Source organism: Nicotiana tabacum, chromosome 8, assembly GCF_000715075.1.
Source record: "Nicotiana tabacum cultivar K326 chromosome 8, ASM71507v2, whole genome shotgun sequence".
NCBI lineage: Eukaryota > Viridiplantae > Streptophyta > Magnoliopsida > Solanales > Solanaceae > Nicotiana > Nicotiana tabacum.
This window is the reverse complement of record NC_134087.1, coordinates 164,150,879-164,222,967: the sequence shown is the minus strand read 5'-3', so window position 1 is coordinate 164,222,967 and position 72,089 is coordinate 164,150,879.

Sequence of the window (72,089 nt, the reverse complement as noted above, 5' to 3'; positions counted from 1 at the left end):
TTCATAACTCAAGCCATCGCCTTTGTCACAAATTAAACTCTTTTTGCTTGAAGATATATTGCAGACTTTTATGATCTGTGAATACATCAACATTAACACCATATAAATAATGCTGCCATATCTTATATGCATGGATAACCGCAGCTAACTCGAGGTCGTGGGTCAGATAATTCCGCTCATGCTTCCTTAACTACCTTGAAGAATATGCAATTACCTTCCCATATTGCATCAGGACACACCCTAACCCGACACCTGAGGCATCACAATACATGGCATAACCATCTGGACCCTCTGAAAGTGCTAGAACTGGCGCTGAGGTCAACCTGTTGTTAAGCTCTTGGAAACTTTGCTCGCAAGCCTTTGTCCACTGAAACTTAGTTGTTTTCTGTGTCAACTTTGTCAATGGTGCCGAAAGGGAAGAAAAACCCTTTACGAACCTCCGATAGTATCTTGCTAAGCCTAGAAAGCTATGAATCTCTGTCGGAGTGGTAGGTCTAGGCCAGGATTTCACAGCCTAAATCTTCTAAGTGTCTACCTTTATACCTTTATCGGATACAATGCGCCCCAAAAATGCTACAGATTTTAGCCAGAACTCGCATTTTGAAAACTTAGCATATAATTTACTATCACGGAGGGTTTGGAGTATCGCTCGCAGGTGGTCCGCATGCTCATCCTCTGACGTGAATAAACCAAAATATCATCAATAAATACTATCATGAACAGATCTAAAAATGGCCGGAATAGGCTATTCATCAAGTCCATAAATACGGCAGGTGCATTCGTCAACCCAAATGACATGACAAGGAACTCAATGTGGCCATATCGGGTTTTTAAGGTTGTCTTTGGAATATCTTTCTCCCAAATTCTGACCTTGTGGTACCCCGACCTTAAATCTATCTTTGAAAAGTATCTAGCTCCCTGCAACTGGTCAAACAAGTCATCTATCATTGGAAGTGGAAACCTATTCTTAATAGTTACCTTGTTCAACTGCCTATAATCGATACACATCCTAAGCGAGCCGTCTTTCTTCCGTACAAACAGTACCGGTGCACCCCAAGGTGAGTTACTGGGCCTGATAAAACCTTTCTCCAGCAAATCTTTTAATTGCTCCTTCAATTCAGCAGGTTCTATTCTATACGGAGGGATGGATATTGGTTGAGTTCCTGGAAGCAAATCGATACCAAAAACAATCTCTCACTCTGGAGGAACACCTGGAAGTTCATCTAGAAATACATCTGCGTACTCTTTGACTACTGGAATAGACTGAACTGTAGGTATCTCAACATCTACATCTCTAACTCACACAATATGATAAATGCACCCTTTAGTGATCATTTTCCTCGCCTTCAGATAGGAAATAAACCTACCTCTAGGTGTCGCTGTATTACCTACCCATTCAAGTACTAGCTCACCAGGAAAATGAAATCTAGCTATCTTTGCTCGACAATTAACTGTGGAATAGCAAGTTGCCAACTAGTCCATGCCCATAATAGCATCAAAATCCAACATTTCTAGCTCAAATAGGTTAGATGAGGTGTGACGACTACAAACTGTCACCATACAACCTCGTAAACTCGTCTAGCAATAATTGATTCTTCGACCGATGTAGATACCACAATAGGATCACTTAGTATTTCAGGCATTATACCAAACTTCCCCGCGAACAAATGGGGTAATACACAATAAAGTAGATCCTGGGTCTATCAAGGCGTAAGCGTCGTGAGAGCAAATGGTCAACATACCTGTCATAATGTCTGGTGAGGACTCCTGGTCCTGTCGACCCACTAATGTATAGCTACAATTCTGGTTACTACTTGAACTGGAACCTCTACCTCAACCTCTACCAGCCAAAGACTGAGACTCACGCCATGAAGGATGCACAGACATAGATGATCCTGTTGCTGAACTTACTATTGTGCCATACCCCCAGAATCTCTATTTGGGCAATCTCGCATCATATTCCCTGGACGTCCACATGTATAACAAGTATCAAAACCGGCTCGGCATTGGCCCAAGTGTCATCTACCACATATGTCACACCGCAGTGGAAATGACCATATTTGCCCTGAACCTCGCTATCGCTGCAAACCCAACACCCATGAGCTCTCACCTGGTCCTAACTCAATATAGCGGTTATACCTGTAACCCTATAACTGAGGTGGTAGAGGCCTAGGTGGCCGTTCGAAGTACTGGGGCCTATAACAACTCTAAGACTGCTCTTGAGACCTGGCAAACCTCGTCCTTTTATGCTGTCCTGGCTCAGTCCTCTCTGTACCATGCTACCAATGCCTATCCCTTTCTATATTTTGGGTGAATTCCTGAATTTGGGAGATATCCATACTATCCTACAATACAGCGGTGGCACATGCCTCGGTCAACTCTAGGGCCAACCCTACTGTAAACATGTGGATCATGTCCTGCATAGTAGCAACTATGGATGGTGCATATCTGGCTAATGAGTCAAAACGGAGACTATACTCTTAAACACTCATATTGCCCTACTTGAGGGCTAGAAACTGATCGACTCGAGCTTATCGGATCTCCCGCAGTAAGTGCTGGTCAAGGAAGGCATCAAACAAATTCTCCCAAATAGTTGGAGGTGCATCACGTCCCCTGGACCATTCCCATCCCTCGTACCAAAGGATAGCTATATATCAGAGTCAAAAAGATGCTAGCTCAATTGCCTCTTTCTCCGTGGAATGCATAACCCGAAAGATCCTGTGAAGCTGATCTATGAAATCCTGCGGGTAATCCCTCTGATCTGTCCCCGTGAAATTTGGGGGACTCAAAGCAATAAACTCTTGGACCCTTGAACTCCTAGACCCCTTAGAAGATCCTGCACTAGCGGATGCCCTAGCCTGTTGTTGGGTAGCTACCAAATGTGTCAACAAATGAATCAAACTCCTCAAGTTCTGATCCGATGGAAGCGGAGGGGGAACTGGATGTGTGGTCTCCCTAGGAATTTCCTCAGGTGGTGAAGGAGACGGTAATGGCTGAGTAGGGGACTTTCCCTGGGCATCGGATTGGGCCCCATCTACTGGGTGTACCCTGCTAGTCCCCTCACCTACTGATGTATCTCTCCTCGGGCTAGCCGTAGCCTTCCTAGTCGCTATCATCTGTGCATGTAAATGCCAACACGTAAGTTTAACTCAAATTTCATATAACTCAGTTCCACAGCACGATTTAGATTTGAAAGAAGAGTAACCAACTACCAAATACCCTGTACTCCCCACTTATATAATGAGGTGCACAGCACATCTAAAAACAAGACCCTACTAGACACGGCTTGTAGACTCCCTAGGACAGTACTGCTCCGATTACACTATTGTCAAGCCCTGAACCTGGAGGGCGAGACCAGCACCCGGTGCCTCACCTATCCTTGCGTACAGACTTGCAACTAAGGGACCCTGAACATATAATGTCATACATTGGCCATGGGACACATTGCAAGACAATTTTCAAAGCGAAATACAAAACTGAATGGAAACTAATGCTAACTAAACATCAATATAAAGTTGGGTCGGCAAGCCCGTCATAACTACTACAGCTGACAAACCAACAAAATATAAATACAAGGTCTACAAGCCCTACATAATGCACTAACAGGCAGGATATGTCTACAAGCCTCTACTGATGGATGTACCGTGATCGGAATAGGGCCTCGACCTACCTATAACCTATGTACATATATACACAAGATGTACACAAAACTTCTAGACCCGGCAACTCGAAGGACATGGAGCTTACCGATAAAGCTAAACTCGGGCAACACCTACTGAGAAGGTCTACCTGTTTGTCTGTCTGAACCTGTACGCATGAAATGCAGCGTCCCAAAAAAAGGGACGTCAGTACGAAATAATGTACCGAGTATGCAAGGCAATAAAATAACTGAAAGATGAAATTGAACTGATAATATAATAATTGAAGTAACTGGGAGTCAAAGTAGCTGACTCAACTCACTCAATATAGTAAGTAAAATAGTTGTCTGGCCCTATAAGACTCGGTATATATATAACTGCTCGCTCATAAGCGCTCGGCCATACTAGGCTCTGTATGTCAGCCCACTAGGCTCGCTCATAGGCGCTCGTCCACAGTAGGCTCGGTATATAACTTACCATCTGATCAGAGGTTGCCCAATAGGGGTCTGCCCACCGATTGTAGCTTGATGGCGGTGAAAATACTGTAATACTATATATATATATATATAGAGAGAGAGAGAGAGAGAGAGAGAACATCTTCTTTCTTGACTATAAGAAGACAATACTCAATCGAATATAAAGTCCCGATAAGGGAGAATATTGTAACTTATGAGACTAGGATAATATACATAAGTTCAAGAATACAAACATCTCTTTATGCCTCGTTATCAAACTCATGTAATTACGAGATCATGCCAAAATGAAGGACTTAACCTTAACATACCTGGAGTAGGGAAAAATTCATATGATATTCTTGAGAAAGATTGTACCGTACTCCCTTAGAATCGCAAAATCCCGTTGCTATTAAAATATGGAGGCTCGTATGAATTCCCAAATCCCCACCTTTATTTCTTGGCTTTTCCTTTCTATGTAACTCTCTCACCAAATGAATCTTGATGTTGATTGAAGATAAGTGTAGGAATGACTAGTATAACTCCCTTTTTACGTGTTTGCATGGAATGGATTAGGATATTATCCATGTGTTCTCTTAATTCAATGGTCTAAAGGCAAACGTCACTTAGTTTGAAGGAGGGGCTGCCACGTAATGAAATTTAATCCTTGTACAATACATCTCTAATTAATTAGGTAATATCCCATTACCCAATAATTAATCAATTACTCACATAATTAAGAGTTATCTCAACTTACTTTAATACTACTCACTTTTAACATACTTTGTACACCTTACTAACATGGTCATGTAGTACCTTGTATGGCACTAGCCCATAAATACCGGGTATTATAGCTCAAACCGTATTTTATTTCAAATCAACAGCCTTCAACGAAACTCATTTTCTTTGATTCGTTTATCCTTTATCTTTTATGGTACTTACTTATTGCTTGTTATAAATAGCATAAATGCTTATAAACTCAAGAAAATCTCATCACCGAGTCTACGTCAATTAATTGAGGACGAAACTTTAACGCATAAAAACACGAGATGTAACATGGAGTGTAGGGAAAATAAGTTTAACTCGAAATGAGAATATTTTGGCACCCAGAATGTGATATGGGTTTCGAAATATATGAAGTTGCATTACGCTCTTAACATTAACTTATACAAGGAATCTATGCCACAAGCCCATGAGGTTGAAAAAGAAGTTGAAAACTTGTGTGATTATTATCATTCTGGCAGCTTAACCCTTCCCGATAGTTGTTGCTATGTGAGAGGACTAAAGATACGATAAACTTGTATTTTATATCAATATGCTCATGATATGTGCCATCATCATAAATATCTAATTTCAACCTTTCACAAGTGAACCACATAGCTAGGACATCTTAATATTTGGATGAATCATGAATTGGTTAGAGAGAATGAACACTTTGCTATGAGCTAGACATGTTTCTACCATAATAACTCTCAAGTTGCAATGTCGTGCCACTTCATGGGCAACTACAATACTAGGAACAAAGTGAGCTACTTACTTCGGAATGATCTAAGTGGACATTAAAGTCATACTGAGATGGGCAAAAAAAAGATCTTTATGTGACGAATTTGTGAAAATATCGAATTTCCTATAAACTTTATGCGAACAAGTGACCCCTTTCAATTGACAGGTACACGTATGATAGGTGCTGAGAGTAGAAATAGCTATATTAGGCCTCAATTAAATATTTACGTGCTAAAATATTAAAAATCTTTGGGAGGGTCAAAAAACATGTCTAGTCGTTCTTTGTCTGAAAATACTTCGTCTTTCCAATCAAAGAGGGGCAACTGTAGACATGTGATTTTTGACCCTCCCCGAGATTTTTCATATTTTAGCACGTAAATATTTAATTTAGGCCTAATATAGCTATTTCAACTCATTTTTACTCTTTTACTTTATTTTACTACAAGAAAATGAAAATTACAAAAAAAATATTTTTATTTTATGTGCCTTTCATAAGTAAAAAAAAATAATATACAAAAAATAGTACCTTAATTTTATCTTTATATAATCTTGAAAAATACAAAAAAAATATGTAATAATTTCATGTTTTAATATAGTTTAGTTTGATTAATTAGAATTAATTTTTGCATCATGTAGTATAGTTATCTTATATTAAGGGAATTTAGCTATGGTTTTAATTAATAATTTTTGGAGTCTTGTTAGCCCAAAATTAAAACACAATAAAAGACATGGTCCAACCCAATTACCCTTAGGCCATTTAAGTGCAAGATTTATTCCTAGTCATCTATTTCCTTCTAATCCAATGGCCATCATCCCTTCCCACTTCCATATAAAATACCCAATTATAGAAACCCTACCCCTAAGTCTTCAATTCCTAGACCAAAAACCTAGACTGAAAAAAACGGCAGCCTTAATCTTCGGATTCAACGCTTGAAAAAGGATCCTTAAGTTAGCCGCACCTTCTAATTTTCTCGGAATTCCAGCCATTTTGCAAAAATAGCCTCAATCATGTCTTGCATGTGTCTTAGGAAATATTATTATCTCATATAGTGTTGGTTTAAGTTTTCTCATACAGGTGTGGATCTACTTGCCGAAGTTTGAGCATGACAGATACCCCAGGATCACTGCATTCAGGAGATGCTCGAGGAGCCATTTTATATTTTTGAGTCAATTATTTTTGTTTTATTTTCTAGACCTGTATAGTAGTATTTAGTTTTTTAAGTGATGTTAGAGTTTGTATTGTCTAGTTAAGCTTGCATAGTCTTTTGTTATTGTATTTCTTATTTTGCACTTGGAAATGTGTTACAAGTCAAAAATCCAAAAAAAAAAGAAGATAAAGAAAATTTTGTGTTTTTATATTTTTGTTATAAGTTTTCTTTAGAATACTAATTCTAGAAATAAATAAAAAATTCCTTTGAGATTGTTTTTCTAGGCAATTAATATCAAGATAAAAATTGTTTTTATATTTCCTTTACTATATTGGGACCAAAATTCAAAAAAAAAAAGAATTTTCTTTTAGTACCTCTTTAAAAGTTTTCTTTAAGGTATTAATTCCAAAATCCAAAACGATTTTTTTTTTTGAGGTGTTTCTTGGGGAAATTAGTGAAAAATGAAAAACAAATTCCTTTTATTTTCATTAGAACTTTAGGATATTGTACATAGAAAAAAAAACATACTTTATCCTTTGTTTATCACTAGAAGTTCTTCTTTAGGCAATCAAAATTGAAATCCAAAAATATTTTGTTTTGTCTTTTTCATTGCTTGTTTCGAAACCTTGCATCAGAATATCAAATGAAATTTCTAAATATTTTTCTGTGGTTCACTCTTTAGATTTTCTTCCTAAAAAAAAGAATCAAAAAAATATCTTTCTCTTCTAAAGTTTTTCTTTAATAGAGTATTTGTTTCAAAGAAAAAAAATCTGTTAAGCTTGAATTTAAAATAGGTTATAGAACATTAAGTTTAGAAAATTCAAAAAAAAAAGATTTGCTTCATTTATTTCTCTTTTCTTAGTAGAGTAGTCATTAAGGTAAAAAGAAAAGAAAAAGAAAAGAAACAGAGAATGTCAGTTTGTTTCCTTTATTCCTGATCATCCCGAACTACGCAAAGATCTGATTCATGCGACGTCATGATACGTAGGCAACCTACATAGGGTTCGATCGAATCATTTTTTTATTTTTTTTTTAAAAGAAAAGAAAAAAAAGAGAGAAAAAGATGGTGAAATTATGGGAGGTGAGAAGAAAACAGCGACAATCAGAAAGAAAAGAGGAAAGAAAATGAGCGAGCTAAGAAGTGCGAGGAAAGAAAAGAAAAGAAAAGATTCAAATGGACAGATTGGGATGATACCAAGTGACCTTATGACCCTCGAAGTCATTCTAGAACCATTAATTGCTGCTAGGTGCATTGCACGCAATGTGATATTTCTGGTGTTAAATGCCCTAACGGTAACAGGATGACCCCATTTTGTTCCTTTTGACATCTTCATAAAGAAAGGTGGTTGGTTTGTGGTCCTCAAAGTAGTAACTCCTCTCCACAACATAAAGTCAAAGGCAATGGCAGACAACAACAGAGCTGAGTTGGTTGATACCGGCGCTCGAAAGCAGTTGGTTGAATAGGACAATGGGTTGGTTGAAGAGGTAAAGATGTTAAAACGACACATGGCTGACATGTACCATGACTGGGAAGGCACTACCCCCGCCACCACCTGGCTTCCTAGATGTTGCCCTTACCCAAACTCCGGACACAATGCCAGATGATCCTCCATACTCTCCAGATCCACCCGCTTATCTCCAAGCTCATGATGCCCAATATTACCCCTCAGAGGTTACCCACAAAGTTCACACTTTCTTTGTTGATCTCATCACAGAGAATACCTTTGACCCGTTCACCCAACATCCTCTATGTGTTGCACTGTTCACGAATTAAAATATACCAAACCTTTGTGTTTCTCATGGACTCCAAAGCATGTTGATTGCTACCAACTCGGTGCGCTTGTTGTTCTTTCCTAAATTATGCCACTTTGATGTGCTGGCCAGATCCCGTTTTGTGCAATTGGAAAGCTGGTAGCAGATTTTGAAGTCATTTCTCACTTATTCTGACCAAACGGACTCAGGAAGAAAAAGTAAACAAGACAAAAGGAACATTGTAAAGGACAAAGGGAAAGAGATGATTCCTAACAAGAAAACTACAAAGTAGAAACCTATCAGATGTGGATACCAACTCTAATGACCATGACATGCACATGTTGATTAAGTGGCCTAATCTGTCAAACAAGTCTGAAGTTCAACTCTTGTTATACCCCTGAACCGTGAAACTGGACTTCAATGCTCCGATTATCCAATCTGATTCACAATCCTTATTCGACATGTAGTGCCCGAAGGGTTTTCACCATCAAATGTCTCTCATTATGTTCTTTCTCTCAACTTACTGTTGCCTTACGGTGCCCGCAAGGGTTTTCACCAATAAGACTCTCTCATTTTTTAATTTCTCTCAGCTCCCGTCGCCCTACGGTGCCCGTGAGGATTTTCACCAATAAGACTCTCTCATTTTCATTATTTTTCTGCTTGGACCAGAGTGTTGTCCCTGATATAAATTACATCTCCTTGCTTGACTTGGCACCACTCGAAGACTGATCGAAAGGTCTTTTTTTGGATCGTAACGTGGGCTTTTGGATAGGGTTAAAAAGAAAGGATATCAAAGGCTCAAAACAATTCACATGGGTTCAAAATTACAACTTTCGGGATCAGATTTCTTACAACAACCACAACTTCTTCCCCAGCTTCTTGCTTGGGGACTTTTGAATTTTTATTTTGATGAGACCGAACCATGAGGCTGCCTACGTATCCTTAAAAGGAATCAGGTCGAACTTAGTTCATGACATAGGAATTACTTTGTTGTTGTGATTTTCTCTTTTCTCTTTCTTTTCTTTCTCTTTTTTGCTTTCTTTTTCTCTTTTTGTTGTTTTTCTTCTTTTTTTTCTTTTCATTCTTTTCTTTCTCTTTTTTTTTGATTTTCATCTTTCTTCTCTCCCTTTTCTTTCTTTTCTTTTCTCCTTTTCCTTTACTTATCTTTCACGCTTATTATTCTGATCTTTGCTACTGATTCCGAAAGAGGGGTATGAAAGAAAATAAACAAGGCTCAAAGGGGTAACGAAGGATAAGGTGTTTAGATAGCAGAACAAAATGACTTCGTCATTCCAATCTTCAAAACATGCCAAGTACAAACAACACAATTAAACAAATCAAGAAAAACATTTGTAACATCTTTTGATTGCGCCAGACTTGATCACTGTATCCACACATTCGCCTTCTACATCTGTTACATACAAAACACCATTGGACAACACTCTCACTCTCACTACCACGAACGACCCCCTACGAATTTGGGGCAAACATGCCGTTATCTTCACCCGATGCAGCATAATGCATTTCAATAGTGTATTTTTATGTTCTATTTGCCCCAGTTTCACACAATTCGGTCTTGAAGTGATCTCAAAATGCCTTCACTTATTTCCCTCAAATGTCCCTACATCTTCAACATTATTTCGTTGCTTCGTGACTAAACGGATTTTTAAAACCAGGTTGAGAATTACGCGTGCATGTCGTGTCACTAGAGTCAATCAGTAAAAGAACTATAAAAAGAAAAGGGAACTAAATGAAAATGACTAGAAATTACAGAAAACAAAAAATTGCATTAGACAAATGGTGAAAGGGTTTGAACAACAAAACAAACAAACTAAACTGGGGTCACAAACCTAGAACAAACTTAGACAACACTAGACGGGTACTATGACTAAACAAACTAGGCAAAATAAAAGAATAGAAGGGTTTGAGTCACAAGACAATATTCGGATTACAACCCTGAAATAACCCGGACAACAGAAATGACAACAAAATAAACCACCAAAACTCCTCCCTGACTAACCAAGAAATGAGCGTCTTTCCAATTGTCAAGCTCGGCATCTTAGCCACTGAATTCTGCATCAACATTACTACGACCCTCACAAATCTTCATCACATTGTTCTTAACAAATTTCTTTTGGGTTCCTTTTGCCGGCTCGTTCTTAAGATCAACCCCTGATAGGGGTGAAAGCTTAGTAGCACGTGGACCTCCGAGGCTTCCAGGTGAATTCTCACATTCATTTTCAAAATAAACCATACCCACCATATGCGTCTCATTATGCACAGGCGATGGACTTTGGCTAGTGCCTGCTGCATCTGGATTTTGCACGACAATATCGCCTGCATCAATAAGCTTCTGAATCGTATTCTTTAGATTCCAACACTTCTGTATGTTATGCCCCGGGGCATCTGAGCAATACGCACCTTTGAGAAAAATCAAACTTCTTTGACAAAGGGTTTGGCATTTTTATATAAATCGGCTTCAACATGTCCAATTGTTTCAATTTTTGGAACAAACTGGCGTATGATTCTCCAATAGGGGTGAAAGCCTTTTCTTTTTTCAGCAACCTCTCATTATTAAATGCTTGATTGGGCGGGAAACCTGATCTAGGAGGTTTTCCGTAGGCTCGTGGGGGTAGATAGGTATTTTGTGGAGCTGGGTACTAGGAAAGTGATGTACGATTTTGGGAGTTCCGTGGAGAGAAGTGGCATTGGGGAGGATCATCTGGCGCACAAGGATATCCACGGGGACGATGTCGAGGCTGGAAGTGTTGATCAGGAAAGCCCATTGGATCATCTTTTCTGTTTCTCTTTCTTCCACGCAAGCTTACTGGGATGTTCTGAATGTTTTTCCAACAACTCATGATTTCGCCTGACTTGATTCCCTCTTCCACTAGCACCGCTATTTTTAACACATCTTTGAAAGGCCTTCCCAAGGCCAGGATCAAATGACTAAAGTAGGTGGGCCCCTAGGATTTTAGAAAAAGCTCAACCATTTCTTCTTCACCAATCGGGGTATTGACTCGAGCAGCCTGCTCCCTCCATCTGAGCCCAAACTCCCTAAAGCTTTCCTCCGGCTTCTTTTCCATTTTAGATAGGGAGGAGCGGTCTGGGGTAACACCTAATCTGTATTGAAAGTATCAAACAAAATCTTGAGCCATGTCACCCAATGTAGGCCACTTACCAACATCTTGACGATTATGTCATTCCAAAGCTGCCTCGGTCAGGCTCTCACTAAAGTACGCCATTAACAAATCATATTTCTCGCAAACACTTCTCATTTCACTGCAATAATCCCTCAAATGGGCTACCGGAACTCCACACACATCATACAAGTTAAATCTTGGCATTTTTAATCCCGCGGGCAGGCGAACGTCAGGGGACACAGACAGTTCTTTGTAAGCCATGCTACCCTGGTCTCCCCTTCCTTGTTTGTTCTTTACGGATTGTTCTATGCCTTTCAGCCTCTTGGGTGCCCCATCTTTCCTTTTTCTTCCTGTGAACCTTTCATTTTCAACATGAGGCTCATCCCTTGGGCCTTGTTTGTATGAGTAGGGAACCTTGTGGGTAACCTCTGAGGGGTAATATTGGGCATCATGAGATTGGAGATAAGCGGGTGGATATGGAAAGTATGGGGGATCATCTGGCATTGTGTCTGGAGTTTGGGTAAGGGCAGCATCTAGGAAGCTAGATGGTGGCGGGGGTGGCGCCTTCCCAGTCATCCAAGCCTGATACATGTCAGCCATGTGTTGTTTTAACATCTTTACCTCTTCAACCAACCCATTGTCCTGTTAAACCAACTGCTTTCGAGCGCCGGTATCAACCAACTCAGTTCTGTTGTTGTCTGCCATTGCCTTTGACTTTATGTTGTAGAGAGGAGTTACTACTTCGAGGACCACAAACCAACCACCTTTCTTTATGAAGATGTCAAAAGGAACAAAATGGGGTCATCCCGTTAGCATTAGGGCATTTAACACTAGAAATATCACATTTCGTGCAATGCACCTAGCAACAATTAATGGTTCTAGAATGACTTCGAGGGTCATAAGGTCACTTGGCATCATCTCAATCTGTCCATTTGAATCTAGACCCAATACCCTTTATCTAATGCATTACTCATGAACTGACATTTACCAACCTTTGTGTCTCCCATGAATCCCAAAGCACGTCAATTACCGTCCACTCAATGTGCATGATGTTCTTTCCTGGCTTAACCCACTAGCATTGGCCTTGAGGTCTATTGCTCCTTCACTTGCCATGATAACTTTGATTTCCACTTGGAAGACCTTGCTTGATTATGGAATAACCACTTTCTCTGTCATCCTTATCACAGAAAATACCCCTTCTCCGTTCAGACCCAATTCTCTTTATCTGTTGCATTGCTCATGAACTGACATTTACCAACCTTTGTGTTTCATCGAAAATACCTTTGATCCGTCCACCTAACACCCTCCATCTGTTGCATCGTGCTCTTGTGTTGACATGAATTCCAAAGGGCGTTAATTGCCATCCACTTAGTGCGCATGTTGTTCCTTCCTGACTTAAATCACCGGCCTTGGCCTTGAAGTCTATTGTTCCCTCACATGTCACGATAACTTTGATTTCTGCTTGGAATACCTTGTTTGTCACTGGTTAAACACTTTCTTTGTTGATCTCATCACAGAGAATACCTTTGACCCGTTCACCCAACATCCTCTATCTATTGCATTGTTCACGAATTGAAATATACCTAACCTTGGTATTTCTCATGGACTCCAATGCATGTTGATTGCTACCAACTCGGTGCGCTTGTTGTTCTTTCCTAACTTATGCCACTTTGATGTGCTGGCTAGATCCCGTTTTGTGAAATTGGAAAGCTGGTTGCAAATTTTGAAGTCATTTCTCACTTATTCTGACCAAACGGACACAGGAAGAAGAAGTAAACAAGACAAAAGGAACAGAGTAAAGGACAAAGGAAAGAGATGATTCCTAACAAGAAAACTACAAAGTAGAAACCTATCAGATGGGGATACCAACTGGAATTTAGCTATGGTTTTAATTAATAATTTTTGGAATCTTCTTAGCCTAAAATTGAAACACAAAAACAGACATGGTCCAACCCAATTACCCTTAGCCCATTCTTCCCAACCCATTAGCCCATTTAAGTGCAAGATTTAATCCTAGTCATCTATTTCCTTCTAATCAAATGGCCATCATCCCTTCCCACTTCCATATAAAATACCCAATTATAGAAACTCTACCCCTAAGTCTTCAATTCCTAGACAAAAAACCTAGACTGAAAAAAACGGCAGCCTTGATCTTCAGATTCAACGCTTGAAAAAGGATCCCTAAGTTAGCCGCACCTTCTAATTTTCTCGGAATTCCTTAATCATCATCGCCACATTCCGTCATTCTTTGGATTCAAGTCTTTATTCTGTTTCAGAATAATGACAAACATGACTAATGGAGATTCCACCTCATGAGCTCAAATTCCCATTTAAAGTGAAGGAACAAAGTTCATGTGCATTTCATCTAGTTAATATCACTGACCAATATGTAGCTTTCAAGGTGAAGACCACTTCGCCTAAGAAATAATGTGTCCGCCAAATATAGGTGTTATCAAACCAAAATCGACATATGATTTCACAAAGAAAATGGAGTTTTGTTTAAGCCGAGGTTGATTCCAGTGGCTACGGGAGGTTTCGGTTTGCAATTTTGGTGTTTCGGTCCAAGGATTGTTGCTTGTTTAGCCTGATTGATTTGCAATTTTTAGCTTGGTTCATCAATAAAAGATCAATCTCTCAATTTTCATTCTCATTTTATTGTGTTATGATAGCTTGGTGCGCGTGTTGGTTGATTTGTGATTCTACGTTGTTTGAGTAGTATGTCTTAGTTTTCATTTAAATTATTTTAATTTGTTTTATTTCGATTGTGATGTATGTAGTCTTGGTTCTTGAATAATTGCTTTTAATTGGGTAGATGGAAAAATTGGAGTTGTTTCTTTCTTGGCAAGGAATAAGAATGGGCCATAAGGTGTGTCTTGAACTATAAAGAGTCTAGGCCAAGTAATAAATCATGTTAGCTAGTCTTTGGCCCCAATAATATCTTGTTCATAAATTTGGCGTTATAACAATCTCAAAGATTAGGAAAATAATTCAAATGCGTAGTTGCTTTAGGCGCGTAATTTAAATTTACCTTCCTAAACTCGGGTGTGCATTTCATGTGACCCGATTCCAAATCTTAAAACGTTGAATAAAATATGTTTAGGATTGCAGGTGCATTTCATGTGGCGCGATCCAAAGACGTGTTTTAAACGACGTTTAATCTTCTTTAAAACTTGAATAAAAGCGGTTAAAAGTTAAAATTTTCACATAGGTTCATAATTGTTTAAAATCAGATAATTATGTCGGATATAACAGTTGAGCGACCGTGCTAGAACCACGGAACTAGGGAATGCCTAACACCTTCTCTTGGGTTAACAAAATTCCTTACCCGGATTTCTGATTTGCAGACTGTAATACAGAGTCACTCTTTTTCTCGATTCGGGAGTCTAAACCGGTGACTTGGGACACCATAAATTATCCCAAGTGGTGACTCTAAATTTTTAATAAAATGATCCCGTTTCGATTGTCACTTTAAATTGAAAAAAAAACTCTTTTATACATTCCCTCTTCCGGGGGGTGTAGCTAAAAAAGAAGGTGTGACAGCTCTGGGTTTCGTAGCAGTTTATATGCAGTTCAGATAATATCAAAGCGGTAAAAGCAACATTTAGCACATTAGTCCCAAGCATGTAATAAAATCAGATAGTAGATAAAGCCAAATATAACAATTTATCTAAACTCGAATTCTAAACCCTGAACCAGAGATTCTGGGTTCTTTTCCCCAGCAGAGTCGCCAGAGCTGTCACACCTCCTTTTTTTTACCTACACCCCCCGGAAGAGGGAATATAAAGGAGTTTTTTTTCCAATTTAAAGTGACAATCAAAACGGGATCCTTTTATTAAAAATTCAGAGTCACCACTTGGGATAATTTATGGTGTCCCAAGTCACCGGTTTAGAATCCCGAACCGAGGAAAAGAGTGACGTTGTATTATAGTCTGCGAAGCAGAAATCCGGGTAAGGAATTCTATTAACCCGGAAGAAGGTGTTAGGCATTCCCGAGTTCTGTGGTTCTAGCACGGTCGCTCAATTGTTATATCCGGCATAATTATCTGATTTTAAATATATATGAACCTATGTGCAAATTTTAACTTTTAACCGCTTTTATTCAATTTTTAAAGAAGATTAAACGTCGTTTAAACACGTCTTTGGATCGCGCAACATGAAATGCACCCGCAATTCTAAACATATTTTATACAACATTTTAAGAATTGGAATCGAGTCACATGAAATGCACACCCGAGTTTAGGAAGGTAAATTTAAATTACGCGCCTAAAGCAACTACGCATTTGAATTATTTTCCTAATCTTTGAGATTGTTATAAGGCCAAATTTATAAAAAAGATATTATTGGGGCCAAAGACTAGCTAACATGATTTATTACTTGGCCTAGACTCTTTATAGTTCAAGACGCACCTTATGGCCCATTCTTATTCCTTGCTCAAGGAAGAAACAACTCCAATTTTTCCATATACCCAATTAAAAGCAATTATTCAAGAACCAAGACTACATACATCACAATCGAAATAAAACTAATTAAAACAATTTAAATGAAAACTAAGACATACTACTCAAACAACGTATAATCACAAATCAACCAACATGCGCACCAAGCTATCATAACACAATAAAATGAGAATGAAAATTGAGAGATTGACCATTTATTAATGAACCAAGCTAAAAATTGCAAATCAATCGGGCTAAACAAGCAACAATCCTTGGACCGAAACACCAAAATTGCAAACCGGAATCTCCCGTAGGCACTAGAATCAACCTCGGCTTAAACGAAACTCCATCTTCTCTGTGAAATCATATGTCGATTTTGGTTTGATAACACCTATATTTGGCGGACACATTATTTCTTAGGCGAAGTGGTCTTTACCTTGAAAGCTACATATTGGTCAGTGATATTAACTAGATGAAATGCACATGAACTTTGTTCCTTCACTTTAAATGGGAATTTGAGCTCATGAGGTGGAATCTCCATTAGTCATGTTTGTCATTATTCTGAAACAGAATAAAGACTTGAAGCCAAAGAATGATGAAATGTGGCGATGATGATTAAGGAATTCCGAGAAAACTAGAAGGTGTGGCTAAATTAGGGATCCTTTTTCAAGCGTTGAATCAGAAGATCAAGGCTACCCTTTTTTCAGTCTAGGTTTTTGGTCTAGGAATTGAAGACTTAGGGGTAGGGTTTCTATAATTGGGTATTTTATATGGAAGTGGGAAGGGATTATGGCCATTTCATTAGAAGGAAATAGATGGTTAGGATTAAATCTTGCTCTTAAATGGGCTAATAGGTTGGGAAGAATGGGCTAAGGGTAATTGGGTTGGACCATGTCTTTTTTTGTGTTTCAATTTTGGGCAAAGAAGACTCCAAAAATTATTAATTAAAACCATAGCTAAATTCCCTTAATATAAGATAACTATACTACATGATGCAAAACTAAATTCTACTTAATCAAACTAAACTATATTAAGACATGAAATTATTACATTTTTTTTTTTTTGTATTTTTCAAGATTATATAAAGATACAATTAAGGTACTATTTTTGTATGTTATTTTTTTTACTTATGAAAGGCACATAAAATAAAAATATTTTTTTATAATTTTCATTTTCTTGTAGTAAAATAAAGTAAAAGAGTAAAAATGAGTTGAAATAGCTATATTAGGCCAACCATAGCTAAATTCCCTTAATATAAGATAACTATACTACATGATGCAAAAATAAATTCTAATTAATCAAACTAAACTATATTAAAACATGAAATTATTACATATTATTTTTTTGTATTTTTCAAGATTATATAAAGATAAAATTAAGGTACTATTTTTGTATGTTATTTTTTTTTACTTATGAAAGGCACATTAAATAAAAATATTTTTTTGTAATTTTCATTTTCTTGTAGTAAAATAAAGTAAAAGAGTAAAAATGAGTTGAAATAGCTATATTAGGCCTAAATTAAATATTTACGTGCTAAAATATGAAAAATCTTGGGGAGGGTCAAAAATCACATGTCTACAGCTACCCCTCTTTGACTGGAAAGACGAATTATTTTCAGACAAAGAACGACTAGATAGGTTTTTTTACCCGACCCTTATTTGGAGAGACTAAAACTAAGAGAGAGAGGAATGTGACCGAGCTCTGGTATCTGAGCTTCCTACATATCCTTGGCTATAAAGGAATCAGGCCACGTGTAGTTCAGAGGCAAGTGAGATGATGGAGTATGCCGAGGTGGACAGCCGGTCGAGGTGCCGTTCCGCCGAGGTTCCGGTCTGCGGTCCTGTTATTACATCAAAAATCAAAAGATGAAAAAGACTAGCTAAGCCTGTTAACTACGAGTTACAAAATTCCTATCTATAAGTCTTCTGAAGCTTGATCTTGAGTCTTGAATGGTTCTTCATGCAGACTTTGGATTTGAACCTTGACGCGTGTTAGCTGCAGGTGCTGGTTTTTCAACTTTTCGGATCAAAATCGGACACACCATTGTGACCTCAGTCAAGTCTTGAGCATCCCACATCTTTCATCAACTTCTGCATTTGAATTAACTTCTTGCCTTTCTTTTTTCTTTATTGTGACTAACTTCTGTTAATCACCTCGGACTATTAACTTGCATTCTTGTCGCGAGCTTCTTTTGTTGCTGACTTGAATTGCATTCTGAGGTGAATTCTCTTATTCTCCAGGTAGGCTCTCGATTGCTGAACACTTGCACTGCTTTTCCTTGAAACTGCTTTCCCTTGAAACTTGAACTGTCTTCCCTTGTTCTCCAGGTGGGCTCCTGACTGCTAACTTGAAATGTATTCCCTACTCCAGGCGGACTCCTGATTGCTGACTTGAAATGTATTCCTTGATCTCCAGACGGACTCCTGATTTCAACAAAATAGATAAAATAAAGAAAATTTTCTACCCCAGTTTGGTGGCTGGGCACAGATGTGACTGTAAAACTAAATCATGTTACCAAATACCAATAAGAACTTAAAAGCTAAAACTTGAATTGTACTCCCTTGTTCTCCAGAGGGGCTCTTGATTGCTGACTTGAAATGTAGTCCCTGCTCTTCAGGCGAGCTCTTGACTGCAAAACTTGAATATATTCTCTACTCTCCAGGCGGGCTCCTAACTGCTGACTTGAATGTATTCCCTGCTCTCCAGGCGGGCTCCTGACTGCTGACTTGAAATGTATTCCCGGCTCTTCAGGCGGGCTCCTGACTGCTAAACTTGAATGTATTCCCTGCTCTCTAGGCGGGCTCCTGACTGCTGACTTGAAATATATTCCCTGCTCTCCAGGCGGGCTCTTGATTGCTGACTTGAAATGTATTACCTGCTCTCCAGGTGGGCTCCTGACTGCTGACTTGAAATGTATTCCCTGCCCTCCAGGCGGGCTCCTGACTGCTGACTTCAAATGTATTCCCTGCTCTCCAGGCGGGCTCCTGACTGCTGAACTGAAATGTATTCCCTGCTCTCCAGGTGGGCTCCTGACTTCAACAAAATAGACAAAAACAAAGAAAAGTTTTCTGCCCCAGTTTGGTATCTGGGCACATATGTGAGTGTTAAACTGAATCATATTACCAAATATTACTAAGAATTTGAAAGCTAGGTCCCATTATCCAGGGGGGTCCTGACAATTCTTACCTAAATGGCAATTTTAAATCTAAGTTATATCTTCTAAAGGTGTGACTTCCGCTAAACCTTGTTATCTAAGAGGGTCTTAAAGCTACATGCCATTATCCAAGAGGGTCCTGAAGATCACAAGTCAAGTTTTATCTTAAGAGAGACAATTTTACGGCTAAATTATACTACCCTACAGCAGAACCTTACGCTAAATCTTGTTATCTAATGGAAATCTTAAAGATAAGTCCCATTATTTAGGAGGGTCCTGAAAACTCCTAATTGAATCCTATCTTAAACATACCAACTTATATTCCTTTGGGTTACATTTATGCTAGATTATGCTACTCATGATTGTTTCGAATTTTAAACTAGGTCTCATTTTACAGGAGGGTCCTGAAAACTCCTAATTGAATCCTATCTTAAACATACCAACTTATATTCCTTTGGGGTACATTTATGCTAGATTATGCTACTCATGATTGTTTCGAATTTTAAACTAGGCCACATTTTCCAGGAAGGTCCTGAGAGTTTACGGTCAAACCTGTCTGGTGCTTGCTTTTCCTTGCGGAGGGTTTCTCCGAAACAAACGAAATTTTCTGCCCCTATTTCAAATCAAAGAAAAATCTTGTCAGTTTAAAAATATGGTGGTTGGTTTGTGGCCTTGACTTTGAGGGCGGTTTCTCGTTCACTTCTCATGATAACCGATTTCCACTCGAAGACCTTGCTTGTTCCTTGACTAATCACTTTCTCTGTCATCCTTATCATAGAAAATACATCTTCTCCGTTCAGACCCAATACCCTTTATCTGTTGCATTACTCATGAACTGACACTGAGATATGCTCTCATGTTACTAAACAATGAAAAGGTTTCATGATAATATTCATAAAGGAGTAAAATGACTGTTCAAACCATAGGAGCCACATACACCGGAGAGAGAAAGAGGGGCTCCAGAAGGATCTCAACACTAGGCTGCTTTGCATTGGATTTGATACCATATAGATAAACTTTATGATAGTGCATGCATAAGAAGTGAGCAGATGTTATCCATTTGAATAAAAAGGTTCTGTAAAAAAATTCATCAGGTTTAGGGAATCAAGTGGGAAGTATTAGCCTAGGGTTATAACTCAATTCAAGGAAATAATTATAGATCTCAATCCCACAAGAGGTTGTAAATAAGAGAATTTGTGATAAAGTGGCTTCACGAATAATGTGTCTCGTTCAGAAAGTAAGTACATGCAATGTTTTATGATTCAGCATTTTAGTTAAGACCATATTTGTGTAAGCCCCTTCAATATGGATGTACATATACAACAAGGAAAATAATGTGGTGTTCACAATTATGTAGCAAGGAGTGACTTACTTTGCCATTTTAGATTGACAAGTTAGTACCTTAATTGATGCCCCTCAACTCCACATCCATAACAAACATTGGAACCATAGTGACATACCCCCGAATAACATCCCCTACACTTCTCACAACAAGGATGAGGTCCGCTAAGCTGACTCACCCCACTTACCTGACTTTTACCCTTTTGCATACTTCATAAGCATCCCTTTATCCTTCCTCCAAGCCTTCACGGCGGGAGTAACAATATTTGTACCGATTTGATGTGTGGGCCTTTCAAATTGCCCAAGCCTGCCACCCTTAACGCATTCCTGAGCATACTCGTAACACGACGCCAAATGTGCTTTCCCGCATATCGGGCAGACCTGGATGGGTTTACCCAACCTAGGGCATTTGTTCTTCTTGTGCCCCCTCTTTCCACAACCATAACATATTTCAAGAGTTATCCAACACATCCCAAGGTGGCGCTTCTTACAAATCAAACATTACATCTTATTAGTCCAAACAACCCTCTTTCGTTTCTTAGGTGCTCTCACCACATGATCTTGTGGCGTGGTGACATTAAGAGGAACAAGGACACTTCCCCTGACAACTGGTCTTTCAATCCCTCCTCACTACCTCGAACTTGTGGGTTACTCATCTGGAAAATGAGACATTACAAGGAAATTAGCTTCATATCTTGAGCTTTATCGCAAGATCTGGAGTACCAAAGAAGGGTGACATTCCTAAGTGCGCAAGTAGCCTCCTAATTATAGATATGGTCGACAACACATTGATAAGAAGGACTCTACTAAATACAGTTTTGAGACATCCTAGGACACTTTAAAACTTTAGGCTCTGATACTAAGCTTGTCATGCTCCGACCTCGGGGAGCATGACCAGCGCTAAACCGAGATACCCTGGTCAAGCAAGCCTATTGAATGCTTTCTACTTGAACTTTCCCAATCACAATATAATAACCAATAACAAGAGATTATCATGAGAAGAGTGAAATGTTCCCATTCTTTTCCATTACTCATGGAGATTCATTTTACAATTTCCAAAATATTACAGGTCCATAATTACAAGGGAAAACATGTTTTCCCAATACCAACATTTATAGTTCATTACCCAACATCATACACCACTCATAATATGTCTATGGAGCCTCTGAGTACAACAGAAGAGTAGTATGGAAGTGCAAGCAACAAGGCCCTGGCTATACCTCAAAGCACAAAGTACAACATCAAGTGACATCAGGCCCGGAATAGAGTAGGGCTCACCAAAACCTACTAAATAGGGAGTAACTTCTAACGAGGACCAAAGCTACCCGCTGATGAACCACCTGCATCTATTGAAGATGCAGTGCCCCCGGCCAAAAAGGGACGTAAGTACATATGGAATAGTATTAGTATATAAAGCTAAATGTCCTCTTTCAAAATAGAATGCCAAAATAAGAAAGGTAAAACCATGGAAATAACAAGCAGCGATCAATGATATCCAAATGTCGAGTTAAAACATAGAAATTTTCAAAATACGAAGATAATACTATGAAGACGATAATCAAAATATGAAGAAAATATTATATTTGGTTGGAAGATCTTTAACACCGATATACCACTGTGAATTTAGCACGGACTCCGGTCACAGCCCAATCGACTAGGCCATTTCATCCGAATACATCAACCACAATCACCATCACTGTCTCAGTATCGATATACCACCATGAATTTAGCACGGAGTTCGATCACGGCCCGATCGGCTAAGCCATCTCACTAGAGACATCCAATCACAATACCACTGTACTTTTAGCACGTTGTAACGATCCGACAGTCGTTTTAAGCTCTAGCACATTGTTTGGCAGTTCGAGGCCATGGGCAGCTTCACTTCAGGTATTTTGACTTGTATGCGTGGTCGGAATTAAGATTCGGGAAGTTCAGAGTTGATTTGGAAAAAAATTCTCATTTCGAAAGCTTTAAGTTGGAAGAATTGACTAAGGTTGGATTTTTGAGAAAACGACCTTGGAATCAGGATTTGAAGCTTCCAACAGGTTTGTATGATGATTATAGACTTGGGCGTTTGCCCGGATCAGGTTTTGGATGACTCGGGATCATTTCGGCACCTATTGTGGAAATTTTGCATTTGGAAGGAATTCATAAATTTGGGGTGGAAGTGTATTTTAATGTTATTGAAGTCCGTTTGGGATTCCTAGTTTGGGAATAGCTCCGTATGGTGATTCTGGTATTGGGAGCTTTGGCAAAAGTTAGAAATTTGAAGGTTTTTGAAAAGCTTGACTGGGAGTGGAATTTTTGATATCGGGGTCGGATTTCAATTTTTAAAGTTGGAGTAGGTCTGTAATGTCGAACGTGACTTGTGTGCAAAATTTGAGGTCAATCGCACGTGATTTGATAGGTTTCGGCATCAAATGTAGAAGTTTGTAGTTCTAAAGTTCATCAAGCTTGGATTGGAGTGTGATTCATGAATTCGACGTTGTTTGATGTGATTTGAGGACTTGATCAAGTTTGTGTTATATTATGTAACTGGTTTGTGTAATTGGATGGGGTCTCAGGGGCCTCGGGTGTACTCCAGGATGGTTTCGAATCAACTTTTGGATGAGAAAGCTGTGCTGGTTCTGCTTGTTTTTGGGTCTAGGTTGCAGGTCTTGAACATGCGAGGTTTTGGATTTGTGAGGAGGGGTTTGCATTTGCGAGGGAGGGGATTTTCTGTGGGGTTCTCATTTGCGAACAATAGGTAGCTTTTGCAATGATGTCCCCTTCGCATTTGTGAAGGACTTGGTCGCAAGAGCGACCTTGGTAGGGATGGCTTTGCTTCGCATTTGCAATGCATTTGTCGCAAATGTGATCGTCACATTTGCGAGCCAGATGTCGCAAATGCGACGTCTGTGTCTGGAGCAAGGGCTTTTTATTCTGAAACATAGCTCATTTCCCACTTAGACTTACGCAATTTTTGAAAAACGTTTTGAGGGGGGTTCCATCATCATCAATAGGTAAGTGATTTCTATTAGTTGTGAGTTAAATACAAGGTTTATATATGGATTTAGACACGAGAATTTGTAGAAATTTGGGATTTTGAAGAAAAACATAAAATTGGTATTTTTGAATTTTGACCACGAATTTGGGCATGGAATTGAAAATAAATTATATATTTGAGTTCGTGGGGTTATGAATAATGTTTATCTTTGAAAATATTTGGAGTCCAGGCATGTGGGCTCGAGGGTAATTTTTATCGACATTTTGAGCGGAGTTGGGAATTGTTATAAATTGGATTTTAAAGAGTATTAGAGTATATATTTATGGGTTTGCACATTTATTATCTTGTTTTGGATCGTTGGGCATCGGTTTGAGTTGTTGGAAGGGCTTGGGAGCCGGTTATAGAATTTCGGAGCGAGGTAAGTCCCCTTTATAACCTTGTAAGAGGGAATTAGCCCCATAGGTGAAATAATCCAATATGTGATTCTATTTGTGAAGGCTATGTATGCACGAGGTGATGAGAGTCTGTGCGTAGCTACTATTATGCTTATGTTCGGGTAGTCTAGGACCCAAATCATGCTATACTTGCGATGTTTGCAGCTTACTTGCTAATCTAATTGCTTAAATCATATTGAACTAGGTAAAAATCATAAAAGGTTAAACTTCATTTTTCTTGACCGTTAAATGAGAATTTGTATTTTCTTGAATAATTTCCCCTTAATAAATCATGAATTGGTTGTGTTAAATATGTTTTTCTTTTGTTGAGTGGGCTGAACGCTTCGGTAGCAAATAGATGCATCTATGGTTTGTGTCGTTCAACCATGGACAGTGCACAATTTAAATATTTATGTTGGATCGGGTTGTATGACCTCGGAATTATTTACGCATGATTGAATTGGTTGCTTTGGAATTTATAACAATCGATATTGCTTCATTTGCCTGAGATACAAAATGATAAATGATGGAAAAATATGGAAATTTCATATTAACAAAAGAATTGTTTTCTTACTTCATGATATTGAGCTTACAGTCGTTCTATGTAATCCATGCTTAATTATATCATCGGTATTTTATTTATAGCCTATAGTAAGTGTCAGAGTCGACCCCTCGTCACTACTTCTTCGAGGTTAGACTGGATACTTACTGGGTACACATTGTTTACGTACTCATACTACACTTGTTGTGTATTTTTGTGCAGTTACATATATGTCTAATGGCCTTGTGAGAACACAGGCATGGTTAATGCAGGCACTTAGGTGAGTTGCATTTCCATATTACGACCCGCAGCTAGCAGAGTTTCCTTCAGTGTTATTTATATTTTTCCTGTCTAAATTGTATTCCAGACAGATACTATATTTTATTTTATCTTCCTAGTTGATGCTCATGAACTTGTGACACCGGGTTCTTGGGGTACTTATGAGATGTTCAATACTGTATTTTGGGGAAAATACTGTATTTTGGGGAAAATATTATCATTCACTCTGTAATTTTATTTGTTATTGTTTAATTGAAGGAAAAAAATAATTTTATGATTTCAAAATATTAAAAATGAGTAATCAAGTTAATTAATTATTGTTGGCTTGCCTGAGAGTGGCGTTAGGAGCCATCACGACCTTCAATGGATTTTGGGTCGTGACAACATGGTGTCAGAGCACTAGGTTCACTTAGGTCTCACGAGTCATGAGCAAGTCTAGTAGAGTCTTGCGGATCGGTACAGAGACGTTTGTACCTATCTTCGAGAGGCTACAAGGCTGTTAGGAGCACTTCCCTTCTTGATTCCTCATCGTGTGATTTGATAACTTTGAGGCTTATGCCTTTGTTTCTCTCCTATTCAATCTTATGCGACGTGAAGTGCTTGTCGTTTCAGCTCAGTGCTATTACTACCTAAGGTTTCGAGATTTGGCATTGATTGTTATGACGATTTGTGCGTAGCTATCGCATAATGTTTGCATAATGGTAGGATGTTTGTCTATGCGTCAAAGCAGTGATTGACTTCGAAGGAGGTTTACTCAGTACATGATTTAGAGATTCAGTATTTTATTTCTGGCGGAGAAAGTGCAATCAAACTAAGAATGCTCAGGTTTGGGTTGATGGAGTAATGAGGCTTGGTATTTTCAAGCGTGGTAGAATTTTCATCAGTAATGTGGTGTCGTCGCGCTTTATTGAATGTGTTAAGTTCATCATTGTTATGGTCTTCATCAAATCTCCATCGGGGCAGGGTAGAGTGAAATAGTGCCAGAGAAATGGCTATCAGAGATCGCGGTGTGCAGTGGTTCAGAACTGAATCGGTGTTCTTGGTGTTGATGGCTCGAGAAAGATGATCTTCGAAGGGTTTAAAGTTGGTTGCGATCTATTGGTTCAAGTGCTACAGAGATGGATTTTGACTTAAGGCAACAACTGGGTAGCGAAGGATGGGGAAGGACATGTAGGAGGTGCCTTGCAATGGTTAGATTCCTAGAAGGCCAGGTGCAAGAGCAAAAGTCGAGTAGTTTCTTAAATAAGAGGTTTTGACCAAAATGGGAGAGTGGTGGAGTAGCATATGGGTTGTGTGATAGGATAACTACACGTCTCGAGGAAAGTTTTGAGTGATTTGGGGATTCATGGTGAACACTGACTCGGCCTACAAGCTTAATTTGGAATACTGGCTATTCCACAGCGGGAGATTGGATACAATAGAAAGGAGTTGCTTGATATGAAGAAGGATATAACATGACTTTGGATTGGAATGTATCGTCACACCTTTAGTTGATGTCCGTGAGGAGTGAACGGACTTGTATAGTTGGTGAATGAGCACGGGCTCAGGATGAGTTACTGATTTTGTAGTAATTGTACCCAGTGCAGCAACGTTGGAAGATGTTGGCATGTAATTTCCACAGGTGGGTTATCTACTGTGAGCAGGTTAGTGGTCGCGTGATTGATGAAGCTTCTATGAAGAATGCTACTGGCTATCTGGTAAGAGATCGAATATGTAAATGTGGCTAGTGACTCGAAGTGTTCATGAAATGCTTACAGAAGGATTTCGATGAATTTGGCGGGTTGATTGTGCAAGATTATGTCAATGGGGGATAAGTAATCTTGGTGGGTTATAGAGTTATACAATGGTAGCTTCAAGCTAAGTGGGAGAGCCCCACCACCTACGATTGAATTGTGTGGCTATCTACTTGTGAGGACTCTGGTTATTGGCATACTGATAGGTTATTACGACTAAGGAAAGAGAACATCAGTGGTAATTTAAGCAAAGGATTTGAGGAATGTGTGCTATAATTGGCCTTATCGATTCATGTTCAAGCTTTAGGAAGACTCAGGATTTATGCTTCGTGTAGATATAAGGTACAAGGAAGGTGATTCAGTCGGGTGCTTTTTTGAGAGGGTGTTCATGTGCTAGCAGAGCCTTGGAGTTGATTATATTTGGGACCAAGCCAGAGTGGTCTACTCTCAACAACGGTCCTAGCAGATTTAAAAGTGAAGTGTGATGCCTAAGGATTTCGAGTTCGTAGTATGGTCAAGTATTGAGCTAAAAGGGGCTTGGAGTGTTCTATGTTATCTTCGGTCTGTGGTACAACATTGGAGGAACGGGAGAAAATAACTGTGGATTCATAGAGGAATCATCAGAACGGGTGTACCAGTTGGATATGCGAATATGCGCATAAGGAGGGTATGAGATGGTTCGTGGGTTTTGAGACAACGTGGTCTCGTGAAATAAGGTCATTTAGGATGAGAGCGGATTTGGGTTCGTTATGCTATGAATGGAGCTATCATTATTCCTAAGGCAAGTCCGGAATAAATTAGAAGAAGTCGGATCGGTTAGTAATGGTTGGAATGGCATGATGGTGGCAATGATAAGTCCCTTCAGCGTGTTAAGTTATACATGTGATTTGTGGCGGTACATGCGAGGCTTGATGGCCGTTGTAATTGATTTTATTTGGAGATATTCGAGTATTATCGCCTGTTATGTATAGATGGATCCCGAAAGAGTTATGGTGGTTTAGACCACTACTTGAGGTTTGTATTTCCTGCGATTATGGGAATTCAGTCACGTGTTGCAATGGTTCTCCTGAAATGAGTTAAGTGAAAGGTTCATATATGATGAAGTGCGCATTCTATTAGTGGTTCAGAAGTATGATGAAATCCTTGTACTTTTGCGTATTGGCATGATTAGGTGCAGTGAGTAGCATGGGAATTGGAAGTTGAGGATCAAGGTCGCAGTTCGGTATTGACAAGAATGTCACAAGCTCGGATAAGCAGAAAAGGGATTTAGATGGTTAGAGTAAGTTGGTATTGTCTTTAGCGTCACCTGAGATCGGTATCATGTGTAAGAGGCTTTGCATACTGATTTTGGTTTCTTGATTTGCTTTACAGCATTAGCGTGGCCGGTGGTATGAATATGCATACTTGTTACCTAGTGTGGAAGGTCGTGGGAGTGTTTTCCACGGGAATATTGTATAAGTGTGACATGTAGTCACTTGATTGATTTAAGATTGGAACCAAGTATAGAGATTGTGGTACTATCGCTAATTTGAAAACTTATGCCTAAAGGGTGCTCGGTTAATTTGGTTGTGGACTGTGGGAGTTTGTTCCGGATTTGATGGTTGTTCTTGTGTGTCATGGGAAAAGGGGTTAATGTGGATCCTTGAAAGGTTATTGGCTCAATGCGGTACGATTAGAATCGTCTTGAGGTCCGTGGATGGGTCTAAATGTGAATGTGGACTCTATATCAGGCCGGGTGTGTTCATTTCAGCATAACGTTGTTTACAGAGGAGTCTTCAAACCTTGGATGTTACTTCTGTCATTAGCTATTCCGTGTAATCTATATTATACCAGGTGGGTTGTGAGGTGGTTTGATTATTCGCACTCTTATTGAGATCACATGTCGTTTGTAGTGTTATATGAGAGGGATGGACCTCAAAATGTAGGTCATTTATTGCCCCTTAGTTGTGCTTGAGTTTGGTGACGTATGGCATTGTATGTCTCCCCAAGGATGGTATTATGCACATAGCATGCTCGTGGTCAATATTTGGATATTTCGTAGTTATGAGCATTTTAACTCGGTAAGTATTTACTAATATATTATTATGTGTGGATTAGGTGGCACGCTGCTGCGGGTATGTTGTTTGGAGCGGGTGGCACGCAGCCACAAGTAACATGGTTGGATCGGGTTGCACGCCCCAACGGTATCATGTGTGGATTGGGTGGCATGCCACAATAGTGTGATGTTGAGTACAGTTCCCCATATTTATTCTTGTGTGTTTTGTTTCTCATTTTCTAAGAAGGTTCATAACATCCTTTCGGCCGTTTAATTAGTTGTGTTGGTGGAGTAGTTATTTCCAGAGTTCGTCTCATTATGTATCACATTCGAGTTGTGGCTTGTTAGCACATCGTGGCATCATATGAGTTTTTTGGTAGTGTTTGAGGTAGCTTATTGCCTGAGCAACTTATACTGGGTGAGACGATATTATTAGACCGGGGATCGGTGCGATCAAACTTGTATGAAGCGTATTAAAGAGTAAATATCGATATTCAGTCCAGAATGAGATAATGGTTCTTTTCGAGAGAAGAGACTCCATGAATTGTGATTCGGGAGGTGGTTATGAGTTTCTACACATCTCTTCTTCGTGGTTGTATTGCGAGAGTTGAAACGGGACTGATATGCATCATGAGGCATGTTGTGGGCATCAGATTCGTGGGATTTCAACTATTTTTATCAAAGGATGTTATTATGGTCATGTGAATTATGTGGTTCATGGCGTGGATTCAGCAAAAGTATGAAATCATGTATTGGTGCATCGTGTAGTGATTGATACGGTGTTCGTATGATGAAAACAGGCCTGGCAGAGAATTTTGGATGTAATCTTCAGACTGCCTCAAGCTAATGTGCTCAACTGAGTTGTGGTAGCACGGGTAGGTGCACGAGGTGATGAACAATGATTTCAGGCAACTGTAGAGAAATCCTTAGCACGTTTGAGGATGAATGTATGTTTAAGTAGGAGAGAATGTAATGACCCGATCGGTTGTTTTGAGCTTTAGCGCATCGTTCAGAAGTTTGAGGCCATGAGTAGATTCACTTCAGGTATTATGACTTGTACGCGTGGTCGAAATTGAGATTCGGGAAGTTCAGAGTTTATTTGGAAAAAAAATTCTCATTTCGAAAGGTTTAAGTTGGAAGAATTGACTAAGGTTAGATTTTTGAGCAAACGACCTCGGAATCGGGATTTGAAGGTTCCAACAGATTTGTATGATGATTTTAGACTTGGGCGTATGCTCGGATTTGATTTTGGATGACTCGAGAGCGTTTCGGCACCTATTGTGGAAAGTTGGCATTTGAAAGGATTTCATAAATTTGGGGTGGAAGTGTATTTTAATGTTATTAATGTTCGTTTGGGATTCCTATATTGCGAATAGCTCCGTATGGTGATTCTAGTATTGGGAACGCGCTCAGATGTGGATGTGGAGGTCCGTAGGTCATTTCGTGGTCATTTGGGGAAAGTTAGAAATTTGAAGTTTTTTGAGAAGTTTGATCAGGAGTGAACTTTTTTATATCGGGGTCGGATTTCGATTTCAGAAGTTGTAATAGGTCTGTAATGTCGAACATGACTTGTGTGCAAATTTGAGATCAATCGGACGTGATTTGATAGGTTTCGGCATCGAATGTAGAAGTTTGTAGTTTTAAAGGTCATCATGCTTGGATTGGGGTGTGATTCATGAATTCGACGTTATTTGATGTGATTTTAGGCCTCGAGCAAATTTGTGTTATGTTATGAAACTGGTTTGTGTGATTGAACGAGGTCCCAGGGACCTTGGGTGTGTTTCGGGATGGTTTCGGATCAATTTTTGGATGAGAAAGTTGTGCTAGTTCTGCTGGTTTTTGGGTCTGGGTTGCAAGTCTCGCAAATGCGAGGTTTTGGATCGCATTTGCAAACTCACATTTGCGAGGAGGGGTTCGTATTTGCGAGGGTGAGGATTTTCTGAGGGGTTCGCACTTGCGAACAGTTGGTCGCTTTTGCGATGTTGTCCCCTTCGCATTTGAGAAGGACTTGGTCGCAAATGCGACCTTGGCAAGGATGGCTTTGCTTCGCATTTGCGATGCGTTTGTCGCAAATGTGACCATCGTATTTGCGATTGCGACATCTACGTCTGGAGCAAGGGCTTTTTATTCCGAGACTTAGCTCATTTCCCTCTTTTCCCACTTGGACTAAGGCGATTTTTGAAGAGCATTTTAAGAGGGTCTCCATCGTCATCAAGAGGTAAGTTATTTCTACTAGTTGTGAGTTAAATACAAGGTTTATATATGGATTTAGACATGAGAATTTGTAGAAATTTGGGATTTTGAAGAAAAATCTAAAAATTGATATTTTTTTATTTTGACCACGAATTTGGGCATGGAATTGAGAATAAATTATATATTTGAGTTCGTGGGATTATGGATAATGTTTATCTCCGAAAAAATTTGGAATCCAAGCAAGTGGCCCCGAGGGTGATTTTTTTCGACTTTTCGAGCAGAGTTGGGAATTGTTATAAATTGGATTTTAAAGAGTATTTGAGTATATATTTATGGGTTTGCTCATTTATTGACTAGTTTTGAAGCGTTGGGCATCGGTTTGAGTTGTTGGAAGGGCTTGGGTGTCGGTTATGGAATTTCGGAACGAGATAAGTCTCCTTTCTAACATTGTAAGAGGGAATTAACCTCATTGGTGAAATAATCCAATATGTGATTCTATTTGTGGGGGCTACGTACGCACGAGGTGACGAGAGTCCGTGTGTAGCTACTATTATGCTTAAGTCGGGTAGTCTAGGACCCAAATCATGCTATACTTGCGATGTTTGCAACTTACTTGTTAATCTAATTGCTTAAATCATATTGAGCTTGGTAAAGAAATTGTAAAAGGTTAATCTTCATTTTTCTTGACCGTTAAATGAGAATTTGTATTTCCTTGAATAATTGGCCCTTAATAAATCTTGAATTAGTTGTGTTAAATGTGTTTTTCTTTTGTGGAACGGGCCGAACGCCTCGGTAGCAGATAGATGCATCTATGGTTCGTGTCGTTTGACCTTCGGCAATGCATAGTTTAAATATTTATATTGGATCGGGCCATACGATATCGGCATGATTTGCACATAATTGAATTGGTTGCTTTGGAATTTATAACAACTGATATTGCTTCATTTGCCTGATATACAAAATGATAAATGATGGAAAAAATATGGAAATTTCTTATTAACAAAAGAATTGTTTACTTACTTCATGATATTGAGCTTACAACCGTTCTATATAATCCATGCTTAATTATATCATCGGTATTTTATTTATAGCCCATAATAAGTGTTGGAATCGACCCCTCATCACTACTTCTTCGAGGTTAGACTGGATACTTACTGGGCACGCGTTGTTTACGTACTCATACTAAACTTGTTGCGCATTTTTGTGCAGTTACATATATATCTAGTGGCCTTGTGAGAACACAGGCGTGGTTAATGCGGGCACTTAGGTGAGTTGCATTTCCATATTATGACCCGGAGCTAGCAGAGTCTCCTTCAGTGTTATTTATATTTTTCCTGTCTAATTTGTATTCCGGACAGATACTATATTGTATTTTATCTTCCTAGTTGTTGCTCATGCATTTGTGACATCGGGTTCTGGGGGTACTTATGAGATGTTCAATATTGTATTTTGGGAAAAATATTATCATTCACTCTGTAATTTTATTTTTATTGTTTAGTTGAAGGAAAAAAACAATTTTATGATTTCAAAATATTAAAAATGAGTAATCAAGTTAATTAATTATTGTTAGTTTGCCTGACAGTGGCGTTAGGCTCCATCACGACCTTCAATAGATTTTGGGTCGTGACACACGACGTCCGATCTCAACCCGATCGGCTAAGCCGTCTCACCAGAAGCATCCAATTACAAGATCACCGTACCTTTAGCATGGAGTTCGATCTCAGCCCGATCGGCTAAGCCATCTCACTAGAGACATCCAATACACCCGAAATCTTTCCGGAACCAAATCAACCATCCCGGAACATGGTGTCCGATACAACCGAAACTTTCGTGGAACCAAATCAACCATCCCTGCATGTCATAGAGCAACAACCAAATATACGGAAAGCATCAAATGAGAAAATATGTCTCAAATACACAAAACAACTGGCCAAATCGTTACAGTTACCGGAGGTTATTTTATAGCTTTTTGACTTATGGAGTTGAGCACACCATTTGATGGTTTTCCAACAGTAACCTCCAACATTTGAGTGTTGGTTATTCCTCTTGCCAACCAGCAACGGTTAAGTTGATTTCACGATTTATAGTGGTTTTACTCCTTAACCAATAATGATCCCTGCGCAACTAGCTTTCTTTCTACCTGTTACTTGAGTTGAAAAGTAAGAGGAAATGAATTTTTAGAAGGTTGTATGTTAAGTTAATTCTTTGAACTCCCCCTTTTGTAAGTGGTTCAATGGTAGTCTTTCTCAAGGTTTCCTTTAATTAATTCTTGGAGCCTTTAATATTCTTGGATACTGGATCTCGTTTTGACGGGATTTCTGTTTGATTCGTAGTCTCAAGTTCGTCAAATTTCTTTCCAATAATTTCCAGATAAACATCTGATTCCTCGATATATGGTTGTCGTGTCTCAAACAAACTCTTGATTAATGTCTGACTGATTGATGAATTTTCCTTATTAGTGTGTGCGCTCACAAGGCTGGCAAGTGGGCTGGGCCCGATCCTAAACGATCCAATGTGGGCCGGTCCTAAGTGGGCCCGGGTTTTACGTGCTTTTTGTAAGCACCAGTCCGGGACCGGGATCACGAACTAATGGTCTCGGGCTAAGTGGGCCCAACAAATAAACTTTCAGTTTTTTTTAAATTTTTATAGAAGTTAGAAAAAAATATATGGTAATAAAAATATCTAAGGCAATGTATTATAATTTTTATTATAGCATTAATAAAACATGGCAATATATTTCTTAATCTTTCTCCCCCTATGAAATGAGCACAAAAAAGTGTTAATACCACCATTGAGAAGAAAAAGAAACTAATCAAGATGTGTCAAAATACAAGTTACATATTAATTTACGTGGTATCTCTATCAAACTTAATGAATCCATTAAGGTCCGGAGGAATTTCCGTTGGTGGTGGCGGAAAAGAAGTTTGGTCATCACCGCTTTCGGGCGAAGCAGAATCCTCTGCAAGTTCAGCTAGCATTTCTTCGTAAGCTTCGTCTACCTCTGGTTGTGATTCAGCAAGTCCATAATTTCTTCTTTCTGAATGAATCCAATCTTTGAAAAGTACTGATTTCCAAGCTTTCCCTCATAGAGGCTCTATAATCACCAAGCTGAAGTCTTGCTTGATTGAAAGCACTCTCTAATGCCACTGTTGAAGCTTGAATAGTTAAATGTCTCGAGTCATCCTTGAAAGAATCGAAAAGTATTTTTCTTTGTCCTTTCACCATTCCAAAATATTAAAGGAGCCGTCAGGATTCACTTCCTCAATTCCCTGTGACAAATAAACTTCAAACACATTTAGTTGTGAAAAATCACTAGTATTAGAACCTTGAGAACCCCTGAACTCGGCCCAAGCAGTAAGTGCTCTTACTCCTGCAGTTCTTTTAGTTGATTGAGAATCAGAAGAAGAATGAGTTGGAACATTTGGTCTAGTCTGATCTATTGCAACTTAATAAGCATTATAAATAGTTTGAGCATTTAATTATTTTAATTGAGGCTATTGCTTCCGTAAGTTAGACAACTCATCTTCTTCAAGTGTTAAACCATTATAAACGGTTTCATACCAAAACGGAGGACCTCCTAATTTCATAGTAGCATTTAACTAGGCAGCAATACCATAAATAGGGGGAATAGGGAAAAAATATTTTTTAAACTTTTTTCTCATAGAATCAATAGTTTGTTCATAAATTTCTCCACCCTCTGAAAAATAAGCAAAAGCAAGTTCTGCAATAAAAACTAAACAGTTAGAAATAGTAGGATAATATTGCCCAGAAAATTCATTTGTAGCAATATGGAATATTTCTAAAAATCTACAAGCATTTTAACATTAGCTCAATCCGCATTTGTAAGGTGCTCATCAATCCAATGACTGGTAACAGTAAGGTAATCACAGTCATTACCACTTCTACTAATATCAGTTGTAATAGCAACACGACAATTTATATGAGTAAATAAATAGCGCAAATATTATTCATATTCATTTTTATATTTATAAATATCTCTCTTTACGGTTGTTTGAGGAAAACCTTTATAAGTAGGATTATAAACTTTTCTAATATAATGCACAAAGTGAGGGTTAGAAGGAAAACTATAGGGTAAGCACATAACAGTAACCATTTTTGCCAATTCTTCCCGATCTTTTTTTGGATCATAATATAAAATACCACCGGTATCAGCGTTAATTCGCGGTTGAAATTGATTAGACCCGGTACTATGGTCAACCTGACTAGGAGTAGGTAAACTTGACCCCTCGACCAAGGCTTTCATACGAAGATATTTGGCTTTATCTTGAGGGTGTATCAGTGTCTTTCAAAGTACCCCCCTCCCCCCGCTGACCGTCAAATTATTTAAAAGCTAACTCCTTGCCACAAGCTTTACAATTAGCCTTATTTTTGTGGAATTAGTTGAGTAAAAAAAGGTCAAACAATAGATGTTTCTGTCCGTTTGGGACGTTGTCTAGAAAAAGTAGGGGTAGTAACAGGAGGGTCAAACTGCGCATTATTTGGATTATCATTAGTTAGGTTAACTTCAGGAGCAGGACTAGTGGGTGTATCGTCATTCGTTGCGTTTCATCAAAATCTATTTCTTCATCGTCATTTTCATGAATAGTTGGATTACCATAAAGAGCATTCATATATTCATGGTTTAATTGTTCACGAGCTCCAACATTATGCAAAACTTGACTCTCGGTAAATTGTAAAATACTATTATCACTATCAAGAATAGCAGGTGTAGGACGGTTAACATGTTTGGGTCGAGGAGCCGGGGGAAGTGGAGGAGGAATAGATTGGCCACTAGATTCACCACTCTTGGATTTTTCCTTATTTTTACTAAATATTTTTTTAAGGAATAAGCCATCTTAATTAATCAAGCAATACAAAGTAAATAAAACAAACAAAACTATAATATTAAAACTTAAGAGTTGGAACGAGTTTACCGAATTGACGAACAACTTGTTGAAAATTAATTATCGTTGAAGACTTCAATTCACCAACTTCACTATTTTTTACAAATTGCAACAATAAAGTAAGCAATTATAGAAGACAAGTAGAGAGAGATTGATAATTTTGTGAGAAAAATGAAAGAGCAGGGGGTATTTATAGTTGAAAATAGGGAAAAGTGTAGTTATAAAAAGTTTGGGGTTAACACAAAGTTGGGTTTGGGGGGGGGGGAGGGGTTAAAGGGCTATTTTGTAAATAGCCAACGTCTATTTTGACAGAGAAACGACTACATTTTAAATGTCCTAACGGGCAGATTTTTTAAAACAATAAGACCGTTGGGCCCGTTTAATACCGCTTGAAACGGCCCACTTCCCAGCCGGTCCCAGTCCCGATCTCGCGGGCCTCGCGCACAGAACTGGACTACTACCCAGACCACCTCCCTACGGTCCCAATCTTATATAGTTAGGACTGTTTTAGGCCTACAACTTATATAGGCTACGGACGGTCCCGGGCCTGGACCGGCCCACTTGCCTGACTTAGTGCTCAATCTTTGTGTATCCCATTTTGCCTCCTTGAATTTGTACCTCTCATGCAAATCACTTTCCCTTTTCAGTATCCAAGTTAAGGTTTGATTTTTCAACTCAACGTTGATGCTTTTAGAGTTGGGGCTTCGTGTTTTCGTCAAACAGTCCTTGCATGTTGTTGGTGTATGTAATCATCAGTGATATTTATTACAGTCTGATAGTTACTGAAGCTTTAACTTTTATTTAATACATAATGACTGAAGCCAAGTTTGGTTTGTTAAACGATTAGTTTATTGATAATTGGCAAGTATGAAGATCATAAACATGATCTAGCGTGTATTTCATGTGTATCTCACCAGCGGACATAAAGAATTGAACCTCATGAATTGACTTGGTTAGAAGTGTATATATAATTAGTTTCAAGCTTCTTGTTATCATCGTTAAAATATTTTTGAAGTTAGCAATCTCTCTCTTTTTTATAATAGACAATACAATTAGGAATAAAAAGCTGACATGCACATCCCTCTATGTATTATGCTACCCGCCTAGCCCAATAAGGGGCGGAATAAGGGGCGGATTTAGAAGGGTGGGAAGGGGTTCACCCGAATTCTCTATGCCGGAAAATTATACTGTATATATAAGGCAAAATCTTTTTACCTCTATATATTATGTTTTGAATCTGCTGACACAGTCCAAAAGCATAGCTTAGTAGTTAAGGAGGTTCAAAACTTTTGTAAGGTCGTTGGTTTAACTCCCAACCTTTTTTTTTTGAACCCCTTAGCAAAAATCCTTGCTCCGCCACTGAGCCCGGTCTTTGAGCATTCTACCTTTATATGATACTGCTCTTTCTGGTCGTGTCCTCTACTCTCGCTTTGTCGTAAGCACATATTTCTAACTTAGCTTGCGATGCTGACAACTAACTTAGCATATTGTTGACTTGTACAAGCTTAAGAACAATTCTAACTTAGCATGTGAAGCTGCCTTAAGCTAATTTTAACATTTTAATCACCAGATACACATTAGTCCATGAAAAAGTAATGGATGTTAAACTAATTTTGGTTGTACCTAATCGATTAACCAAAAAATTGATATTGTATAAATTATTCAAACAAACTGAGTGAAAACATTGTACACATCTATCTCCAGAGTGATTCTTTGGCTTGTTGAGCCTTCTCTCTTCACTGCAGATTCATTTTTCAGTCTGTTGATCTTCTTCGTCCTTCTGAATATTGACGCATAAAGGAAAACGAATAAATAAAAATGGTCTTTAATCCACATATAAATCTTAAAATTGGATTAAACGTGCAAAAATTGTCCAGATATCGCTTGGATGCTCAAATGACAATCCTCTCAGTCTGTCATTCTGTTGAATACATAAAGTATAATTTATTGAAAATATATTTCCGTTTCTATAGAGAAAATCAGACAATGCTGCATAAGTTTCATACGTTGACATTTTTCTTCACGAGAAAAGGATGAAAAAAAAGAAAGAATTGAAGTGTTTTAGCACGAAGAATAACCAAATGAACTATCTATCTATCTAGACATGTAATCAATTTGACGAATAAGATAGAATGTTAATTAATGGAGTCTTTGATTTCGTACATATTTACGATAATAATGGTCGGTATCGTAAAGCATTTTACAAGCTAATTAGGAATTAGGAATGAACCTACAAAATCCATTCACTTAGAATGAGGAATGTAAAAGACCAACCAGGCCACTTCAAATTGAGTGATCACTTGTAATCATAATTAAAATGGAGTAAAAAATAAAAGAAGTCCATTACGCGGCGGTTCAGAAAAATGACAAGAAGAATGAACAGGTAATCAACCTTCAGGCATTTTCTCAACTTCCCCCCAACTACTCTCATAAGAGTTTGTAATCCTCAAGCATGACTAGTGCCTCTTCTAGTATGATTTACTGACTTCTAGTTCTAAACGAACCTTCTGTCGTCAGTCAGGGCAAACAGTCTATATATGTATATGTTCTTTTTCTTTTTGGAGTGACACATTTAATCAACTTTTCGATGACTTTATTGACTTGGATGTGGTTGTAACTAATTGAACATTGCATGGAAGCTGCATCAACTGGCCGGATATGTAAACCTCCTTTCATTTTCTGAAATAAAAGTAAATGTAAATTATACATCCTACCAAATGAGAGTTACATAATTGACTATGCAAGACTTGTCTGGATCAACCATCTAATCTAACTACTTTGCTTCTCCAAGAGCTTAGTAATTTTCTTTTACTTACTTACATTTTTATTTACCTTTATGTAATTATCTATACTATATTAAAAGTACAAATATCTTTAGTGAAATATCGTTCGCCTTTTTTACTCTTTAAAATAACTTTTATAGTGGTCAAAATTGTAACTTTAACTGGTTACCTAATATTTAGGATTTAAAATTCCCTAAACTTTTTATTATTAATCTTTTCCTTATTTAAACTATGTATCAATTCCTAATATTTAGGAATTTAATATCTTTCCTTGTTTATATTATCAATTAATTATTTTTCTAATATTTAGGACTTTGAATACTAATTTATTAGGATTATTTTTAGGTTTACGGGTGGCTTTTGCCTAAATTTTAAAGAAACCAGCCTTAAATCACCTTTCTTCCACAACTGCGATGCTATTGAAACTTTACTTCATACTCAAAACATTTGATTCCTATTGGGATATTACCACATAATTTTAACATTTAAATAATTTCCGCCACACTAATAGCTTCATAAAAATGGCTCATGTTTTGGATATACCAATATATACTCTTTCATTGGAAAACTAATTTTAAATTCTGCTTATTATTTTTGAAATTTTCCAATAATTATTGACTTTTGCAATATTTGACAATCTATTTTAAACAATGTATTCAACATGTTTCATGATTAGTCATCGGAGAACTGTCACGTTATTAGGACTACTCGTAGATAGAATTATGGTAAATTTTTAATTGTCGATTGTTTAATTATGTTATTTCTATATATTACACTTTTGGTTCTTGATGTATGTATTTTGGATAAAGTTTTGTACATTAATTTTATGGTAAGGATGACTTTTTTTATTTGAAGATCATAGAGTGGTATTTTCTATCAACCAATTGTTGTAGAGACTAAATAGTTCAATAAAAATATATTTAATAAACAATTGGAAAATATTTTAATTTCTATTCAAATATTATGCTTCTCTTCGTTGGGATTTTTTTGCACAATATTAAAAAATTATACTAAAAAATTGTTTTAAAAAATAGCAAAAAATTAGTTAAGAATATAAGGGGAATAGAGAAAGAAAGAGTGATCACGCCCAACTATGCATTATAAAAAGAACTAAGTGGTTGTTGCAAATATAATCCGGTTTACAAGTCCGGAGTCGAATCCCACAGAGAACTAAAGCTTAGCTACAGTTGTTGCCTATTACTAAGAAGACAAGCTCGAACAATTCCTAAATTATAAATATTAAGATTCTTGTATCTAATTAACTAACAAATTAAATTAGTAGGTTAAAAACTAAAGATACTACGGGTTGGAGAAAAGATTAAAGAGGTCTAGAGTTATGATTTCCCCTATTGTTAGAATCCTTCCCGCCACGTTTTTTATAAATTCACCTAAATATTCTCTACCGGTCATCTGATTGTCGTAACTCTCTCCCGAGTAATTACCACAATTTACTAGACATATTCTCCCGAATTACGCTAGCTGGCATTAAGTACGGCTCACTCGGATCGCACCCAAGGTTTCGTTATCCCTAATCCCTCCTTTAAACCCTTCGTATTGATCCCTCATATACGTTATGAGTGATGTTGTTCAACAACTACCTAAATGTGCACTCTCTCCCGAGTAATACATACTAAATAGGCACAGTCGATTGAGAGCTCTTCAACCAACCACAATATAAACGTAGTTAAACAATTAGAGAAAATACTACAATAAATCTATGTTAACGTAATAGGAAAATCATCTTCCAATAGGTTCCATCAAAACCCTAAATAACAAATTAGCTATTCATAATAGTATGCATAACTACGATACTAGAATTCATAACCAATAATGAGAATACAGGAAGAAGGAAGTGAAAAACTTGTAGAAGAATTTCCCACCTTGCTCCTAGTGTGTTCTTGCCTCCTTAGGTCTAAATTATGTCCAAACTCGATCTCCCCTTCTCCGTCTCTCTCCAATCCTTCAAAAGTGACATTTTTAGGGCTATTTATATGTTTAGGACAAAACCTAAATGTGTAGGTTAACTCCTAGTCAAATCGGGAAACAATTAAAACCTTCAAAACTCGGACTGGGCCTGGCCTTAGGCCTGGCGTCGCCTGGATAAAGCCATAAGCTGGCCTCGCCTGGATAAAGCCTGGTTAGGCCTGGCTTTAAGTTGGCCTCACCTGGATAAAGCCTGGTTAGGCCTGGCTTTAAGCTGGCCTCACCTGGATAAAGCCTGGTCGAGCTGGCTTTTGCCCGACTTCTCCTTTTCACCGTTCTCGAGCGCACTTTCGACGTTTAAGCATCCCTTTAGCTCTACTTTCATTTCCAATGCACCTACACATAAAATAGACTTCATTACGCGTAAATAAAGTATAATTTATCATTAAAGCATGTATAATGCAAGGCAAATAATGTACGAAACTATGAAATTATAGCCATACATCAAAGAGATAGAGATAGAGGGAGAAAGAAAAAAAATCACAACAACTCACCTTTCCTAAATAGGGTCAACATTCTATAATTTTCAAATAATTATACTATATTATCTAATCTTATATATTTTTTAAAGTTTGTATACTTTGACATGGGATAAACACTTAGTATTTATTAATTTGAGTTACACGTGCAATGCGCGTATCGTAAAACTAGTTGTTTACCTCGAAAATACGAGTAACAATTAAATTTAATTTGTGGTTTTAAAGATACGTGATTTAGTTCAATACTAATTAATAATCAAGAAATCCGAAGTATAGATGAAAGAAATAAATAAGACCAAACCAGTAGATAAGTTAGTCTCGACCTCGAGCCCAAGTGACCTCGAGATTGGTCAAGAACAATAAAACAAGAATAATGAAACTAAAGGACAATTCTGATGAACAATGAGCAAGAAAAGTAAGAGAGTATATTCTTTGCTAATGATTAGATGCCCTTTACAAATGATTGGGGTCCCCTTTATATAGGAGGGGAGCCCTAAATAAGGTACATTTCCATTTACAGTAAAGAATCTTATTAGGACAGTTGTATAACCGCCTAGTACGGATTCGTATTAATTTGTACAAATCAATTCCAGAATTTATGCCATGATCTTGGGGACGTGGCGAGAATCTTGACCTTCTGTAACAAACTCATAATGGCACTATCTCGGAGTCGGTCATACTTGGCTCCGATGTTCCTCGAACACTTAGGTCTTTGAGCTTCTTATTCTGCCTTTGAGCTCGAGCTTGGTCTTTATCGAACTTCTTCCCTCGGTGCGACGTCTCGAGCCTACATTGGGGGCACCCGATTTCATCGTATACAGATACTCTCCGTGTTTCCTAGAGTAAAATGATAAGAAACGATTTGAAACTCTATTTTTCGGAGCCCATGATGATTACGTCTTCCTCGTTAAATAAGTGCTCGAAGTGACCGAAACGTCCCATCGGTTCGCTTCCCCAAAACATTAATTTCATGCTAGTAATGGTCGGCCACTAGCATCGTTGAACCGTCGCCGCCCATCTATAAATATAAGGTCTTGTCCCTGAGAAATCTTTACTTCAATCTTCAAACCACCTATGAACCTCATCTATCTCTCTATATCTCTCTCTCTCTCTCTCTCTTCATTTGTTTCCTTTCATTATATGCTTATACCGCCTTCTTAGTGCTGGAAAATGCCAAACTCCATCGTCTTCTGCATCTTATAAATCGGAATTATGGCAAAAACCTCTAAAACAGTCCTTCAAAAAGAAAAGGCTTCCCCCTCTTCTTCTTCTCGGCCGGCCAAACTGGTGGCGTCGTCGACTCTTCATAAAATCCCTCCCGACCCTTGCTTGATAAGGAAGGATTTCAATATTGAAAATCCCCTTGATATCCCAGACTGATGCGAACATGTATCTCGATATATCAGTTAGATATCGAAGAAATACCTTAAGACCCTGAAGAAGGATTGTGGATGGGAGATGAGGTCGTGGTACAGGTTCCCCGACCCCGAGGAAAGTATCACTACTCACGTGGAGGGGTTCTTAAGTGTTTATACTTACCCCTTCACACTGGGTCCCCTCTATCTGATAGTGATCAATTTTTGCAAAAGGTACGAGGTTACCCTCGGCCAGATCCATCCCTCCTTTTGGCGCATCGTGATTATATTGTGCTATTTGTCCAACAAGGCCATGGGATTGGAGTTTACCCTCAACCATCTCATTCAGCTGTAGCGGCCTCAACTGTTTCGAGGGCTTATCAAGCTTCAACATCGATCGAAGAAAGACTTCTTCACTAGTAACGATGAGGATAAAGATCGAGGCTGGATGAGCTGATTTATCAGGGTGAGGACCTCAGATGTCATCCTTAGGGGGAAAATGTCGTTCTCGGAGAAATGGAACTTTAATCGTAAGTGAAGTCTTTCTCCAAATACCCATTCATATTCTGCTTCCATGTTTCATAATGCCTTTACTTTTTCTGTAGCTATTGCTTGGATACCCACGTGGTCCCCGACTTTGAGGGCTGGGTCCGAAAGTTAGCTGCCACCTCCTTGTACGATGAGCGCAAATTTGAGCGAATTATCGAGGGGCAAATGAGAGGCCAAACATCAGGGTAAGATCTCTTTCCAGAGTTTTGATACTTTTCGTTTATTGGTGATGCCACCTTATTCATGCTTATCTGCGCAGGCATCAGAGATGTCTCCAAAATGAGGCTAGCCCCATCCGGGGAAGAGAACTAGTCCCCGGTTCCGAAACCGAGAAAAGACAATAAAAGAAAAAGGGCTTCGAAGCCCGAAGATCCCCAGGATGAGAAGGCCCCTGCTCGAAGGCCAAGGAGGAAGCTTATCCACAAGGATTTGGATTGTGCCATCCAACATCAGGAAGATGAAGAGAATGAACGCGAAGAGTCGGCGCTGGTGCATCGATCTAGGAAACCAGTCGAGGCCAAGTCCTCCGAAACTAAGGCCTTGCCTCTTGGTGAAGAAATTTCGAAGAAAGACTCGGGCAAAGACCTTGAGTCCCCCGAGATCAAGATCATTCCCCCTCCTTCAACAAAAACGCCGGAGGGGACAAGTGCTGAGAGGGCCAAAGCTAATCGAAGCGCCCCGAGTGAAGAGCTTGGGGTCGTGACAATGGGTCATGCACCTTCTCTACCATGTTACTCCGAGGAGGCAATAAATGATGCTCGGGCTATGCGAACGCCCGACCCGAGCAAGGTTCTCAAAGAAGACCCTTTTCGGGACTGTTTCACCAAGGTTGATTATATCGTTGACCTTAACGATGCATCCACCCTCTTTGAAGAGGCTCAATGTCTCTTCTCTTGGGTAAACACTATCTTTTATTGTTGTAGTTTTCTCTTTCCTCCCCTTACTTTGACTGACATGCCTTCGTTTTATGTGTAGGCCATCATCAAGTTCAGGGCCGAGTAGGCCAATGTGAGGCCGAGCTCAAGAAAGATTCGGATGAAGAGAAGGCCATGAGGCTCCTCTACAGCCAAAAGGATGAGGAGCTCAAGGATCTTCTGGCTGACTTGGCCAAAGCTCAAAGAAACGAGGCCGAGCTAGACAAGCAGGTAACTGTGATTTTAACAGAGTATGTCCTTCTTGGCCTTACTGCGGAGGCTAACGCTTCGATGTCTAAGCTACAGAAAAAGCTGGAGATGATTGGCAGCTCTAGGTCAAGGTCGATCAAGTTAAGGCTGACTGCCACCGATGGAAAGAGAACATGGATCGGCTCGCTGATGATAAAGAAGCTACTATAGCCCAACTGGCCTCGACTGAGACTCAGCTTCGAGGCATTAAAGTGAAGTATATGGCTCAGGCCAAGAAAGTTGAGGAGCTAGAGACAAAACTTGCTAAAGCCGGGGCCGAGGTTGCAGAGGCCAAGGCTGAAGTTGAGAAGACGAAGGCTACGGCTGATAAGACTATCGTCGCATACTTGAGGGATACCGAGGCGCTTTAAGCGGAGCTGAGAGAGGCCTCCAACCTAGAAAATTGGAGTAATGATTTAGCCAAGTGCCAAGCATGAAGGGAGATTCTCGAAGAAATCCACGCCCGAGGATTCGACTTCATTAAAGAAATAGCCCAAACAAAGGCTTTGGAAACTGATGCCAGGTTTCTCATCTCTTCTGACGATAAAGATTCTGTTAGTAGTTCTGAGGGCGGGGAATATGAAGATGGAGTCCTAGAGGAGGAGGTTCCCGGAGATGTGGCTCCCGAGGATGCAGCTCCCGAAGATGTGGTTCTCGAGGATGTGGCCCCCAAAGTAGATTAGGTTCTTGGCCTTTCGTTTTTGTTTGTTTTTTATGTAAGGGCCCTTCGTAGGTGTTGTGAATATCTTTTGTAAATATTTTCTATAAATATAAAGAATTCCCTTGCTCCATCTCTGATTCTGCACTTGTCTTTATTTTGTGAAAATTTTTGATAACTTCAGCGATCAAGTGGACATTGGTTCATATTCTAAATATAACAAACCCTTAGTTTTTTTAGTAATCAATGGGCAATCTTCGAGCATATAACAGAATACCTCTTAAGGTTTTTGGTAATCCTCGAGCTATGCCCTGGTTAATTTAATGCGAGTTCGGGATGACAGTTTTCACACTAGGCCCTGATTAATCCTCGAGCTATGCCCTGGTAATCCTCGAGCTATGCCCTCGAAATAAATCGACCCAAGGCGGCTATTTGTCATATTAGTCTTTGCACGGGTTTCACACTATCCACGATGGTGATATCTTCGATGGCCTTGATCTTATCGGGGTTGATCGCGATTCCTCGATTAGATACCATGAAGCTGAGGAACTTGCCCGAGCTAACTCTGAAGGCACATTTTTCCAGGTTAAACTTCATGTTGTACTTCCTCAAGATTTTGAATGTTTCTTGCAAATGAGTTAAATGGTCATCTACGTGTAGGGACTTAACTAACATATCGTCAATGTAAACTTCCATCATGTTACCTATCTGTTCCTCGAACATCTTGTTAACTAGGCGTTGATATGTGGCTCCGGCATTTTTTAGCCCGAAGGGCATTACATTATAACAGTACATTCCAAACTTAGTGATAAACAAGGTCTTCTCCTGGTCCTCCGAGTTCATATAAATTTGATTATACCCGGAGTAGGCGTCGAGAAAGGTTAGAATCTCGTGGCCGACCGTGGAATCGATCATGCGATTGATATTAGGCAATAGAAAAGAGTCTTTAGGGCATGCCCTGTTTAAATCTTTATAATCAACGCACATTCTAAGCTTGTTTCCCTTTTTAGGAACTACGACCACGTTGGCTAACCACTCGAGGTATTTTACTTCCCGAATAAACCCTATTTTAAGAGGTTTAGTTACCTCTTCCTTTATGAACGCATGCTTCACCTCAGACTGGGGCCTTCTCTTTTGCTTCACCGGTTTGAACCTGCAGTCTATGCTTAGCCGGTGTGTTGTTATTTCTGGTGGGATCCTTGTCATATCTAGATGGGACCAAGCAAAACAATCCATATTACCGATAAGAAATTGAATGATTTTTTTCTGAGTTCGGGGTCTAACCCCGTTCTGAGGTATACATTTTTCGGGCATATGCTCGATCAGTATGACCTGCTCCAGTTCCTCGACCGTTGATTTGGTTGCATCTGACTCTTTGAGAACAACGAAGGTTCGAGGAGTAAGGGAATCCTCTTCTTCCTCTTCGATTACCTGTCCCTCCGGCTCGATCGGGACTGGAGGCGGTGATTGCTATTTGGCCGCTTGCTTATCTTTAGTGCTCGACTTCTCCGAGGTCGAAGGCTCTAGATATCGTTCTCACTTCATCGACTGCAAACATTTCCTCTGTGGCATGTTGTTCTCCATAGACCGTTTTCACACCATCCTCCGTTAGGGAATTTCATCATCTGGTGAAGGGTCGAAGGTACTGCCCTCATGTTGTAGATCCATGGCCTCTCGAGAAGTGCATTATACCTCATGTCGCCTTGGTATCTTGAATGGTTCCGGCCACATTCACTGGTAGGATGATCTCCCCCTTCTTTGTTTCGCTGGCCATGTTAAAACCATTTAGGACTGGGGATGCTGGTATAATTTGGTCTTGCAGGTCGAGCTGCTCTACGACCCTCGATCTGATTATGTTTGTTGAGCTACCTAGATCCACTAGAACACATTTAACTTGAATTTTATTTAAAAGAATAGAAATTACCAGGGCGTCATTGTGCAGCTGACATATGCCTTCTGCTTCGTTGTCACGGAATGATAGGGTGTCCTCGAGTACATAGCTCCGAGTCCGTTTTTTTCTCTGGTGATCGACACCTTGGTGCATTTGAATACAGGTCTTTGTGGGACATCGACACCGCCAACGATCATGTGGATTACATGTTGTGTTCTTCCTGCTCATTTTTTCTATTTGTATCTCTCTCCCTGAAGTGATTCTTAGCTCGATCACTAAGAAATTCTCGAAGGTGACCCTCATTGAACAACTGAGCTACCTTCTCCCCTAGCTACCTGCAATCTTCGGTTCTATGGCCATGGATGCCATGGTACTTGCACATCAAGTTTGGATTTCTTTGAGAAGGATCGGTTTGTATAGGCTTGGGCCACCTAGTGTCTTTGATTCTTCCAATAGATGACACAATCCCTGATGCATCCACACTGAATTATACTCCGACAATGGGGTTGCCTCCGTAGGGTCGGTATGCTTATCGAACCCATTCTTACTCATGAGTCCTCGAGAGCTTTGACCTCGATCGTTTCTTCGATCATTCCGAGGAGTGTTACGACCCGAGGCATTGTTTCTCCAATTGATATATGGCTGGTATCATTCCTTGTTGAATCGTGATTCCCTATCTATATCCCTCGGGGGCTTAGTTGCCAACCTGTTAGGATGAACTGAACCCGAGGGGGCTCCCAACTGGTCGTCCTCAACCCTGATCTTTGATTGATAACAGTTATACATATTTGACCATGTCACAGCTGGATACTCGATTAGATTCTGCTTTAATTGCCGAGACGCGATCGAACCTCGTTCATTCAAACCCTGCATAAAACCTGTACTGCCCAGTCATCCAGGACCGGTGGTAGTTCCATTCGCTCTATCTGAAACCTAGACACGAACTCCCTTAACATCTCGTTGTTTTTCTGTTTTATCTTAAAGACGTCTGATTTCCTTGTTGCCGCCTTTATGGCCCCGGCGTGTACTTTCACGAAAGCGTCTGCTAACATAGCAAACGAATCGATAGAGTTCGGGGGCAAGTTATGGTACCAAATCATGGCTCTTTTCGACAATGTTTCCCCAAACCTTTTCAACAATACTGAGTCGATCTCGTCGTCATTTAAGTCATTCCCTTTGATCCCATAAGTGTATGAAGTAATATGCTCGTTAGGGTCGGTTGTTCCATTGTACTTTGGTGTATCGGGTATACGAAACTTCTTGGGGATGGGCATCAGAGCCTCACTCGGAGGGAACGGGTTTTGTATGAACTTTTTGGCATCCAAACCTTTCAAGACCGGGGGTTCCCCTGGTATTTGATCAACACGGGAGTTATAAGCCTCCACCTTTTTGTCATTATCCTTAGTCTTCTTTTCCCCGGACTCGATTCTCTTGGTGAGCTCTTCGAGCATTCATTCCCCGAGTTGTTACTGTTTGATCTCTCTGGCACCAGCTCAGTACGTCGAGTGTTTTCTGGCTCGACTATACTTGGAGTTTTGTTCTGACTTTGAAGTTGAGCGATGGCAATCTGTTGAGCTTGTAGCATCTCGAATATTACTTGGAGGCTGATTCCCCCATCTTCTACATCTTGTGTTCTTTGGCCACCAGATCTAGCTTCCCTGCGTACACTTGCTCTGGGGTCTGCGCCTAGATCTGCATTCAAAGCAATGTGTGAACTAACATCCACTGGTTCCACATTTGGCACTTTCCCAGGGTTTATCGGTGGTACATCGACTCCTGGAGCAATTATGTTGTCATTTTCTTCGTGAAACCCAATACCATCATCACCGTGTACGGGTGCATTCTGTGAGTTTAACATGTTTTTTTTCCTAAAATCAAAGAATCTTTGACAAGAATAAGTGTGAAAATAACGTGTGTTATGAGAATCAGTAATGAAATAATCACTATTATCTTTAGCCCCATGGTGGGCGCCAAACTGTCTACCTCGAAAATACGAGTAACATTTAATTTGATTTGTGGTTTTAAAGATACGTGATTTAGTTCAATACTAATTAACAATCAAGAAATCTGAAGTATAAATGAAAAAAATAAATAACACCAAACCAGTAGATAAGTCAGTCTCGACCTCGAGCTCAAGTGACCTCGAGATTGGTCAAGAACAATAAAACAAGAATAATGAAACTAAAGGACAATTTCTGATGAACAATGAGCGAGAAAAGTAAGAGAGTATAATCTTTGACAATGATTAGATGCACTTTACAAATGATTGGGGTCCCCTTTATATTGGAGGGAAGCCCTAAATAAGGTACATTTCCATTTACAGTAAAGAATCTTATTAGGACAACTGTATAACTGCCTAGTACGGATTCGTACGAATTCGTACAAATCAATTCCGAAATTTATGCTATGATCTTGGGGATCTGGCGAGAATCTTGTCCTTCTGTAACTAACCTATAACGGCACTATCTCGGAGTCGGTCATACTTGGCTCCGATGTTCCTCGAACACTTAGTTCTTCGAGCTTCTTATTTTGCCTTCGAGCCCGAGCTTGGTCTTTATCGAACTTCTGCCCTCGGTGCGACGTCTCGAGCCTACTAAATCGGGGCACCCGATTTCACCGTATACACTAGTGTACCTAAAACGACTTACTAAAATTATGTTTTATAGCTTATAAATTTAATAAAATGATATTTCTCATCATATCAAAGCAGGAAATGATCCTACACTTAACAAAAACGTTTTCTTTGACCAAAAACTAAATATAATTAGACAAGTATTAGCCGCCTTTCAACAAGAGATTTTCGTAGTCCTTAACTCCACACGTAAAAAGAATTTGTTGTAAATCTAAAGTATATCTAATAATTTAGTCTTTTTGGTAAACTTCCATTCAAAATTATTAAATGCTCTTTTACTTAAGTTTCAGCGACGCATCCTCCTTTTCTCAAATTTCTTCTAATTCTTTCTTATTTATGTTTTTCAATTTCGAAACAGAGACGCTAATGGAACCAACAACCCAATGTTCTCGGACGATAGTATGAGGGTATGATAAGCATTTTGTCTATGTTTAGGCAAATTAACAAATGTTTGAATAATTTGCATCAAGTGGTTTCAAACTAACTGTTGAAGTGTGTGCTATTACTATTAAATTCTATCATGTGGCTGCCCAATCTTAAGGTGTTCGGCGAATGCCTAAATGCTTCAACCATTTTTTTCTACAAATCAGTTTTGTCTCTACAGGAGATGTCAACAAAGTCAACTCATGAATCTCAACATGTTTATTTTTATTAATTAATGGGAAAATAATTGATTTGCACTCGTTATATGCACTAAGTTTAGTTAATTGCTTTGTGTCAAAATTAAACAATTAGATTTATCATTTGATGAATTATGTTCCGAATCAATTTGTTTTTAATTTTCTTTTACTAATTATAAATCATTCCTTGTGATTTGAATATGTGTTCCAGTTAACATTCCATTTTGCTGTTATTTTTACGTTTTAAGTATGATATGTTGTATACGGGTAAAATTCGGAGTAATGAGCACCCCGATTTCCGGGTAGGGGGAATGAAGTATGGGCATAACAGCATGGAATCGAAATCGAAGCCGGGAGCCGTCCGTATAAAAGCCCGGACAAAACACCTGCCCCCAGAGCCATCAAGACCATGCCCTCAGGCCCGGTTCGAATAAAGAGACCTCGGAAAGCATTGCCAAACGTCCGCACACGATTAACAAAGGGCCTAATATCCGTACCCGACCAGATATCACGGCTTGAATCTCGGCCCGTATCAGCAGTTAATCAGTTATTAGCGAAAAGGAAGATCTTTACCTTTTTTAGAATTGTACTTAGGGTAAAACTCCCTTACTATATAAAGGGGAAGATTATTATTCAATAAATAAGTTGTAACACGCATCCCAAGACAATATATATCTATTTTTCTCTATTTCTAAAAGTTGTTCAAAGTTCTTATTTTGGTTCATAAGTTCTTCATAAGCATTGGTTTGGAACCGAAGGCGAGCTTCTTGTTAAGCCTTAAACCGAGCCCGGACTCACTATCATCACTAGGTTTGGTAGTTTGTTCTATTCTTTATTTGGTTATCTAACGTCATAAATCATTAGTATTGAATTAATCCACATATCCTTAAAATCGCGTATAAATTCAATTGTTATCTGTTTTTAAAGGTAAACAATATTATTGCCCACCATGGGCTAAGAATAATAGTGGTAGTTTAATACAAATTTTCATAACACACTATATTTTACGCTTGTTCTTTGAGATTTTAATTTTAGATCTACCTAAGGATGTCAAACTCTTAGTCTGCTCACTTCAATGTTGATGTTGAGTCTGGCTATCATGGCGAAACCAACAATATAGCACCTGGAAACTAGGTGTCTCCTGTTGATCCCAACGTGGTCGTAGTTGTAGACCCAATCAATGCCAACTCACGTGTGGCCATCGACATCAACCTACCAACCGACCCTGAGAACAATTTTCGCGGAGGAGCCCGACCACAACTCGAGGTACGCCTTACAAGCCCAACAGGCGGCAATAGCACAGCTGCATAACCAAATTCGCAGCCCAAGTAGAGTTGAGGCCGAACAATCCCGAAAAAACACCCGAAGGAATGAAAAAGTCACGGAAAGGCCGGGTCAAGATGAGTCTAGGACCAACCCCAAAATAATAAAGATACTTGAGGAACTGACAAAGCGGGTGGAATCGTGGGATAAGAGAATTGAGGCCAATGAAAAAAAAATTAAGACCTATAACTCCAGAGTTGATCAAATCCCAGGAGCGCCCCTGATATTGAAAGCCCTGGACTCCAAGAAATTTGTTCATAAACCTTTCCCTCCGAGCGCGGCACCGAAGCCAATCCTGAAAAAGTTCTGTATACCCAATATTCTAAAGCATAATGGGACCACGGATCCAAATGAGCTCGTGACCTCCTACACATGTGCCATCAAGGGAAACGACTTAGAAGATAACAAAATGGAGTCGGTTTTGCTGAAAAAGTTCGGAGAAACCCTATCAAAAGGAGCAATGATATGGTATCACAACTTACCCCCAAATTCTATTGATTCATTTTCTATGCTTGCAAATGCTTTTGTGAAGGCCCATGTCGGGGCCATCAAGGTCGAAACCAAAAAATTGGACCTTTTCAGAGTAAAACAAAGAGAATGAAATGCTTAGCGAATTTGTATCGAGGTTTCAAATGGAACGGATGGACCTGCCTCCGATTATGGATGATTGGGCCGTTCAGGCGTTCACTCAAGGACTCAACCCCCAAAGCTCCTTCACTTCATAATAGTTGAAATAGAATCAGATAGAGTACCCAGTGATAACTTGGGCCAACGTCCATAACAGGAAACAGTCAAAAATCAAAGTCGAAGACGATCAGCTTGGGGCCACCCCCGGGTCCGTTTATCTCATCCGAACTAATGACAGGCCTAAGAAAGTCGTCAATCATGAACCAAGACCAAAAAGAGACTGGTATAAATCATATAATGGAGACCGAATAGGTAACGTATCTAGGAGTAACCCTGCGAGAAATTAGAATAGGAATGATCGAAGCCAGAGTAGTCGAGGACTCATTACCAAAAATGGTTTCGATAGGCCACTCGAGGTTAGCGAGGCACCGCGCATCAATGATACCAAATGGCCTCGACCATTGCGGTCCGACCCTACCTAGAGAGACCCTAACTTGATGTGTAAGTATCATGGCACTCACGGCCATAGAACCAAGGATTACCAACGTTTAAGGGAAGAAGTGGCCCAGTTATTCAATATCGGGCATCTCCGGAAATTTCTGAGTGATCGAGCCAAAAATCACTTCAGGAACAGGGACTCTAACAGATAGACCAAGCAAGAAGAACCTCAGCACGTCATCAACCTGATCATTGGAGGAGTCAATGTCCCCCAAGGACGAATGCTAAAGCTCACTAAGGTGTCCATCACAAGGGAAAAACAAACCTAAGATTATATCCTGGAGGGAACCATTTAACTCAACGATGAGGACGTCGAAGGCATTTTGCAACTGCATAATGATGCAATGGTAATATTTTTACTTATAAATAAATCTCGAGTTAAGCGTGTGTTGATTGATCTAGGTAGCTCGGCCAACATCATCAGATCGAGGGTCGTAGAGTAGTTGGATCTACAAGACCAAGTAGTGCTACCAGCCCAGGATTTAAACGAATTCAATATGGCATGCGAAACTACCAAAGGAGAAATAACCTTGCCAGTCAATACTGCAAGGACAATTCAATATACCAAATTCTACGTGATTGGGGGGGACACGAGGTATAATGCCTTATTCGGAAGGCCTTAGGTTCACAACATGAGTGTAGTAGCCTCGATGCTACACTAGGCACTAAAGTTCCCCACTCCGGAAGGAATCAAGATGGTTTATGGAGAGCAGTCGGCCATAAAATAAATGTTCGTAGTCGATGAAGTGATCCCGATGTCTGCACTATCGACATCAAAGAACACGAATCTAGTCGATATGAAAGAAACCAAATAACAATCATCGATACAGGTCCCAACCGAATCGGAGAAACAAGAAGCAGGCGAGGATAACAATTACGGATGAATATGATGAATCTGATGCCATTAATTTAATGGTCGAGTAGCTGGAGAAAGTCATATTGATCGAACACCTGCCCGATAAGAAGGTATACCTGGGCATGGGGGTAACTCCCGAGCTCGAGAAAAAAAACTCATTATATTTCTTATAACTAACATAGATTGTTTTGTTTGGTCCCATCTTGATAAGACATGGATCCCGCTGGAGATAACCTTTCACAAGCTAAGTTTGGATCCAAAGTTTCACCCAATTAAACAGAAAAGGAGATCTAAGTCCGAAGTCAAACATGCATTCATCAAAGACGGGGTATCTAAAATCCTTAAAATAGGTTCCATTCGAGAAGTTAAGTACCCCAATTGGTTAGCTAATGTAGTGATAGTGCCTAAAAAGGGAAACAAGATAAGAATGTGCATAGATTACAAAAACTTGAACAAGGCATTCCCTAAGGACTCTTTTCCTTTGCCTAACATCGATCGCATGATCGATGTGACGGCAGGGCACGAGCTACTCATCTTTCTTGACACCTATTCAGGGTATAACCAAATCCAGATGGACCCAGGCGATCAAGAAAAAACTTCCTTTATCACCAAGTTCGGTACCTATTGTTATAATGTAGAGGCATTCGAACTAAGGAATGTCGTTGCCACTTATCAATGCCTAGTAAACCGTATGTTCGAAGAACAAATAGGAAAATCAATGGAGGTTTATATTGACTACATGCTAGTTAAGTCCCTACGAGTAGAGGACCATTTGAAACATTTGCAGGAAACCTTCGACATATTGAGAAGATACAATATGAAGCTCAACCCCCAAAAATGCGCATTCGGGGTCGGATCCGAAAAATTCCTCGGGTTCATGGTATATAACTGGGGATCGATATTAATACCGATAAAATCAAAGCCATAGAAGACATCACCGTGATGGATAGTGTTAAGGTTGTTCATAGGCTAACCGGGCGTATAGCCTCCCAACGCCGGTTCATATCGAGGACCTCAGACAAAGCCATCGATTTTTCTCACTATTGAAGAAGAAGAAGAATAACCTCTCTTGGTCCCCGAAGTGCTAGCAAGACTTGGGAGAACTCAAATGATACCTTTCTAATCAACCCCTACTCCATACTCCAAAGGCAGATGAACAGTTGTACTTTTATTTGGCAGTATCCGAAGTGGCGATAAGTGGAGTCCTAGTCCGGGAAGAGGAAGGTACACAAGCGGGTCGTCGAATGAGAGGAAGCTGGGGACAAATTAGGAAGGACCATATTGAGTCACTAGAGTTACTAGCAAAGGCTCATTCAAACTAGAACCAGGAAATGGTGCATAACTACCGAACAGCTTGAACGTGACGCATTTAAAATGATACTACTGCTAAGGTACGATCTTTTTTACTTCTTTGTAACATTATGAATCGGACTAACACTTACATGCAATAGCTAAAGGAGAATGTGACTATTTGGCCTGAAGCACGCATTACACTCTTTTTCCATTAAGCCGGTTTTGTCCCAAATGGGTTTTCAGGCAAGGTTTTTAACGAGGCAACAGTAAATCGTGCTAACTTAGATTTAAAGACTGGTTTTAAATCGGAGACAATGGTCGCATCAATAGTATTCGAACCCTTTCAAGATTGACCTCAAATACTGTGTCCATCACCTCGGGTTAAAGTTTCTTAGCAACAAAAGAAGGAAATCTTGTATTTGAACATCTTAGGCTCGATGGTTAGGATTTATTGTAAAGGGCCAAATGGTCAAGTTAACTGTGCCCGTGTAGGCCACCTTAGCCATAATACAAGCTTTTATACGCTTTCGGTCATATACTTTACACATAGAAATGAAAGAAAGTTCACACCTTTCTATTACATATTTTTTCCTCTTAAACTATCGAGTCTAAGAGCTATCCCTAATCGAGTACTATCGAGCCCAAGGGCTACCCTACCCGAGCCTAAGGGCTATCCTTATTCGAGGACTATCGAGCCCAAGGGCTAACCCTGCTTGGGGACTGTCTTTCAAAATATGTTTGGGAAACTCGGGCTATCAAATCATAGAGGCACAAAACCTATTAGGTAGTGCCTAAACCAAAAAGGCTACGGACACAGTAAAAAATGGCTCGGAGATGTCCGAAGCTCGTAATCAAAATATAAGGCCTTCATAAAAATCCAAAACCTGCTATGAGGTCACCCTCAGCAAAAGCATCGTCTAAAAACACTTAAGCATCTTAGGAAAACTTCTAGTTACTCCGAGTTACTTAAAGCCTCAAAATCCAGCACCCGATAACTGAGCTTTTCGTAGGCTTACGAGCCACTCTTTTCTTTGTCTTCACCATGGAGCTCGGGGAGCCCAAAGCCTTTCTTTTCTTCTTCTTTTTCCCCACGGCAGCCTCGGGCTATCCTATAATAGAGGGATTACAAGGACACGTTCCCGTCCCCTTTCAAAGGCCTAAGTTAGGTGGTCTTAGGCAAACCTACAAAAAAAGGAAGAAGAGTCAGTATGATGAAAGTTAGAAGCATGGTATTAACTATTCAGAGAAAGACCTTACCATAAGTGTATACGGTGAAATCGGAGGGTCCAAATTCCTCATCATTAAGGTGTTTCGGGAAGTCATCTTGAGATCTCGAGGCTGAAAGGTTGCAGTCGAGTTCTCTCCCTCGATGTCCATTTACGCTCGACCTAACGACGATGCCGAGGATAGTGAGTTCCCAAGGCGAGTAGATATCACTGGCAGAGCCTGGTGTCACGTCTAATCTTCTCATCTCCATACCTTTACAATTAATATATTTTGTACTATGTTGGGATTCTCCTCCTATATAAAGGGGATCCTTGCCATTTTGTAAGGGCCCGACTGTTGCTCCAACCATTCTACTCCGGATAAATAACAACTCTCTATCTTTCTCTCTATCTCTATCTCTATCTCTATCTCTTTCTCTTTTCTCACCAACATATTCTCTCGGTATTATTGCTCGTATTCATTGCCTTCATATTTGTTCTTCATTTATTGCTTGTACCCCGAAGATAGGAGTCAAAACTGAACAAAAAGAGGTATCAGTCGTACCCCGAAGATAGGAGGAATGCCCCGAGACGTATTCCACCTAAATGATCGATTGGTGAACCGAGGATAGAACTCTCGGGGACTCATCAACAGAGGCGGATTCGATGGGGACACGGGATCAACGGGGACACCTCGCCTATCAGAATACAACTTCAATGTTGATGTATCGGGCATCGTGTTCACCATCAGCAAAATCAGGGACGCCAAATGGCCCAGGTCTATACAGTCGGATCCTTCACAAAGGAATTATAACTTGATATGCGAGTTTCAAAACTCACACGGGCACAGAACCGAGGATTGCTGGCAACTCCGGGAGGAAGTGGCCCAGCTACTCGATAACGGACACCTTCTGGAATTCCTCAGCGACCGAGCTAATAACCAGTCCCGAGAAAGAGAAACAACCAAAAAGAACAAAGCAGACAAATCCCAGCACGTCATCCACAGGATCTTTTAAGACACACCCTTGGTTGTATTCAAATAAAGGACCACATCGCGTCCACCAACAAACGCCAAAATCCAAGAGCGCCATCACCACTAAGGTATAATTATCTCCCCTTTTTTCTATTTTTTACATTACGATAACTTCTGCGCAGGCCATCGATCAAAGCAGTCAAGATGCCGATCCATCTCGAGGACCTCGAGGTTTCAAAGCGTCCATTGCACTCTTTTCCTTTGACCGAGTTTTTATCCTAAAATGGGATTTTACCGGCAAGGTTTTTAATGAGGCAACGTTCACGCGCTACCTAAGGAGGATCCGACAAGAATACAAGGCTTATTTTGCAACCAACCTCGTACACTGGAGGGCACCCCCTCAAGCGGTCATCCACTCAGAAGAACCAGGGAACGACAAACAAGGTCCCAATAGGAAATGATGTACTGGGCCAAACGGTCAAATAAACCGTGTCCGCATAAGCCAGGCTCACGGCAACAAAACAACATGTACTTATGCCAAACAATAAAGAATATCTTTCGCTAAAGCATCTCGTACTCCAAAGAAAATTCAGCATTTTCACAGCAAGGATCCCTCCACCGAGAACGCCCCAAAATACTCGGAGACTAGTGTCAATAACTCGGCACCTGCATGGCCTTAGGGTCAGAACTACACACTCATAAGCCCTCAACGAGGCAGCACGGAAATCACGAAACATCTCCAAAAGGGAAAAATGTCCCGAACACTCGGAGACTGGCATCGCTAACTTAGAAAGCACATGACCCTAGAGTCGGAATCTCCAAAATCATAAGCCCTAAATCAGGCAAGTCCGAGCTCACGAGTAACGGCCCCCGAGCCTAAGCAAACTCGATGACTCGGAGACTGTCGCCAATCTCCATTCATTTAAAAACCCGAGGCCATAAGACCCCGACCGGGCAGACTCGGTCTTGTAAGACCTCAAACAAGGCATGAATCATACTTGTACCAAGTATCAACAAAACTGTAAGACCTTAAGAAAGGCATGAATCATACTTGCACCAAGTATGAACAAAACTGTAAGACCTCAAGCAAGGCATGAATCATACTTGTACCAAGTATCAACAAAACTGTAAGACCTCAAAAGGCATGAAAATTATGTAAGACCTTACTACAGGCAGAAACCCAATCCCAAAGTTTAGGCTATATGTCACATTTGTAAGACTCCCGAAAAGGCATACCCTCGATGTAGACGCCTAAACTACTACACTCGAGATCAAAAATGTCTCCGGCCAAACACAAATGACTACGGTCATACGATTGTTCCAGTCGAATTAACGCGACTCGGGGATGCCCGACCGTCGCTACAAAATCATAGGCTATTACTTCGAATCTACTTCTAAAAGAACCGATTAAATAGGCTACCCTCGACAGGCAAAAGAGCTTTGATCATGTCAGCTCCAGATCACAAGGCTTCGAGCTACTCAGCCTACGAGCCAAACCTTCTGAGTTGCTCGAACATCACTGCAAATGACTTGAAATCGAGGTTCTTCCTGAACCGACGACGGGTCAGGCGAAATCATTTCAAAAAGTCCTTAAGAGGAAAACAAAGCCTACATATGCCTAAGGGCATAGTGTAAGAGTCATTGTCGCCAGCTTAATGAGCCCCAGGGCCACACACACTAAAAGGTCGCAACGACCAAAAGCGTAACAGCCATTGTCGCCAGCTTAAAATTTGAAAGCTTGATATCAAAATGAGCTCGAGTCATAACCCAATTCGAAGACTGTACCCAAAATAATTAACTATATATGCCTAAGGGAAAATCTTAAGAGCCATTGTCGCCAACTTAATGAGCCCTAGGGCCACACACACTAAAAGGTCGCAACGACCAAAAGCATAAGAGCCACTGTCACTGGCTTAAAATTTGAAAGCTTGAGGGTCAAAATGAGCTCGAGTCATAACCCGATTTGAAGACCAGGCCCAAAATAGTTAACTATACATGCCTAAGGGCAAAGCGTAAGAGCCATTGTCTCCAGCTTAATGAGCCTCAGGGCCATACATATAGAAGGTCGCTCCGACCCAAGGCGTAAGAACCATCTTCTCCAGCCCGCATAAATACAAAACTTGAGGGTCGATTGAGCTCGAGTCAAAACCCGACTCGGAGACTGAACCCAAAATAGTTAAAATGCATATGCCCGAGGGCAAAGGGTAAGAGCCGTTGTCGCCAGCCTAACGAACCTCAGGGTCGTACCATGAATTTAAAGATTTCTACTAGCTCAAAGGTCGAATCGACCTGGTTGAAATCTTGACAAACAGAAACACATAAGACACAAATTGCGGGGTTCCCCCCTTATACATACAGGTGATAAAATACAAGCTCCGTTTACTACGTACTGTGAAATTTATGTACACAAGGACAAGGCAGGAAGTAAATGTCCCCCCTCTGTGACTAGGCCCGGCTGCCCCTTCCTCGCCATCTTCACCATCGGACAGAAGGAACTTGGCATCATACTCCTCCCCTTTGGCTTGCTCGATCTCTTCCGAGAGATCAAATCCCATGGCGTGAATGTCCTCGAGAACTTCCCTCCAAGATTTTCACCTCTCATACTCCTTGCTACTGCTTGTACGATCAAGGGCTCTCTTAAGTTCAACTTTAGCAACGGTAGCACTTTTCAAATAGGCCACCGTTTTTTGTCCCTCCCTGGTGTTGCTCATCACAACCTCGGCCCGGACATTCACCACCTCGGCCTTCGCCTTCGAAATCTCGGACAAAAGCCTTGCTATCATATTTGCCCATGCAGAATCATTCGCACGAACGGTCTGGATTTGCACCTCAAGAGCAAAAACTATGGCTAGAGCACTCTCTTTGGCCGCAAAATGGGTACTTACATGCACCTGCAGCTCGTTGAATTCGCGTTTGGCTCAACCAACCTTGCCCCAGAGCTGTCCCAACTCCTTCGCCTTATTCTCCAACGAAAATATCAAAATATCAAGCTGCTGAGATAAAAAGGGGAGTGCAAGCTAGCATGGAATGCAGGGTACATGTTTTCCTAGGCAGATCTCATGGCTCCGGCTCCGGTCCACCTCGTGCCGCAGGGAAACCAACTCGCTTTCCTTCCCCACACAAAGAAGCTTAAGGGATTTTACCCTACCCAAATCCTCCCGTAACGGGGCCTCACGGTGAAGCATCTCGGATTTGAGCCAGTCGGAGGCCTATGAAAGAAAACTAGATGAAAAAAGAAAGGCACGGGACCGGAATAATCTTACAACGATCAAAAACTCACCATAAGGCCGAGTCGCTGAGCCTCGCCAAAGGGCGAGCCAATATCCGATGGCTTACTACCTTCAGAAGGTAGCCGATTGACTGAATCACTTCTTCTTAACCGCTGAGAAAGAGTTGCCCCACTGCAAGCTCCTTCGCACCCCGGAGCATCTTTTCATTTGTCGTTGATCCTCAATCCTAGGGCCAGCAATCTCTCCTCTTACCCCGGAGGACACGGCCTCATTTCAGAAAAATATCTGATACCTGCGGCAGTTGAGTTAATAAGCTGACAAGAAAAGCGCCATTTTTAGGAAACAAAACACCAGACACCTACCACGATGCTTCTCCTCCCATCTCCATTTTACGGATCTCGCCACCGACGCCTATCATAAATCAAGCAAGCTTCTAGCTTACTAGACCACTCGGCTAAATCGGGGACCTCGTTCAGCGACCAATGAGTTGCTACAAATATAGAATGGAAAGATATCATTACGGAGCTGCCTCCAGTCAAAACGATGATATTTCAGATGAGATACATACGTGCGAAGTTCTATTTCTCAGGAAATGGCAAAAATTCTCTAGGGATGACATCGGTTGTTCGAATTCGAACGAACCGATTCATCCATTCATGATCCTTGTCTTCTTCGCTACCGACGATAGGAGCTCGGGTGGATCGGCGTTGGAGAGCAATCAAACCCCGATAACGCAGTGGCCAATATAACCTCATGAGATGGCTGAAGGTAAACTCTATCCCGGCCTTATTGGCAAAATATCTCATCGTCTGTACTATTTTCCAAAGGAAGGGGTGAGCCTGCGCCAATATAACCCGATATCTCCGACAGAAATCAAGCACGACCCTGTCGGGCGGACCTGACGCAAAAATATGTATGTATACGCTCAAAAACCTCTCAACGTATGTCGTGATGCTCTCCTCGGAAGAACGTACTTGTAATATTGTGCCTTCTCCCCATCCGCAATATTTTCTGATCATTTCGAGGTTTTCCTCTCCCACTGATGAGATGATCCTCGACACATGCTCCAGGTGACCCAGAACATTGGGAGGCCTCCCCGGCGTGATGACTCTCCTCGAGGCAGGGCACCCGAGGCCCGCTCACCGGGCACCGCCGGTGCGTCACTATCACCAACCGAATGTGGAGCATAGGAAGAACTCCCCTCTCACTAGCGGTCGGACGTCAACGTAGCAGTCATGACTACGATAGAATATGGGGAGAAAGATGTGGATCTGAGCAAAAAATTTTAGTTGAAGCAACGGAAGGACTAACATAAAGCACCAAGCTCTGCGTAGAGGTAGTCTCTCAAAGCAGCAGAACCATCATTGGAAAGGCAAGTAAATGAATATATTGGGGCAAAGCAGCAACTACCCGCCTACCCAAAAGGCTAATTAATTTTGGTCGCGCTAACATCACCCTCTCCTAGGGAAACGCACTGACAGAATTACCCCCAGCCCCCCTTTACCAGGTCGAGCAAATGTTGCTACCCAGCAGAATTTGAGAAAAGAGCGAGGCCTCGGGGGCTCCTCGGTATCGCCGGCATTGGCCCGTTAGAAGCTGTCGGTTTAACCCTGGGGCATGGCCCGATTTGAGGGTCCCGGTCGCTCCAAGAATATATTTCGAAAGGCTAACGTCAAAAGTCAAAAGTTCAAATCTGCGAAAGAAAAGGAACAAAAAAATGGAAAGCAGAAAAGTCCTTCTTTTTACATTGCCAAAAAATGTATCCACAAGAGACATCTTTACAAAATCCATCCCCCGGGGACTGCATACAAAAGGAAAAAGAAAGGACGCAAAACGACTTGGGGACTACTCTTCATCACCACTATCTTCGCCCTCATCTGGGACAATTAAAAGCGCCAGTTCTCTCTCCAATTCGCGGGCTTCCTTGAGATCAACTGACAGATCGATGCCCCTGGCTCCGATCTCCTTTAGGATTTCTCTCCTCGCCTACACCTTAGCATGTTTAATAGCCCACGCTAGCTTCTGGTTGGCTGCTATCGATACGTCACTAGCTATTTTATGCGTCGTAGCTGCGTCATCCAGATAAGTGGCAGCATTTCTTTCAATCTCGGACTTGGTCGTGGCCAAGGCAGCAACCTCCTTGTAAGCATTCTTGAGAAGATCATGAGATGACGTCAACTCCTCAGTAGCTACTCACTTTGCTTCCTCAGCCCGAGGATCTCCGCGTTCAGTCGACTAATCTGTGAACTATTTTGCTCGACCTACAAAAGAAAGGTAGACCAATTTGTGTCGGAATATGGGAGCAAAGGTCGGGTACAAGTGGAGCGAAATACCTGCATAGCGAGATCAGCCTTTTCCCGGAGCGCTCTCTATAAAGCAGCTCGGAGCTCTCCTAATTCTTTCTCTCCTCGAGCAGAGTGAGCCTCTGAATCCCGCAGCATCGAAGTAAGCTTCTTACACTCCTTTTCACGATAAGAAAGCTCCTCGCGGAGCCGAAAGAGGGCATGATCATACATATCCTTGCACTATGGCATAGCGGAAAAGTTAAAAAGACGAAGAATGATGCCCAAGACTAAAAGAAATATACGAAAGATAGATATCACCTACTACATGAATCTCTCCACCACCTTGACGGCTCCAGGAACGTCAAGACCGACGCTATCGCTAACACTGTCAAAGATGTTGGCAAGGGGGCCTCCCTCTTTGAGAGGAATCCCTGCTTTAACGGTGTTTGCTTCTTGAGTGTCCCTCAGTTCCCTTGACGAGACCTGAAAGAACGAGATTAAATCATTCATGTCGTCGATTTCCCCAAAAGGCAACCCCTACTCCTGAAAAGCTTCAGGCCCCAACCCTTCAGGATCGATGGCAGTGGGTCCCCCCCAACGGAAACTGCGCCAAACCCGGTCATGCGATCTGAGGCCATATTAACACCCACATCAAGGGTCTCCGGCCTACGGGTCCGACCTAAGTCGATCATTCCAGACTCGGCAGCCTCCGATCGAGGCACCTGCAAGGCTCCCACACTTGACCTCGTCTTTCGAGCCAACTAGCATTCATCGTTATCCTCATCCTCGGCGCCGAGATTTTCCCCTTAAGTTGAAGCAGAGGTCCTAGTAGCGGCTCGATGCTCAAGTGACCTGGATTTCTTTGTCGTAGGAAGGTCAACGGCTGCCTTGCCTTCTCTCTTCTTGCCCTTGCCTAGGTCTGAAGCCTCCATCCCACCACCATGGGGAGGTCTCATCTCTATATTCTCGCCAAGGCCTGCACAAGCATGATAACCATAATTTGTCAGCACAAGGGACGCAGTGAGAAACGCAAATCTAAGACATAGACAGAAAGAAGATCTACCATGATTCTTGGCCACCCATCGCTCCTTGTCCAGGTTGGTCCAAGACCGAACATGATACGGGAACACGGCATCCAACCGTCTGATCCACACTGGCAAGTCCGAAACCGCCTCGGGGTCCCAAGAAGCGGCTGCGTGAAACGACAAAGAGGTCATCATTCTCGGGAAAAGGGAAGAAAATTACAAAACATGGTTAAGGGAGAATCGCTTACGCTGTGTGTTCCACCTCTCCGGGAAAGGCATCCTCCGGGCCGAAATGATGTCCGAGGTCCTTACCCAGACGAACCTGTTCATCCATCCTCGGTCCTTCCCCTCGTCGATGCTCGAGAAAAATGATTTTTTGGATCGATTATAGAGTCTGGTCAAACCTCGATAAAATTGAGAGATGTACAACCAAATTAAATGGTTGAGGGTAAAAACCTCGCCCACAACCCCTTCGGTGAAATGACGGAGCATCAATATTATCCTCCAGACAGAAGGATAGATCTGACCGAGCGTCACTTGATATTTGTCATAAAAATCAAAGATAACTGGATCTATTTCCAGGGGAGAAGATTCATGGGGATCAGTAGGACCCAAGGTTAACGGGTAGGTATACACATGAAGGAATCCGGTCTTGTAGTCCGTTATATTCTCATCAGGGCCGGGAATTTCCACCCTCACTACCTCACCCCATTGGCAGTCTGTCTTCACTGTTTTGATGTTGGTCACGACACTAATATATCGGGACACATGTTCATATCGGCCCGATGTGGATGAAGTGGTATCGACGGTAAAATCTTTTGACATATCAAGCTTGGAGGGAGTGCACTACTCCAAGGTGGGTACCGCTTTGGCTTTCTCCTTGAACGACCGAGATGAAGATGCAGCTTCATTCCGCCGAGGAACCATTCTAGAAGTCCTAGCCATAGCAATGGTAAAATCTCCTCTCAGAAAGCAAGATGGAAAAGTGTAAAAGCAGATGGGTATGGACTCGTGAATTTGAAGATGCTACGAAGATGAGGATTATCAAACAGTCGATGTATTTATAGGAACCGCTTGATTAGCGGAAAGGATGAGCCAATAGTAGTTCGTGGGTTCTTCGATAATCGCATTTGACGGGACCCTTGCACGATTTTCTGGGACATGGCATTTAATACTCTTATAGGTTAATGTCACGGTAATGATGCTCTCAGAACGACGGCGCAAAATCGTTCCCTATTACTTCATTCTAGAAAACGCGGAGACTATCTGTATATGGTGAAATCGGAGGGTCCAATCCCTCGTTATTAAGGTGTTTTGGGAAGTCATCTCGATATCTCGAGGCTGCGAGGTTGCGGTCGAGTTCTCTCCCTCGATGTCCATTTACGCTCGACCCAACGATGATGCCGAGGATGGGGAGTTCCCAAGGCGAGCAGATAGCACTGGCAGAGTCTGGTGTCACGTCTAGTCATCCCATCTCCATACCTTTACAATTAATGCATTTTGTACTATGTTGGGATTCCCCTCCTATGTAAAGGGGATCCTTGCCATTTTGTAAGGGCCCGGCTATTGCTCCAACCATTCTACTCCAGATAAATAACAATTCTCTCTCTCTCTCTTTCTCTCTCTCTCTCTCTCTTTTCTCTCCAACATATTCTCTCGGTATTATTGCTCGTATTTATTGCCTTCATATTTCTTCTTCATCTATTGCTTGTTATTGGCCATAAAGTGCCTCTCTTGATTATATCCTAACTGTTAGCCCCTTCCCGATTATCCTCGATAGCTCGAGCCCGAGCCCGAGAATTGACCTCGAGGCCCCTCATCGGTTAGTCCGAGGCCTAGTCAGCCAACCCCTCGGTTTGATTATAACTCTACTTTAGCTCGCATTTCATCTTTTATCTTTACATATCTAGCATCAACTGCTTAAACAACTAGCATAAAAATAGATCACGTATTTTTAGAGTCTCATCAACAAATTTAATTGTTATTACCATTTTCACGGTAAACAATTTGGCGCCCACCGTGGGGCTAAAAATAATAGTGATTATTTTCTTTTGCTAGTTTCGTTACACAACGCAAGTTATTTTTCACACTTTTTCTTGTCCAAGATCTTCGATTGCAGGTCAAAATGTCTGGATCAGTGAACAGAGTTGAGAACGACAATCTTGAAAACCACAGAGAAAATGGTGTGGTTGTTCCAATTATTGGCGTGCCACCACAGAACCCCGACAATGCACCTGGACCGATTCTAGCGGATGCGGGTTCGCAAGACGCACAGCAGGTCGACGAAATTTCACACACCGATAGGAGCATACAACATGACGACCAACAGGAAGCCTAAAAAACCCTAGCTCGGGAAGAACAGGGAGTTAGCCTTCATATTATTTTTGAAATATTGCAGGCACAACATCTGGCTATCGCTCAGCTGCAAAGCCACCCGAAGACTCCCAGCACAGTAGCAACCAAAAACTATTCCCCCGACCGAACATGTACTAGAGAGATCGAGCAACAACAGATCCAGCCTTTGTAAAGACATTTCGATTCTAAGTTAGGGCATTAGAAATATTTGCAAGAACAGAAAAGATGCTAAAAAGTGAAGACTCAAAATTGCCAAAAAGGGGAAAATTTATATATTCCGGAATGTCTTTACAATGGCCTAACAAAAACGGACCCCGATCTTTGGCGGCGCCTGATTCGGTGCCAGAATCGTCAAAACCTTCGGATTCCTCGGAACCTTCAGAGTACTCTACACCCTCGGGCTTAGAAAGTTTTTTTGCCTCGGCCTCAAGCTTTTTAGCCTCCTAGATCTCGGCCGACAGGCCGAAGCCTTAAGCATGGATTTATTCGAGGGTCTTTCTTCGGGACAGCAACGTCATATATTCAGCATTGGTCTTCAGGCAGGCCTTCACTACTTTGACATCGGCCTTATATTGGGCCCACAAATCTTTGGCATCGACAGAAGTCCTATCCAACTTGAACGTTATTGCCTCGTATTCCTTACTGAGGGCATCATGTTCTGTTAGAGCCGAGCTCAATTGTGCTCGAAGTTTGTCATTCAGCTGGGACCGTTTGTCGGCTTTCTCCTCCGCTACCCGAAGTTGAACCTCTACCGATGCCATCTTTGCCTGGGCGGTTTCCTTCTTCGAAGCGAACTGGTCCATATTTCTCTTCCAACCATCAGCCATGGCTTGGACCTCATTCATTTCAACTCGGAGTTAGTCGATCAGGTCGATGTTCTGCTGGACATGCGAGGTTTGGTCGTTAGTCACCATGACTAATTCCTCGTTCCTAACTTCAAAAACCATTACCTTTTCGACCAGGTCGGCATGCTCCCACCTCAGGGACGAAGCTTCCTTCTAAGATCTATCCAGCTCGGCCTGAGAGTCCTTGATGGCCCCATCTTGTTGCTCGGTGAGGAGCTTGTATATGTCGCTTTTTTAGGCCTGCTCATTGACCTCGAGCTCGAGCTGATTAACCTTGACCCGGTATCGGAGAAAGCCTCATGATGAAGTACTGAGTCCTGTGAAATAATGAAAGATGTGAGAGACATCAAAAACTAAGTAAAATTCAAAAAGGTGTAATGATGCCTTACCCGGTTCAACGCTTGTCGTGCCTCATTGAAAAGGCATGGCACATTCATCTCGTTCATTTTTATCTGGTCTTCCTCGATCACCAGGCATCGGAGGTAGATGGCTACTCCCATGGGAGCAGACAAAATCGGGCATCCTTCGGGATGGTAAGAATAACTGATCTCTTGCAATTGGGATCCGCACTCGGAGCAGGGAACTGATTAATCAGTTTCGCGATTGAACTCGGCCCGCCAGTTTCCAAGGATGTGTCCTTCTTCGAAACTTCCATGTCGCCCAGCCTGGAAAATCTTCCAAAGTAGACGAGTCCACACCATCAAAAAAGGAGCAAAGGGGATCGTCCGCTCCATGGACCCCTTCATTGGATTTCTCCTTTCCAGCTTGGTCCTCCTCGAGCATGGACTCGGTGTAGGAGGACATCCCCTTAATTTCTATTACACCGGACGCTTCCTTCTGAGCGGAGCCAGCATCCCGGAGGGTCTCAGCTCCCTTCCCCACATCAATATACTGAGTTTAAGTGAGGTCGGCCTCATAAAATATCATGGGCAATAAAAATATCATCTTCTTCGGACTCGTCCCTCAATCGAAGAAGCGAATTAAAATCCAGCACCCGATAACTGAGCTTTTCGTTGGCTTACAAGCCACTCTTTTTTTGTCTTCACCACGGAGCTCGGGGAGCCCGAAGCCTTTCTTTTCTTCTTTTTTTTCCCCACGGCAGCCTCGGGCTGTCCTATAATAGAGGGATCAATAGACAAGGACACGTTCTCATCCTCTTCCAAAGGCCTAGGTTAGGTGGTCTTAGGCAAACCTACAAAAAAAAGGAAGAAGAGTCAGTATGATGAAAGTTAGAAGCATGGTATTAACTATTCAGAGAAAGACCTTACCATGAGTGTATACGGTGAAATCGGAGGGTCCAATTCCACATCATTAAGGTATTTCGGAAAGTCATCTCAAGATCTCAATTCCGAGGGTCCAATTCCGCGAGGTTGCGGTCGAGTTCTCTCCCTCGATGTCCATTTATGCTCGACCCAACGACGATGCCGAGGATGTGGAGTTTCCAAGGCGAGCAGATAGCACTGGCAGAGCCTGGTGTCGCGTCTAGTCATCCCATCTCCATACCTTTACAATTAATGCATTTTGTACTATGTTGGGATTCCCATCCTATATAAAGGGGATCCTTGCCATTTTGTAAGGGCCCGGTTGTTTCTCCAACCATTCTACTCTAGATAAATAACAACTCTCTCTCCCTCCCTCTCTCTCTCTCTCTTTCTCTTTTTTCTCTCCAACATATTCTCTCGGTATTATTGTTCGTATTTATTTCCTTCATATTTATTCTTCATTTATTGCTTGTTATTGGCCATAAAAAGCCTTCCTTGATTATATCATAACTGTTAGCCCCTTCCCGATTATCCCCGATAGCTCGAGCCCGATCCCAGGCATCTACCTCGAGACCCCTCATCGGTTATTCTGAGGCCCGGACAACCAACCCCTCGATTTGATTATAACTCTACTTTAGCTCGCATTTCATCTTTTATCTTCACATATCTAGCATCAACTGCTTAAACAACTAGCATAAAAATAGATCATGTATTTTTAGAGTCCTATCAACAAATTTAATTGTTATTACCATTTTCACGGTAAACAATGAGAAAAGGTCTCTCATCGGCCCTTCGAAAGCTTGCGCCATGCGCACTCAGACTATATCATCTGTGTGTAGATGCCCTCGATCCAGGCCTTTTGCTAGGGACTTGGAACTCGAGAAACAGCTACACAACCACAAGTATGAATGAGAAGCAAGAAAATGAAGAAAAAATTGACTCTTAAGGTGAGACTACACTTAAAAGAGATGCATTCCACTTCTCAAGGAATGGAATGAACTTATGAGGGATAAAGTCTTCGATCTTCACCCGGATGAAGCGTCCCTGCCAGCCCCAATCTCGATCTTCATCAATGCTCGAAAAAGGGGCCTTGCTGGCCCGACGAGTAAGCTTGATTAGTCCACTTCAAAAAATTCGGGGGCTGTATAAACGAAGTAAATGATCGATGGTGAACCGACAAGACTCGGTCTTATTCACGAAGTAACGAAGGAGGATCACGATCCTCCATAGAGATGGGTGGATTTGTTAGAGGCACAGTTCGTACCTCTTGCAAAAATCCAAAACAGCCGGGTCCACCGAGCCCAGTGAGAAGAGGTAAGTGTAAATACTTAAGTATCCCTCCATATGGGTAGTAATGGCATCCTCGGGCCCGGGGACTACTACGTCCTTGCCTTCCCAATTACAGTCCTTTTTTACCACGGGAAGGACGTCTTCGGTCACGGAGAATATGTTCCTTGACGCTCCTTCACCTCGGTCTTGTATGCATGAGGTTTCTCAACCTTAAAGTCATCTGCAATTGAGCATCCCTCTGGAATAAACTTTTTTCAAGGGAGGCTCGGGGTTCGGTTCGTCGGCAGCCACCTCGGGAGCAGCCGGTTCGAGGGCAACTACTTCAGGAGCAACCGCTTTAGTACCGGCGGCCGGTTGGGAAGATGAAGAGGCGGCATGTTGAGGAACTGATTTAGATGTTTTTAGCCATTTCTATCTCAAAAGATCTGAAAATTTAAATAAAAAGGAATAGGTTTGTAAGATGAAGAGTTGAGTATAATGAATTAAGGAAAATCTGGGTAAAAACCTAGAAATCACTATGGAAGTTTGAAGAACAAGGATGAAGATATGAAGGTCTGAAGAAAGTTGATGATAACTTGAAAGTTCGACAGTAGAAGCTTGGCCGGAAAGTAGGAAAAGAACAAGGGATGAAAGTTTTTATAGAGAAAGTTTGCGTAGCTTCGCATTCAAAGGAAACCAGACGATGGCTGACACGTGTCCGAAGTCGGAACGACGCGACAAATGGGACGTTTCGGCTTCTTCGTTATTTCTATTATAACGTATGGAAGAAGGAACCGAAGAACATCTGTTATTTCTCATCGTTTCGGCAAACCTGCTCTCCGAGAAATGAGAGAACTGTATGTATACGGGTAAAACCGGGGGTAATGAGCAACTCGATTTTTCGGTGGGGCGAACGAAGTGAGGGCATAACTGCATGAAATCGAAATCAAAGCCGGGAGTTGCCTGTATCAAAGCCCGGACAAAACACGTGACCCCGGAGCCATCAAGACCATGCCCCGAACTTGATTCGAATAATGATACCTCGGAGAGCATTGCCAAACGCCCGCACACGATTAACAAAGGGCCGCAATATTCGTACCCGATCAGATATCAAGGCATGAATCTCGACCCGTGTCAGTAGTTGATCAGTGATTAGCGACAAGGAAGATTTTTACCCTTCTTAGAATTGTACTTAGGGTAAAACTCCCCTACTATATAAAGGGGGAGATTATTATTCAATAAATAAGTTTTAACACGCATACCAAGGCAATATACATCTATTTTTCTTTGTTTCTAAAAGTTGTTCTAAGTTCTTGTTTTGGTTCTTAAGTTCTTCATAACCATTGGTTCGGAACCGAAGGCGAGCTTCTTGTTAAGCCTTTAACCGAGCATGGACTCACTATCATCACTAGGTTTGATAGTTTGTTTTGTTCTTTATTTGCTTATCTAACGTCATAAATCATTATTTATTAGTATTGAATTAATCCACATATCCTTAAAATCACGTATAAATTCAATTGTTATCTATTTTTAAGGGTAAACATATGTAATGGCACTACAATAGGGCGAAGTGAAATATGCTGGTTCTCTTAAATTCTTATTTATATCATGTGCAAAAACAAGCCAGTATCAAATATATCTGAAGAGATTAAAATAATATAATTTAATCCCGAGCAATTGATAATTACGAAAAGAAATAATACATCTCATATAGTGTGGATAAAAAATTTCGTCACTACGAGTGTGTTTGGTACGAAGAAAAATATATTTTTCAATTTTTTTGTAGAAAATATTTTACTTCGTACCAAACATACCCTATAAGTTGTAACATCATATCACAGTTGTTGATGATCCATGATTTTAAGGGAAAGTTAACAAACAACACAAAAATACGATAATAGGAATTAGGGAAGGCCCAGGGAAGAAATTCCAATTGGTGGAGACTAATGCCGTAATAAATCCAGTACAAATTTTGGTTGGTGCTCTTTAGTTTTGCTAAATGAAGAAATTAGAATTTCTCGTATGAACTTAAATTAATTGGGTATTGGTGGTGATCAGACAGTTATGGATGCAAACACATAGGCGACGAGTCCAGTCAAATTCAATATTTTGAATAGAAGTTTATTTATATGAATGCCTCATTAAACTTTTACTAATAAATATTAGTTCTAAAATCATAATTTAAAAGTATAATAAAATTTAATACTTATTAAAAATTTTAAATATCATATTCATCAAATTGAATCCTTAATCCATTGTGTTTCATATCGAAAGGCCTCCAGCAATGTCTGAAAACAGTATGAACTCAGAAGCCGTTTTGTGTCAGAAATTGATAGATACCGACAAGATTTGAGAAATCAAATATGACATGAAATTGTTGGGAGCCGTTACTTAGGAGGATAACACACAGTACAACGTGTGGGGTTTGGGGTTTTGGCACCTACTGCCTTAGATTCTTTATTTTTAGCATTTCATTTACCATTAAACAACAACAGCTGTCCACTGGCAAAGTCCAACGTTCATATTGTGAAAAAATCCAACGTCTTACAACAAACACACTTAAATCAAATCCTTTAAAACTGCATATCATTATTACCTACTGTGAATTTAGTGGTAAGTGGGAAAACAGCTCTTGCTTCCTTTAGTTGCTTTTCCGCATTTTTGGTGAGTTTGTTGATTATCATTTTTTTTTTTTGTTTCTCATTAGTTCTATGTTCGGGGTTTACAAAGGAAACCGATAAACCGCATCAACATGATAATTCGAGTCAAACTGAGAAAAAAAACTCGACTATAGTTTGGTTTGATTTAGTTTGGTGTTAGAAAAAAAAACTCAACCATAATTGGTTTGGTTTGGTTTTAACTAAAGAAAGTCAAACCGAAACCAAACCAACCCGACATTACATATGTAGAAATTAGTTATATTTAATATATAAATATATTTATTGCGATGTAATTTATAAATATTTCTTAAAAAATTTCATAATTTTACCTTTTAAGGTATTATTTCAAGGTTGAACTTAGAACTTTTGAGTGTTCCAATAAGTTTTATAGCCATTAATATTAGTAAATTAAATAACGCTAAGAAAAGCCCAAACCAAAATCAAATCAATACTAATGCTAACAAAAGACATTCAATTCAATACTACAAACGGGAATGTATTGAATATCTATTTTTTGTTTTACAATAATTTAGATAAAAATGCATAACCTATTTTTATTTTTTCTTTAGCATTTAGTCATGTAATTAATACTCCCTTA